Source organism: Eublepharis macularius, chromosome 6 (genome assembly GCF_028583425.1).
Source record: "Eublepharis macularius isolate TG4126 chromosome 6, MPM_Emac_v1.0, whole genome shotgun sequence".
NCBI classification, from domain to species: Eukaryota; Metazoa; Chordata; class Lepidosauria; order Squamata; family Eublepharidae; genus Eublepharis; species Eublepharis macularius.
In genome coordinates, this window is record NC_072795.1 from 8,918,910 (window position 1) to 8,972,611 (window position 53,702).

Sequence of the window (53,702 nt, forward strand, 5' to 3'; positions counted from 1 at the left end):
TTCATTGATTTTTCCCTGAAAAAGAAGTAAAACAAACTGATGATGAATTCAAAATGGATAGCCACATTAGTCTGTGTGTAGCAGTAGAAAAGAGCAAAGAGTCCAGTAGCACCTATAAGACTAACAAAATCTGTAATTGGGTATGTGCTTTCGTCGTGAGCCACAGTTCACTTCATTGACCTGAAGAAGTGAGTTGTGGATCACGAAAGCTCAAGCCCTACCACAAATTTTGTTAGGCATATAGGTCCTACTGGAACCTTGCTCTTTTCTACAAATGATGAATTATTCAGGAGTGCTTTTTACTCAGGTAACTGGCCTGTCCTTTAAGAAATGGCTCAGATAAATGTTTCAGTAAAGGAACAGGGAGTGTAGACTAGAGATGGGCACGAACCGAAATACAAACCAAAATTTAACACGAACCAAGCCAGTTCATGGTTCGCAAACCACAGTTCATCAGATCCCATTTTTGACGAACTGCCATGAACTTTAGGCTGGTTCATTTGATTCATTTTTTGGTTCATCATTGCAGACAGCCTGGTGCCAATCAATCAGTTTCCTAGGCAACAGGGGATGGACTTCCTGCAGACCTTCTGCTGACCTGGAAGTGAACTTCTGCTGTCCCAGAAGTGACTTTCTGCTGACCCGAAAGTGATGATTTTCTGACCAAACAAACCTGATGATTTTCTGAACCAAACAAACCAGTTCACAAACCAGGGGCAGCTTCGTGAAAGTTCGTGCTTTCTGGTTCGTGAAATTTGACGAACCATGAACCACATGGTTTGGTTTTTTTCTGGTTCGTGCCCATCTCTAGTGTAGACTATAGTAGTGGCAAGATACTGTCTGTTGGCACAGATATGATCCTACTGGGAGTTTTCAGGTAATTAAATATGTCATCGCAAATTATTCATATTTTGTTTCTGAATGTTTCATATCTGTATTCAGATCTATGCTTGCTATAAAATTTCTGCAATCCAGACCCCATTGTATTGTTAATCAAATGTCCCAGCCCTTGATCATATTGACTCACACTGTGCGATCCATCTTGAGTCTCAGTAAGAAAGGTGGACTGTAAATAACATAAATAAAATAAAAACATAGCCATGGTCCAGCACACGTAAGTTAAAATTTTCAGTGAGGAAATGCACGCATAATATTTCTGGTTACTCCACAATATCCATCCAACTTGTTGCATCTGCTCGATGGTTGAGCAAACATAAAACTTGTATGCATTTAAACTCTGGTTTTAATTGTTTTGATGCTGTGTTATTGTTTGTTTAAATGGTTTTCAAGATACTGTTTTATTACTGTATGTTTTAATTTGTTAGCCACCTCAGTGGCCCTTACAAGGGCAGAAAGGCAGGGTATAAATTTTATAAAATAAATTGATAAATTAAATCTGTGGATAGCAACTCTACCATAACAACCTTGTTATTACTTGGAAAATAATGGCCTGTACGAAGTTTACATTTCCAGGAAAGGTGGAGACAGATTTGGATGTGTATGTCTGGCTCTGTGAACATGTTGTCAGCTGCCATGTAAAACCTGAATCTCTAGAACAAGTTGTTTATCTTTGCAATATGTGCTCTTAATTCATACCCTTACTGACAAAGGCTAGAGGATAATAAATCATCCTCACCACAACTGATGTTATACTGTGGGAAGAGATTTAAGCTGTTCTTTGAAAGTTGTAATTAAACAGCTCCTAAAGAGGTCGATATGAGTGTTCCTCGAAGAACCATGCCACAAACCAGGGCCCTTTAATGACCCGTCCACTGCCCAATTTAGTGGTCAGACTTGCCCTCTTGATATTAAGAAGGCTTATGAATATGGCAATGTCATAAGCCCCTCTCCTCGTGTGTTTGAAACACAGACAAGCTGCCTAGCTAAGCAGGAAATGGGAAGATACTGGAATGTGAGCGGTGAGGTAAGAGTAACTCAGCCCCATGTCCCGGAGATATGTAAAGCTATAGAACAATGGAGGTCTCCAGAAGTATTTGAATTCATCCATCTACACACCTTTCCAATGCTGTCCTTATCCACTCTCCTATTATAGCCTCACCCATCCAGCCATTGTTGATCATCAATCATCTTTTTACACCGGTAGTTCCTCTCAGGAAGGCACAATCAAATCTTCCCAGTTTTCTTGTCTCACATTGGAGATGGCTTCACAGTTCTTTGTCCCACCCTGGGGACAACCATGGGCAGCCCAACCCAAAGAGTTGGCCCTGTGCCTGCACCCACATGCCCACATAGCAGTAGCACCACTCATTGGCTCCCTAACAACTTTGGAGGGAGAGATACACTGGTGGTTGTGATCTGCAAGGTTCTGTGCAACCACCACTGAAAGTACCCACACCATTGTTCCCCTGACAACCCCACCAGGACCAGTAAATGGCTGCACCACCTCCCTGACATGTGCACAAGAAGCAAGGAATGGCACAGTCAATGGACACACCCCAAGCACTGCAGATTGGCAACCCCCCCCCCCAAATGGGTGGAGAGGGTGATCCCCACAATTGGGTTTACCGCACCCCAAAAACTTTCACTTGCCTTAAAAGGAGCCTTGCCTTGTTGGAGGAGAGGGCACTGACAGTGCATAGAGAACCCTCCCACCTGCATGCCCAACCTCTGCTTCTGACAAAAGCCAGACTGGCAGCTGAAGCACCAGTCACTTGCAAACCATTTCTCTGCTGCTGCTGCCGCCCTGAAAAATACGCACCCTCTCCTTGCACAGTATGACCAGAGAAGCTGTAGGACCCAGCAAGGGTCATGCCTGCAGTCCCTGGAGCAGTCTCCAAGTTCCAGAGGGGCAGCTTCGTAGAGGTAGGCGAGGGGCTGGGTCTGAAATAAATTACAGGAGTGCTTACTGGAAAACATGGGAGAGGCTGGAAGGCCCATTGGATGTGATGGGGCACCGATTTCCCATTAACTAGTGCTTCCACCTTTGAAATGCATGACAACACCAAACAGATGTTGCAAGGAGGAGGAGAACACATGGTGGACCTCGAGAGCCATGCCACAGAGCTGGGATGACGGCCCCTAGAGTGGCATGACAGCCTATGAGCCCAGGGAAACTGGCATCCCATCTCTGGCACCAGATTCCCAAAGTCCATCCCTTCCTCTACAAACACCAAAAGGGAAAGTGGTCTGGCCTCGCAGGGTGAGAGTCCCAGAGATCCTAGGACATCATTTTATACACACACCTTCCCAGGTGCACCCCCCGCTCCCCCCCGTGTGCAGTAGTCCTCTGGCCTGCTCATCAAACGCCAGCAGCAGATGTATAGAAAGAGAGTCCTCCATGGCACTTCCCACTAGACACACTCAGACAACACTCCAAATCCCTCCCCCCACTGTCTGAAGTGATAACAAGGGGAGGGGAGAGGAGAGGGAAGCTGGACAGGGCTTGAGACCTATTCCCTGCTCCTTTTAGCTACAGAGCCACAAAAAGGCAGCCTCTTCGGGCCATCCCATCCATACCAGCCCAGAGCCCGAGACTGTTTGCAGGACTGTATGAAAAGGCAGCCCAACAGGGAAGTGAAGGGAGAGTTACTGTCAGACACAGGCAAGCAAACAGACAGGGATGTAGTTGCTCAACACAAACTGTATTAAACAGGCAAAGGGGAAAAGCACATCTGGAACTGTGCCTTCTGGACAGCTGGAAGCATGTCCAACTACCCTTGTCCAGGTATAGACTTGTGCCTGGTGGCACAGCCTACTTGGCAGCTTGCCACCTTCCTAGAAGGGAAACACGCTCACGTGTAGCAAGGGGCAGGGCCAAGTCTGCCACATCCTGGAAGTCTGCCAATCACCATGGGTGACAGCAGCTCCATCATCACAGGCCTTGCTAGCAAGCAGGTGCTGGATGCCAAACCCCAGAGGAAAGTGCTCCTTTTCTGTATCAGGCTGTTCCACTGCTGTGTGGCTGTTTGGAGCCTCGTCCCTGTGAGGGAGACAATCAGAGAATAATGTGCCCCCATACCAGGGAATAGATCCAGAGGAGTTAGCCGTGTTAGTCTGTAGTAGCAAAATAGTAAAGAATCCAGTAGCACCTTTAAGACTAACCAACTTTATAGTAGCATAAGCTTTCGAGAGCCACAGCTCTCTTCATCAGATATCAGGGAAGTTACAACAGCAAGCACCCAGCCACCAAGACCTGCAGCTGCACTTCCTCCTTGGACGGGAGGGGGGCAGCTGAAGGAGTCTGAACGAAGCCCCCAAATGGGTAGCTGGAGCCTGCTCCTCAGGCAACTGCCTCTGTGGAAGACATGGGCCTTGCCGGCTTACAGGCAGGAAAGAAAACAACGGGCAGCCCTGGTATATATAGACCAAAGGAGAACAACAAGACCAGGGAACCACAACTATGAATTAATTGTTTGATGGTTGTTGTGGGTTTTCCAGGCTGTATTGCCGTGGTCTTGGCATTGTAGTTCCTGACGTTTCGCCAGCAGCTGTGGCTGGCATCTTCAGAGGTGTAGCACCAAAGATGCCAGCCACAGCTGCTGGCGAAACGTCAGGAACTACAATGCCAAGACCACGGCAATACAGCCCGGAAAACCCACAACAACCATCGTTCTCCGGCCGTGAAAGCCTTTGACAATACATCAATTAATTGTTTGTTTCTCCGTTTATCAAATTTAGAAGTGCAAAAGTGCAAAAGTGCCCATGTGAATAAATACAAAATTGATTTTACAATATAAATACAGAATACAAAAATACAGAGTCCATTCATATATAACACATGAAATCCTTAGAAAATATTCAAAGTCCGTAGAACTCGTTCAAATCATTTAAAGTGCAGGATGCCAACATTAGTGGGAAAGCCAGTAGATAGGGAGTTGTGCGAAGATGTTATTTCATTCACAGTCCAACAACTTGAATTAATACTTCAAAAAAACGCTGACTGGAATATGCAGGCAATTATCATTAACCCGTTTCGTGAGTGAAAAACTCACTTCATCCTGGGCATAGAGCAGTTCGGACCGGACACAAATACGTTACATACTCAAAACACACTCTCCTACGGCTTATAAAAGGATGGTATTAACGGACTACTGACTAGTAGTCCGAACTGCTCTATGCCCAGGATGAAGTGAGTTTTGTCATTGAAAACTATTGCCGAATCTAGCCAAAATGCGAATACCTAATCGGCTTGCTGTTTCGGTAGTCCCTGAATACCGAAACGGTTTCCTGATTCAGTTAAAACCGAATCAGGTTTAATGAAACAGGCAGGCCTTGCACACCCCTATTTGTAACTCCAGGAGATCTCCAGCTACCACCTTGAGGTTGGGAAATAGGGTTTCCAGCTCCAGGTGTGTAGATTCTGGGGGATCGAGGGGATGGAGCCTGGAGAGGGTGGCCACCCTCCAAAGCAACTCTCTACTCCAGGGGAAGGGATCTCTGTCAGTTGGAGTTCAGTTGTAACTCCAGGAGATCTCCAGCTATCACCTAGAGACTGGGAAATAGGATTGTCAGCTTCAGGTTGGAAAACTCCTGGAGAGGGTGGAGTTCAGGGAAGGATGGAAGCTTAGCTGAATATAATGCCATAGATTCCTCTCTTTTAAGCAGCCATTCAGGGGAACTGATTTTGGTGGCCTGGAGATTAGTTGTCATTCCAGACCTCTATCACCACCCGGAGGTTGACAGCCTGCCTTCGATGACAGAGCAAGTCAGGGGGAGAAGAGACTTTGAGGTTGCAAGCCTCTCCTGCTTGCTCAGGGGAAGAAGGAATTGCTGGTTCATGCAAGGAAGTCCACTGAAGTCAGTAAGCAGAAACTGTTTACATTTGCAAATCAGGCGCCCTTCTTGCCAGTGTGCACCCTTCTTTTTCTGAGATAAATGTATTCACAAAGTGCGTGGAGAAAAGTGGCGCAGTCACTGCTATTGGTCTTTAGGTCTCAGCTAGATTCCCAAGTTCACTGGGGTCTTGAGTGTGCATGTGGGAATGTGCTTCGACATAAGCCCCACTGTGCACCACAGCATTTAGTTCTGCGTGAAGGCCCAGTGCTCCAAAGGGTCTTGCAGTTGCAGGGTGGTACCTGCAGAAGGTTTGGTCAGATGAGTGAAACAGTTGCAGCAGAGTGTATTGGGAGAAGTAAGAATGAGTCCTAGACTATGAAGGACGACTTCTTACCTCTAAAGAACTTGAATTGAACCTGAATATGAAGGGAGCAGCTGATCAACTGGTGCAGTGGGCCTACTCAGCCTAGCCAAACTATACTACCATCCTAAAGAGAGTCACCCCTTTCTAAGCCCATAGACTTCAGTGGACTTAGAAGGGTGTGTTTACGAGTGCACTGCTAATCTCCTTAGCCTTGACTGTTAGAAAAGTGCTCCAATCTCTTGATAATTTTGGAGGGTTTTTGGCACCCTTTCCAGAACTACAACCACTTTTTTGAGATAGAGCAACTAGAATTGTACGCAGTATTCCAAATGCAGCTGCACCCTAATGCCATAGAAAAGCATTACAATATTGCCGTGGAAGCGGTAGGGAGGCCCAGCACAGCGCATCCCTCCCAACCGTTTGCTAGAGCCCGTTGCATTTTTTCACGCAACGGGCTTTGTTGCTAGTATGTTATATTACATTTTAAAGGTAATATTCCGACAACAATATTTTCTACAGAGATCTTTGAATACATTCACACAAAACTGGATTTGTTTTCACTTCCTAAGCAAATATTTCAGGTATTATAAGGACCTATAATTAAAATGCTTTAGTTATCTCTTGCCATCTATAGATATCTCAGGGTGGTTGTCTATCAAATAAACTTCAATAACTAAACTGGCACCAATCCTCCAATGTCCATTATGGGGCTAACTTGTAAGGGTATGCTGTTTGAAAATTTCCTGTAAATATTTTGAATTTGTTACTGCTGAGTGAAAAGTTTGCCATTATTTGTTTCCAGTGGGCATTCTAGTGGGTCAGATTCGAAATCCATTACTTTTCTTTTGTCTTCATGATTTTTCTGCATGTTTTTTCAATGCAGAAGGGGAGGGGGCCCCAACTGGAGGTTCCAGAGCAGCAGTTTTTGCACTCTGTGGCACCAAAATTTCACAGAATACTACAATCTTCCATCTGAACCACTGACTTACCAGGTTTCCAGTATAAACAAACAATGAGGTTAGTGTTAACAGACACCAAAGTAGCCAAGCTACTGCATAGGGCAATGAACATGAAAATCCCCCCCCCCAATTATTTGCAGCAGACATAAAAATGTTTGAGAGAGAGCCTGAGATAGCTTTGGGGGACGTTGTTGGATTCTTCTCCACCTTTTTTTCTATTTTTGATCAATAAAGTTTTGAGACAGGCTAGCTTGGCCTCCCTTTCTAAGTAAAAAAAAAAAGTTAACTATTTACTCAAAGGTTTAAAGAAAAAGAGAGTTTAATTAAGCTTGGAGACAGTCTCCACTGCTTTCAACTCCGGGTTAACGTTGTCAAGAAGAGAAAGCCCAAAACTACAGCAGTCTTTTGTGTGGATATACAGCTCCTCTAGATGCTCCCCCACTTTACTTTTGCAGGACTTCTGAAGAAATAGTTGGCAACTGGAAAAATCGCAAGTGAGCATATCAGCAGAAGGCAAAATAATAACCCACTTCGTCCAATGCCTCAGTCATCACTGTGACTCACCCCATTTTAAAAACCAGTCTTATTTCCAAATTTCACCCTCATTTGCATAACATAATCGTTTACTGTTTTGCAAGGGAGATTCCTCCCTCCCACCCCCTGCTGAATGCCAGTGTCTCATGGCACACAGAAATACTGCCCAAGCCTCTTCCCTTTCTGTGTGTAAAAATACACAGAAAGGATCTTTTTTCTTTGCATCAGTGATTCTATGAGTACGTACACACAGAAAGGCTCCACTGGCCACAGTAGTCAATGGGAGAGTCTGTGGAGTGGTTGCCTGGGGAAAATAATTTTGGGGAAAAAATGTGTTAACCAAGAAGCACCTGCATACTGCTGTAATGAAGCAAGCTGCACTAATCTAGATTCGAAAGTACTCAAAACAGAAAAATATCACATAATATTTGGAGGAGGAGTTTCTGATATTACCAAGCAGCCCACTAGCATCTCTGTTCTGAAGAGTCACAGCTAGAGATGGACATGAGCCTAAATACAAACCAGAAAGACTCAGAAACCAGCCTGGCTCTGGATTCGTGAACCAGGGTTCATGGAAGTTCGTTTCCATGAACATCCATGAACTGGACTACTGGCTCATTTGGTTTGTATTAAAGGGCCAGTTTAAATGGCCATTTCCCCAGGGGATCCCCCATCGCTGACTGCTGGCTGATAGTTTAAAGGGACCTGCCACTTGCAAGCAGCAGGGTCCTTTAAACGGCCCAACACCCAGCCCCCACCCCCATACCCCAGCCCCCTAACCCCAGCCCCAGCCCCTCACCCCCTTCCCAAGTCCCAGCCCCCCACTTACCTTCCATCCGATGCAAGGGTGGTGGAGGCCTCCTCCGTTGCCCTGGAAGCCCATGCAGCAGCAGAAAAGGCCGAAAACGGCCCACCCGCCCCTCAAATTGCAGCCCTAGCTGTCATTCGACCAGCGGGAGGGCCCATTTTGGCCTTCTCCACTTCCCTGCAGGTATACAGAGCAGCGGTGGAGGCCGAAAACAACCTTTCCACCCCCTATATGGCAGCTGCAGCTGCCATTTGAGGGGTGGAAAGGGCATTTTTTCCTCTGCTGTGTGGGCCTGCAGGGCAGCGAAGGAGGTCTTCACCACCCCAGCATCCGAGGCAAGGTAAGTGGGGGGCTGGGGCTTAGGGTGGTGAGGGGCTGGGACTGGGAGGTAGGCGCTGGGGGTGGGCGCTGGGGTTTGGGGAGTTTAAAGGGCCCTGCTGCTTGCAAGCAGCAGGTCCCTTTAAACTATCAGCTGGCAGGCAACACGGTGGATTCCTCCACCTGCCAGCTGATAGTTTAAAGGGTCCTGCCCCTTGCAAGTGGCAGGAAAGGGCCCTTTAAATGATTAAACGCCCCTTTCCCTACCGGAAACGGGCATTTAAACCCCATGAATAGGGGTGTGCAAAGGCACAGTGGTTCGGCTTTCCCGATTCGGGTATACCCGAATCGAGAAGCTGATTCGGGAATCGCTGTCCCCAAATCACCAAGCCGATTCGGGAATGGCGATTCGGGGCGATTCGGGAAAGCTTTTTCAATGGGAAAAAGCCTCCCCAGGGTTCTCTGAAGCCTGGGGGAGGCATGTTCCCACCGAATCAACCCAAAATTGGTGGAGGCCTTCCTCTAACTCCCCTCTAACAATCCCCCAAGTTTCAGACCGATTGGACTTTGGGGGGCCATGTTATCACCCCCCAAACCAGGTCCCCCTATCCTCGCCTATAAAAGCGCATAGCTTTAGGTTGCTGCTGCTGGTCTTCATTCATTTTTTCCCCGTAGGCAGGCTTCCTTTGCCAGGGGTGGCATTTTGCATGCAAAATGCCCCCCAACCCTCTGGGGCCCTTCTCCCACCTTTTCTCCCATCCCCACCAAGGCTCAGACTGCTCCCACTTGGGGGGGGCATTTCATGGCCTCCCCAAGTAGGTGACCTTTTCTCTACAACCTACAGCTGGGGGAGGCTTGTCTTGCCAGGGGTCGCATTTTGCATGCAAAATGCCCCCCAACCCTCGGGGGCCCTTCTCCCACCCTTCCTCCCACCCCCCACCAAGGCGCACCAAAGTAGGTGCTCTCAGACCCCAAAGTCCACCCCCTACAGCCCCACACATACCCAATACCCCCCAGCTGCCACACATACCCAAATTCCCACATTAGCCCCTCACAGACCCAAATCCACCCCCAGTAGCCCCACACCCATAACCCCAGGAACAGGCTTGCCAGCCCTCTTCCTTTGTTCCCTATGCTGGGAACTTCTAAACTCTCTTTCCCTGGGCAATTCTGCACAGCCCAGTGGTGCGACAATGGTGGGCACACTTCTGAGTGCCAACTTGTCCCTGGGAAAGAGCACCTGAACCACAGACACCCTCCCTCAAATTCCCCCCCCCACCTACAGAGATGGCTGGCCAGCCAGCCCCATTGTTCCCTATGATGGGAACCAACTGCACAACAAAGAATATTGAAAAGGTTCTCTAGTGGAAGGGATCCTCATATATATTGGCACAAAAGATCCCAGTTACCACCATCTCACCAGCTTCTCCTTGTTGCTAATTTCCCCTACTCACAAGGAGACCTGCTCTTTGGGTAACAAGAGGACACAGTAGGTTAGTAATGTATAATCTGTGGAATCATGTACCTGGTTGCCTCCCTCCTCTCTCCAAACTCTAAACCTCCTTAGGCTCTGCCCCAAATCTCCAGAAATCCCCCAACCTAGAGATGGCATCCCTAATGGTGGGAGGAGAGAGCGAGCAAATCTGATGGGAAACATTAGTGCAATAGTAGAGTTTTGTGTAGAGATAGTAATTTGTGAAGATGCCATTAACTGGCCCTTTTTGCAGACACTTAATCACAGGAATGTCTGTAATTGTCTCTTATCTATTGTATTAATAGATGAGAAGAGACCTAAAAACTATATTGTATGAACAAATCCAAAATTTCTGAGTAGTCAAACCTGGGCCTTTTTCATCATGTGAATGTTTGAAAGCATATAGTAAGAGCTTGTCTCTGAAATATACCTCTAGGAGACAGAGAACAATTCTAGATCAACACTGCAGTTCGTAAAGGATTAATAATTTTTGAATAGCTAGGAGTACATAGGCATTGGATTTGGTAATTCTAAGCTAACAACTTGAAACATTTTTACATAAATCGTTATTATGATTTTTCATTGATATCTTCAGGTATTGTACTTTCAAACGGTCACACCTGGAAGCAGCGGAGGAATTTTGGACTAGTTACCCTGCGGAAACTGGGATTGGGGAAGAAAGGCCTTGAATCCCAAATACAAGAGGAGGCCCACCAGCTTGTCAAGACCTTTTCATATGCAAAGGGTATGTGTAACTAGGAGACACTTTGCTGTTGCTGTTGGATATGATTTCCCCTAACCTGGCCTAGAGAGGTGCACTGGTTCTTAGACAGACCATCATTCCTATCATTATGCCTAAGGCACACACATTCATTTTCAAAATAAAAAAGAATCCAGTCGCACCTTTATGACTAACCAATTTTATTGTAGCATTAGCTTTCGAGAATCACGTTCTCTTCATCAGATGCATGGAGGGCAGAAGGAAACTGGTCAAATATAGAGGTGGAGAGGGGAGGCGAGGGGGGAGGGGGGAAGAGGAGAGGGGGGATGTAAACAACTCCCTTGATATGGAGATGCAGACAGCTCCTTTTGGTGTGGGGATCAGTTTGCTTGTGTAAAGGTTCAAAGGAGTTTGCCGTGATAGTCTGTAGTAGCAAAATCAAAAAGAGTTCAGCAGCACCACCAAGACTATCCAATTCCACTGCAGCACAAGCCGGAAACGATACCGGAAACAATACCGGAAACCAACAGACCGATACTCATATCTACATGCCTCCAGCTACCACCCTAAACATACCACTCGGTCTATTGTCTACAGCCAAGCCTTACGATACAACCGTATCTGCTCCAATGCTCTTGATTGAGACTCCCACTTAAGAGATTTACAACAAGCATTTTTGGGGCTACAGTACCCACCAAATGAAGTGAAGAAACAAATCAACAGGGCCATACTAGAACCCAGAAACAGCCTGCTCCAGGACAAACCTAAAGGAACTAACAACAGAACACCACTGGTTGTCACCTATAGCTCCCAGCTCAAACCCATCCAACGTATCATCACTGAGCTACAACCCATCCTGGAAAATGATACCTCTTTCTCAGAAGCCCTGGGTGGAAGACCTTTCCTTGCCTACAGACAGCCCCCAACCTTAAACAACTTCTCACTTACAATCATGAATCAGCTAGCAGAGTCACCAGCACAGGTACCAGGCCCTGCAACAGACCCAGATGCCAGCTCTGCCCCTTTATCTACCCAGGGAATACAATTACAGGACCCAATGGCATCAACTGCACTGTCTCTGGCTCTTACAGCTGCTCATCCTCCAATCTGATATATGCCCTCATGTGCCAACAATGTCTTTCTGCTCTGTATATTGGACAAACCAGCCAACCTCTACGCAAAAGAATAAATGGACACAAATCTGACATCAGAAATGGAAACGTCCAGAAACCAGTGGGAGAACACTTCAACCTACCAGGACATTCCATCAAAGACTTAAAGGTTGCTGTAGTTCAACAGAAACCTTTCAAAAACAAAATCCAACGGGAAGCTGCTGAATTGGAATTCATATGCAAATTTGACTCTGTCAAGCTGGGACTGAATAGGGACTATGAATGGTTATCTCATGATCACAGGTAACTGATTTCCTTTACAGAGGCGGGGTCAGGGGGAGTCCAGTGGCACCTGGCGTGGGCTTTCGAGGACCACAGTTCTCTTTGTCAGATGCATCTGGCGGGGAGGACTGTGGTTATCGAAGGCTTGTGCTGCAGTGGAATTGGATAGTCTAGGTGCTGCTGCTGAACTCTTTTTGATTTTGCTACTACAGACTAACACGGCAAACTCCTTTGAACCTTTACACAAGCAAACTGATCCCCACACCAAAAAGAGCTGTCTGCATCTCCATATCAAAGGAGTTGTTTACATCCCCCTCTCCTCCTCCCCCCTCCCCCCCTCCCCTCTCCTCCTCTATATTTGACCAGTTTCCTCCTGCCCTCCATGCATCTGACGAAGAGAAGGTGATTCTTGAAAGCTAATGCTACAATAAAATTGGTTAGTCTTAAAGGTGCTACTGGACTCTTTTTTATTTTGCTACTACAGACTAACACGGCTAACTCCTCTGGATCTACATTCATTTTCAATAGAAGTTGGGATTTACATCCATTCTTTCCATGAACATTCATTTGATAGCATCTCTCTGTTTCATTCTGTGCTTGGTTAGGCCAATTAATCTTTGTGGCATGTAGCAATTAATTCACGACCTCTGAGGAAGGCCTCTTGGCTGAAAAGTGTTTGGTCTGGTGATTTTACTACATAAAAGCGTAAGCGTGTTCCACATGGCTCACCTGTTTATCTCTGCACAGGTGCACTCATGGGGATAAAAGGTGAGTCGGCCAACACAACCCTCCAGAGGCTCCACAGCACTGCTGCAGAAAGAGGCAGTGGGAGAACAGCTAGAAGGAGCCTTTTATGGAGGTTGATGAAGCTGAGCTTCCTTGGGAGCTGGAGCCAGCCCCACCCCGCACAGCTCACTGCTCCCCTGCTGGAGGCTATACCAAGCCCGCTCGGCTCTAGCCAGCCACTGCCACTCAGCACCCTGCATGGGGTGCAAGCTCGACTCACCCCCTATGAGGAAGCCAGTGGCAACCCCAGGGCATCCCCATTAGGGGAAAACTGGACTCTGGTGCTGCAAGAGCAACGGGAACAAAGAGGGCAGAGCTGGGACTGTGCCGGGGATATTTATTTATTACATTTCTAGACCACCCTCCCCATCAGATGGGCTCAGGGCGGTGTAAAAACATACAATTTATATCATACAGTTTAAAACAATAAAAACATTATAAATAAACATTTAAAACATTATTCCATGTGCAAGCTGTATTGGTGACAACTCAGTTCTTATCTTGGTGCACCTGCACAGGTGCACCAGGGTAAAAACTGAGTCATCGGCAACATGGCCTCCAGAGACCGCGGCGGTGGGAAGGCCAGGCAAAGTGGCACATCCTTCCGGAGGCTATGGACGCAGGAAGGCAAGGCGAGGCAGCACGTCCCTCCAGAGGTGGCGGTGGCGGCAGAGAGGCCTGCCACAATGCCCCTATCCACCTACCACCTTCAATCTCCATTATTCCCTATGAGGAAAACTAAGGTGGCTTTCTAGGTGGATGGGGATGGCATTTTGCAAGCAAAATGCACCAACTTTACAGGGAACTTATTCCTACATGTCCTCTCAACATCCCCTAAGTTTCTGGGAGATTGAACTTCAGGGGGACATGTTACGGCCCTCCAAAGAAGGTGCCCCCTCCACCTCCAATCTCCATTATTCCCTGTGGGGAAAACTAGGGGAGCTAACCAAGGGGCTCTCTAGGGGAGCCAAACGTGGGGATGGGGTGTCATTTTGCAAGCAAAATCCACCCAATTTGCTGGGGACCTACTCCTCACTGTCCTCTACAGACCCACCAAGTTTCAGGGAGATTGGCCCTTGGGGGTGCCCTCAACCACTCCATTTGTTTATTTTTTTAGAAAAAATATTTTTCAAAATTTTTGATTTAACAAATTTATTAACAGTAAACAGTAAACAATAGTCAACAAGTTTTAACAGTACAGGTGAGTCGGTAAAACAAAAACAAAACACACACACAGATTCGAAGTGCATAAATGTAGCCTACAATAAAACGTACATACTTGGAGAACCAAAAGTCTCACACTTTTAAGGTTACAATAAGAAAGGGTCTATTGGGTAGTTTTTGCTGGGACCAATGTCTTCTGTTGTCAGATGATGTAGTACTTGAAGCCAGTCTTCCCAAAAGTCTGATTATATTGTTGGCAATTCAGAACAATAGAATTTGATATGTTACCTTCTCCATGTAATACTGGTCCCAAACTTTGTTGTACCACAGGGGGATTGTACGGGTGGACCATGTGGGGGCCACGTACAAGCTACACCCCAGCCAGCCCAACAGAACCAAACTGAAGCCCCACCCCACAAAAGCCCAGCACCCCCAGTTTTAAAATTTCTCTCCCAGAGGCACTTATGCACAGGACAAGGATGCCACATCCGAGGCACGCTCCTGAATACAAGCTCATTGATTCGGTCAATTTGAAGGTGACAACGACGAAAGGGAAGCTCCCGGAACAACTCAAGAAAAACACAAACCGGAGAGCGAAGGAAATGTATATGTATAGAATTGTTTAATTAAAGTGCAAAAGTGCAAAATTGTGCAAGATGCTATACAAGATACATTCAGTTATGCTAGGTAATTCACAGAATTTACTCCAAAACAAGAACGTCTGTCGCAAAAAACAGTCACTGGTTCATATAAATATACAATCAAGAATGGAGAGTGCACAATCAGGGGAAAGGCAGTCCATGTGTCCAGAGATGGAATTAATAAGACAAAACTAGCCGACGGGCATCAGCTGTTGTTCTCAATTCCCGTTTCGGTTCTTCTTCTTCCAGGGCTAGTATTCATGGGCTAATAAATAAAGTTACAGTAATAAATATATATCTCATGTGATAGACAAGAACCACATTCAAAGGATTTGTACTCACTCCACAGATGCCATCTCTCCTCACTCCCCACAAGTAATTCTAAGCGCAATTTAGTCGACAGATAGTCAGATAAACGACCCACCCCGTTATTAAAGTAGCCACCCTTGGTCACATGATATATATACAAGCAAGCTCCTTCTGCAAATACTTATACATTACAGGAATACATAGAAGAGTTCAAGAAACTTACACCCGCCTTACAGCAATTCTAAAGCGCACTCATAGAGACCAACAAAGCTGGAGGAGGACTGAAAGGGTATACTAACCCAAAAAACAAGAGTAATCTATTGATTGATTTAATCCAGAAGGACTTAAGCTATGTAGCTCAAAAATCCATTTACTCTCAGACTGGAAAAGTTTAGTGTTGCATTCAGTATCCAACACCTCCAAAACTGAAACCATCAAGTCCCTCGGGTCATCATGATTGGACAGGAAATGTTCCACCAAAGGGGCCTCCCTAACTTGATTCTTAATTCTAGACAAATGTTCCTGGATCCGAATGCGTAACTGGCGTGCGGTACTGCCCACATAGTTAAGACCGCAACCGCACTGAATGATGTAAACCACATGGGAGGACTTGCAAGTCGAAAAATTCAACGGGGGTCCACTTCGGAGGGTTATAATACTCCCTAAATCCACCATCAAGTTACACACCGAGCAACCCCCGCATGGAAAATGCCCCCTCGGGAAGGAGCCACCAGTAGTGGGTCTGGGGTATTCAGACCTAACAAGAATATCCTTAAGATTTCTGGTTCTTCTGATGCCCGCTAACGGATACTGTTCACACCCAGCAATCCCACTAACTAGATGCCAATGTTTTTTAATGATTTTATCTATGGCCCCAGTCATGGAAGTATATTCCAAGGACCATTTAATTCTTGTGTCCTCCTGCCGGCTCTTAGGTTGCAGTAATGTTTCTCGTGAGGTAGACTCAGCCCGTCTAAGAGCTGATCTCCTCACTTGTCCTGGGTAGCCTCTAGCAGCAAAACAAAGGTCCATATCCCGACTATGCTGTATAAAATCTAACTGGTTAGTCGAGTTCCTTTTGATCCTAAAAAATTGGCCTATGGGGATGTTATTCCTCAAACGTCTGGGGTGAAAGGAGTTGTAATGCAAGTATGAATTCCTATCCGTTATTTTCTTATATGGCCGTACTCCCAAGGAGCTCTGTGTGTTTTTATAAATGACAACATCCAGGTAATGAATACAATGTTCATTTCCTTCCCATGAAAATTGAATATTGGGATCAAGATTGTTTAACCAATTGCCAAAGTCCTCCGCGACACAGGATGAGTCAAGAATGGCTATGACGTCATCTATGTATCGTTTATAAAAGACAATCGAACTCTTAAAGGGACACTGCTCAGAATAAATAGAATGTTGTTCTAGTTGTGACATAAAGAGGTTGGCAATGCTGGGGGCCGCAGCACACCCCATTGCCACCCCTTTCGTTTGGTAGTAATATACATTGTTGAATTTAAAGTAGTTCCTTTCCAAAATGATGTCCAAGAGACTAAGTAAAAATGGAGTAGACGGAGTTTGTATAGCACGTAGCCATAATGCGCTTTCTACTGCTGTTCTGGCGCCCTCGTGCGGAATAGAAGTATATAAAGACTTCACGTCGAGAGTCATAAGATAAGCTGTCTCAGGTATAGTTAAAGACTCCAATAAAGATATAAGCGACGTGGTGTCCTTAAGGTAAGCTGCAGTGCGCATGACCAATGGCTGAAGAAAAAAATCAATATAAGTGGATATTGGTTCCAGTACTGAATTGGAGCCTGAGATTATTGGCCTTCCGGGAGGGGGAAAACCGGGTTTGTGAACTTTGGGCAAAATGTAAAAAACGGGGGTGCGGGGATTTTTATTAATTAGGGCATCATGGGTCTTCTGATCAATATCATTTGAAAGGAGTCCCTCCTCTATTACAATCTGGATAATGCGTTGAATCTGTTTTAAGGGGTTGCAAGGGATCCGCTTATAGTCAGTTCGGACATTTAGTTGACGCTCAGCCTCCTGCTCGTAGTGGGCTGCGTCCTGAATGACGATGCCCCCACCCTTGTCTGCGGTCTTGATTACAATGTTGCAATCATCCCTCAAAGATTTAAGCGCAAACCATTCTTCTTTGGTTAAGTTATAATTGCAGTGGATTTTATTCTGCTCTAACCTAGTAATGTCCCTGAGAACTACCTGTTCAAAAGAATCAATCAAGGGGTCAGAAACGGATGGACAAAACGTAGAACGTGTTTTAAATCCCTTATAGGGCACCAAGTCCCTATCTCTACCAAAAAAAATTTTTAATTTGATAAGTCTAATCAATTTGAAAATATCCACCCGTGTCCTGAAGGCATTGTACCGTGGTGCCGGTACAAAACCAAGCCCTCTGTTTAGAACCGCCCGTTCCACATTTGTTAAAGTTCTAGACGACAGATTAAATATCAGGTCCGGGGTCTGTTGTTCTTTCGGAATTGTGACCCTAAAAAATTCCCTCTAGGTGGACGAGGTACGTCCCGATTTCTTAAAGTCCTAACACTCGTACCCTCATCCCCTGAAGTATCTGTCTCAGATGGTTCAGTCGTCTCATATTCTGACCCCGTTTGAAGATTACTAGCCCATGTCACCTTTTTCAGCACCCCCAGTTTTAAAATTTCTCTCCCAGAGGCACTTATGCACAGGACAAGGATGCCACATCCGAGGCACGCTCCTGAATACAAGCTCATTGATTCGGTCAATTTGAAGGCAAGAGTTACTTAATTGTTCAATGAATTACTGTATCTTCTCAGCTTGTGTTGTACAGTTCTGAGCCCGGGATTAATGAACCGTAAAGCATTTTACCTTCTCGGAGTGAATCAAAATAAAACAGTTTCTTCAGAAATAAGCTGTGTCTCAAACTACATTTAACCTACTAAGCTACTTTTAAGAGTGGCAAGATTTGAATTTTCTATGATCTACATTTTGAAATACAAATTGGTATTTTAAACTTGTTTTCCAGTGCAAAGAAGAGATACCAGAGGCCTTGCTTTCTTGGGTATAGCTCCACAATGAAATCCTGCTCTTAGTATTAAATGGAAAGACAAAATGCATAGTAACATGAGCATTCATTGTTTTATTTTTCAGGGCAACCACTTGACCGTTCATTAACCATCATTAATTCCATCACCAAACGTGGTCTGTGCTCTGACTTTTGGTCAGCAGTTTTCTATTGAAGATAAAGACTTCCTCAAGTTGAGAGATGCCTTATTCTCTGTCATTCAATTTACAGCGACTTTCTTTCATTTTGTGAGCTGATTTTTTGTTCCTACGATGTCAGACATGTCTTTTCTCCCAAAGACCCCCAAACCATTGACAAGTACAATTAGGGCTGCCAGGTACCCCTGGGAAATGGTGTGGGGGGAAGGACCTAGCAGCTCACGGGAGGCTCATTGGTGATATAATTACTTTGCCAACAACATGTTGAAGTCACTCTCCATGTCACTGGAATTGAAATCAGCATGTCACTGTGGGGATGAACTCACATATCCCTGAGTCTCCCCAGGCATCCCGTGGCATTGGTAACATTTTCTCCCCACAGAACCTCTGCTGCTGCTGACCAATTGAATATATGTCAGCTTCCGGCTTCCGGTTTGGGATCCATGAAGGTCTAACACAGCTCTAAGTGCTGAGCTGTCCGGGCTGCTGTTTTGACTGCTGGCGGGGCAAAAAGAGCCCGCGGCCAACTGTTCTCAGGTGGAGAACAGGCATAGAACGCTCAAGAACCTCAGGGCACATTGATCTTGGGCGAGGGGGGAGACTTCTGGTTTGGGATTTATGGAGGTCTGACGCAGCTCCATTCGCGGAGCTGACCGGACTGCCGTTTTAAGCGGCCGGCGGGGGCAATTTAGCCCGTGGCTGACTGCTCTCAGGCGGAGAGCAGGCATAGAATGCTCAAGACCTCAGGGCGCATCGATCTCGGGCGAGGGGGGTCCTGCGCAATGGATCTCCCCCCGACCCTTGAGGTCCCACCCTGTGACAGGTCGGCTAAGATCTCTGCGGCAGTTTCGGGGCCAATGCGGTTGGCATAAGATCTACATACCCAAGCTTCAACAGGGGAAAGAAGAGTGGAGGGGAAACTAAGATTGAAACAGTGATTACAACCCAAGGAAAGTGAATGAGAAGGTAAAGATCACTATCTTCTGATACGGGACAGATTGTTAAAAGTAAAGAAGAATAAAAGTAGATTTTCAAACTGCAACAGACTAACTATAAGGAGGGGAAGACTCGGCAAGAGTTGCATTAGAAAAAGGACTAAGTTTAAAGAAGTTATTAGAGAAATAGGACTATTGTTTTGAATACTTGCGGTTACGGAGCTGTGAGAAAATTTTACCATCGCGACAGCTACTGTGGGAAGTCGGGAAACAGGAAGTACGTAATAACAATAGAGTTGCTGGAGAGAAGTGGCCCCTGCTGGAGGGCAGGAAGAAGGGAATCGCCATCTTTGAAAGGGGAAGAACCGCGGCTTCAGCGGAAGAGGAAGTAAGCCATTTTGGATTACAAAATCATAGAGGAACCATAGAGAAAAGACGCCCAACATTTTGGATTTCTAAAAAAGTTTCTGTTCGAGAAGACCGGGACATTTAAATTAAAAGGACACTAAATTTAACGCCACGGAGTTAAGGAAGAGAGCGGACTCGTGGGAGCGAGCTAAAGCAAGCCCCACGATGTCGAAAAAAGAGTGGCAATCGGCAATAGAAAATTTGGATAAAAAACTTTTAGAAGTGATTAAAGAACTTAAGGACATGAAACCGGAGCTGATTAAAGAGGTTAAACAGACTGTGAAAAGCGAGCTTTCAGAAGAGAAGAAAGGTATGGAAATAATGCAAAATGAATTGCAAGGAACACAGCAGAGAGTTAAAGCAGTGGAAGGCGCGGTGGAGAATCTAGCTGACACGCAACAAACAGAGATGAGGCTGATGAGGGGAAGAATGGCGGTTGCGGAAAGCAAACATATGGAGAAGCAGCTGAGATTTCGCGGATTGCCGGAAGTGGAAGGAAAGACAGCACAAGAACAGATTACTGAGGTGTTAGCTGAATACCTGGGAAAGGAGGAGGAGGAAGTTGTGGCTATCCTAGACGTGGTATACCGTGTAAACTCAAGAATTGCGACCCAGAGGAAATTACCAAGAGACGTGATTGTGCAGTTTACGACCCGAAACATGAAAGAGAAGATTGTGACTAAACAGTTTCAAGATCCATTGGAAATTGATGGCAAGACAATTATCATCATGAAGGAAATACCCAGATCGGTGTTACTAGATCGTAAAAAATATAAAGCTCTAATTCAGATCTTGAAGGACATGAAAATAAGTTACAGATGGGAATTACCAGAAGGAGTGTCCTTTGAATTTGGAGGAGTAAAAAAGCATATCAGATCTGAACGAGAGATGGAGCGGTTTATAAGGGACAATGAGAAGGACTTACCAGCAACAAGATTATGATTATGGAGTGTAAAGTTTTATCTTGGAATGTAAATGGACTTAATTCACCGAATAAGAGAAAAAGCATTTTTCACTGGCTATTAAAACAAAAATGTGATATTGTATGTTTGCAAGAGACTCATATTCGAAAACAGGATGTAAAGTATTTAAAATCAAGAAAATTGGGTGATGATTTTGTAGCGGCCTCTAACAAGAAAAAAAGAGGAGTGGTGTTGTATATAAAAGAGGAGCTGCAGCCAAAGCTTGTAATGAAGGATGTGGAAGCCAGATTTATAGCAGTGGAATGTATATGGAACTTAAAGAGAGTGCTGGTAATTGGAATCTATGCCCCTAATGGAGCAAAAGAAAGCTTCTTTGAGGATTTGAGGAAGCAACTAGATGAACTTTCATATGATCAGATAATTCTTGCTGGAGATTTCAATGGAGTGACAGATTTGGAATTAGATAAAAAATCAACAACTGCACAAAAGAAAAGAGGACTATTACCAAAGTTGTTTTTTGAGCTGACACAACAAGAAACCTTAGAAGATGTATGGAGAAGACAAAACCCCAAAAGTAGACAATTCACGTTTTTCTCCGCAAGACATTCCACATTATCGAGAATAGATATGATCTGGGCCTCAAAAGACTTAGCAATATGGACTAAGGAGGTGGAAATAATGCCGATGGTTGGCTCAGATCACAACCCAATTATGTGGAAGTTGTGGAAAAGGAGTAAAAGGAAAGGATGGAGAATAAATGAGGATTTGCTACAAGAGGGAGAGAATATGGAAATGTTGAGAAGAGAGACAAACTTCTTCATACAATACAACATGAATAGAGGTACCAACCAATAAGGTTTGGGACACCTACAAGGCAGTAATTAGGGGCATACTAATGGACTTAAACGGAAGAGTTAGAAAAAAGAAAGAGGAGAAGAGACAGGAGATTATGGAGAAAATAAAAGCCAAAGAAATACAGTTAAAGAAAAGACCAGGGAAAAAGAAAATTTATCAGGACATCAAAATACTTCAAGAGCAGTTGACAGCAATGAATAACAAAGAATTGGAGTGGAATCTTAAAAGACTGAACCAGAAAGCGTTTGAAGGTACTAACAAACCTGGGAAATATTTGGCATGGCAATTAAAAAAGAGAAAAGAGAAGAAAACAATAAATAAAATTTGTGAAGATAACAAAACGCATTTGAAACAGACAGCCATTAGTAGAGCCTTTTACAAATTTTATGCTAAATTGTATAATAAGAAAGAGGTGAACAAAGACGCAATAGTGACATATTTGGAGAAAATGAAGCTACCAGTAATTTCAGAAGCTTGGAGAGACAAACTGAATAATGAAGTAACGGACGAGGAAATAAGAAAGGCAATACAGTCAACAAATCTGGGAAAGGCACCAGGGCCAGATGGACTTACAGCTAAATTCTATAAGGTAATGGCCAATGAGCTGGTACCATTCCTAAAAGAGGTGATCAATGGTGTTCTAAAGGATCAACGGATCCCAGATACTTGGAATGAAGCTAATATATCATTGATCCCCAAAGAGGGGCAAGACCTGACTAACGTGAAAAATTATAGACCTATATCGTTACTCAACAATGACTATAAAATCTTTGCGAAGATACTGGCGGAAAGAGTGAAGGGATGGCTTTCGGAAGTTATTGAGGAGGAACAAGCCGGTTTTTTGCCAAATAGACAGATCAGAGACAATTTAAGGACAGTGATAAACACTATTGAATACTATGATAAGCGTTGTGATAAAGAGGTTGGTTTCTTCTTCGTTGATGCTGAAAAAGCATTTGACAATTTGAACTGGGACTTTATGTTTGCCACTATGGAAAAGCTACAAATGGGAGAAAGATTCATAAGAACAGTGAAAGAAATATATAGAGACCAGAATGCAGCAATTGTGGTGAACAATGAGGTTACTAAGAAATTGACTATAGGCAAAGGAACAAGACAAGGTTGCCCGTTGTCTCCGCTGTTGTTTATTCTGGTGTTGGAGATTCTGATGATACAAATACGACAAGATGAAGAAATTCGTGGAATAAAAATAAAGGACTTTTCTTATAAGGTTAGAGCATTTGCGGATGATATAATGTTAATTGTGGAAGATCCAACGGAGAACATGCCAAAAGTAATAGAGAATATCAAGGAGTTTGGAGATTTGGCAGGGTTCTATATCAACAAAAAGAAGTCAAAGATATTATGTAAAAATATGACTAAGCAAAAACAACAATGGTTAACGGAGATAACAGACTGTGAAGTAACAAGTAAGGTGAAATATTTGGGAATTGAACTTACTGCAAAGAATATAGATCTATTCAAGAATAATTATGAAAAATTATGGACTCAGATAGAGCGAGATTTGATTAAATGGAATAGATTGAATTTGTCATGGCTGGGAAGGATTGCAGTAGTTAAGATGAATGTGTTACCAAGAGTAATGTTTTTGCTACAGACAATACCAATTATCCGAGATTCCAAGCAGTTTGAAAAATGGCAAAGGAAAATATCAGACTTTGTTTGGGCAGGCAAGAAACCTCGAGTGAAAATGAAAGTTTTACAGGATGCAAAAGAAAGAGGCGGAATGCAACTGCCCAATTTAAGACTCTATCACGATGCAATTTGTTTAGTGTGGCTGAAAGATTGGATGACGTTGAAGAATCAGAAACTACTGGCCCTAGAAGGATATAAAAAAACATTTGGATGGCACGCATATTTATGGTATGATAAAGTAAAAGCGAACTCTATGTTTTTACATCATTACATACGGAGAAGCCTATATACAACCTGGAAGAAATATAGAGACTACTTACAAGAAGGAACCCCCCTATGGGTGGTTCCATATGAGGTAATAGATCCGAGAACTGTCGATAATGAGCAACAGTGTTTAACATACAAGGAGATAACACGAATAGAATTCTCTAAACTTAAAATAAAGATGCAGGACGAGTTATCTCTAAACTATGATTGGTTTCAGTACAGACAGATCAGAGATCTTTATAATTCGGACTGTGCAAAGGGAGGAATAAGAATGGAGAATTCGGAATTAGAGCAGACACTTTTACAAGAAGATAAGAAGGAAATTTCCAAGGTATACAAAGTACTGTTGAAATGGTATACTGAAGAGGAAACCGTTAAAGTGCAAATGGTAAAGTGGGCCATAAATTTCAACAAAGAAATAACAATGGAGACGTGGGAATACCTGTGGAAGAACACAATGAAGATTACGACATGTATTAATATTAAAGAGAACATTTACAAAATGATTTATCGTTGGTACATGACACCAAAGAAGATAGCATTAGGGAATTTGAATACATCTAATAAATGCTGGAAATGTAAAAAGCATGAGGGATCTCTGTATCACATGTGGTGGACTTGTGAGGTAGCTAGGCAGTACTGGGGGGAAATAATAAGAGTAATGAGTGAGATTTTACAATTTCAAGTTAATAAGAACCCAGAACTCCTGCTACTGAACTTGGGAATGGAAGATATTCCAGCACAACACAGGACATTGTTATTTTATATGACAGCAGCAGCTAGACTCTTATATGCGCAGAAATGGAAAGTACAAGAAGTGCCAACAATTGAGGATTGGATATACAAATTGCTGTATATGGCGGAAATGGACAAAATGACAAGAAAATTGAGAAACCTTGACCCAGGACAGTTTAACACAGACTGGGAGAAGCTGAAGCAATATTTAGTGAAGAAATGGGAGGTTGGAGGAGAACTGTGGCAGTTTGAGAACTATTGAAATATAATAAAATGCAGAGGGGGGTGATTTTACCGGTGGGTGGAGAGGCAAATGTGAATTTCTAAGCAGTTATTTCATTAGATTATTATATGTATATACATATATAGAATAATGACAGAAAGTAATTAAGTATAAGGATGGACTGATTAATATAATTTTTGGTAATTGTACAATGTACTAAATTGAGTGACTTGGTTTGAAGATATATAGGGGTCAAACTGATTGACGATTCTTGATGATAGTTGTATAATTGCATAATCAAAGTAAAATAATAATATAACCAAAGTAGAATGAAGTTGAGATATGTAGAAAAAACAATATATAGAGTATAAGTTAAATTGGTTGACTTATAAGAATTGTTCATAGAAATATTTGAAATTATGCAAAAGGGGACAAATTGTTTGTTTGATATGGCAGAAGGGACCAAAAGATAGAGTACAGAGTATCAAAATAGTTAAAGAATTATGATTAGAAGAAAGATATTATTTAGTTATTATTCCTATTATTATGTAATTGTTAATGTAAGTAAATAAGAGAATAGAAAGAATATAGTGTTATAGAGATAAGCTTAGAAGAAACTGAATGTATACATTAGTTAGTTAGTTAGACAGAATGAATTTAAAATGAGTAAGGGAAAAGGGACAAAGGGTTGGAAAACTGTTGGAAGTCAACAAAAAGGGGGGAAAGGGAGGGGGTTAGAATTAGGAAATAGGGGAACTGAATGTAATGTGAAATAATATGACATCTAATCCAATAAAAATTTTATTAAAAAAAAAAAGATCTTGGGCGAGGGGGGGGGGTCCTGCGCAACGGACTCCTTCCCGTCCCTTGAGTTCCCACCCGAAGACAGGTCGGCTATAATCTCTGCGGCAGTCCTGGAGCCAATGCGGTTGGCATAAGACCTACATGCCGAAGCTTCAACAGGGGCAAAAAGAACTGAGGGGAATCCGAGATTGAAACAGCGATTACAACCCGCGAAAAGTGTTTGAGAAGGTAAAGATCACTATCTCTTGAAACGGGACAGATTACTTAAAGTAACGAAGTATTAAAGCAGACTTTTAAACTGCAATAGATTGATTACAAGGAGGGGAGGATCCAGCAAGAACTATATTAGAAAAAGGACTAAGTTAAACAGAGTTATTAAAGAAATTGGATTATTGTTTTACATACCTGTGGTTATAAGGAGATATCAGGCTGTGAGAAAGTTTTACCATCGCGAGAACTGCTGTGGGAAGTCGGGAAACAGGAAGTACATAATAGTGATAGAGTTGCTGGAGAGAAGCGGCTCTTTTTGGACGACAGGAAGAAGGGAATCGCCATTTTTGAAAGGGGAAGAGCTGCGGCTTCAGCGGAAGAGGAAGTAAGCCATATTGGATTACAAAAACCATAGAGGAACCATAGAGAAAAGACACCCGACATTTTGGACTCTTTAAATGACTTTTTTGGAAAAAGACCGGGACATTTAAATTAAAAGGACACTAAGCCAAGCGACATGGAGCTAAGGAAGCGTGCGGACTCATGGGAGCGAGGTAAAGCAAGCCCCACAATGTCGAAAAAAGAGTGGCAAGCGGCGATAGAGAACTTGGATAAAAAACTTTCAGAAGGGATTAAGGAGCTTAAGGATATGATACCTGAGCTGGCAAAAGAGTTTAAAGAGACACTTAAGAATGAACTGGCAGAAGTGAAGAAAGGTATGGAAATGATACAAAATGACCTGCAAGCGACACAGCAAAGAGTCAATGTAGTGGAAAATGCGGTGGAGACCCTAGCAGACACGCAACGAACGGAGATGAGGGTGATGAGGGGAAGAATGGCAGTTGCGGAGAGCAAACATATGGAGAAGCAGCTGAGGTTTCGTGGCTTGCCGGAGGTGGAAGGAAAAACGGCCCAAGAACAGATCACTGAGGTGTTAGCTGAATACCTGGGGAAGGAGGAGGAGGAAACTGTGGCTATCCTAGATGTGGTGTACAGAATAAATTCAAGATTCGCGACCCAGAGGAAACTACCAAGAGACGTGATTGTGCAGTTCATGACCAGAAATATAAGAGAAATGATTGTGAGTAAGCAATTTCAAGATCCATTGGAGGTCCATGGCAAGATGGTTATCATTATGAAGGAGTTACCTAGATCGGTGTTGCTAGACCGGAAAAAATATAAAGCTCTAGCCCAGATTCTGAAGGACATGAAAATAAGGTACAGATGGGAATTGCTTGAAGGAATGTCCTTTGAATTTGGGGGAGTGAAAAAGAGCATCAGATCTGAATTAGAAATGGAAAAGTTCATTAGAGACAATGAAAAGGACTTACCAACAACAAGGCTATGAATATGGAGTGTAAAGTTTTATCTTGGAATGTAAATGGACTTAATTCACCTAATAAGAGAAAAAGCATTTTCCACTGGCTATTAAAACAAAAATGTGATATTGTGTGTTTACAAGAGACCCATATTAGAAAGCAGGATGTAAAATATCTTAAATTGAATAAATTGGGTAATGACTTCGTAGCGGCCTCAAAAAAGAAAAAAAGGGGAGTGGCATTGTATATAAAAGAGGAGCTACAGCCAAAATTAGTGGCGAGAGATGTGGAAGCTAGATTTTTAGCAGTGGAATGTACATGGAATTTAAAGAGAGTCTTGGTGATTGGAATTTATGCACCTAATGGAGCAAAAGAAAGCTTTTTCGAGGATTTGAGGAAGCAATTGGATGAACTTTCTTATGATCAGATAATTCTTGCTGGAGATTTCAATGGAGTTACTAATTTGGAGCAGGATAAGAAATCAGTAACTGCACAAAAGAAAAGAGGACTATTACCAAAGACTTTTTTTCCATTAATGCAACAGGAAACCTTATAAGATGTATGGAGAAGACAGAATCCTAAAAGCAGACAATATACGTTTTTCTTGGCGAGACATTCAACGCTGTCACGAATTGATATGATCTTGGCCTCAAAGGACTTAGCGCTTTGGACTAAGGAGGTGGAAATAATGCCTATGGTTGGCTCAGATCATAATCCAATTATGTGGAAGTTTGGGAAAAGAACCAAAAGGAGAGGATGGAGAATAAATGAGGACTTGTTACAAGAGGGAGAAAACATGGAGACGCTGAGAAGGGAGACTAAATTCTTCATACAGTACAATATGAACAGAGAGGTACCAACCAACAAGGTATGGGACACTTACAAGGCAGTAATTAGAGGCATTCTAATGGACTTGAATGGAAGAGCCAGGAAGAAAAGAGAAGAGAAGAGACAGGAGATTATGGATTGGTACATCAAGTACCAATCCATATGCAAAAGAACCTCCTCAGGATACAGTGAAGCCTCCCGCCATTAGCATTCCACACCCTGGGAAACTCTTACAGGATGACTCAGCTCAACCCCACCCCTCCTGAGTAGATACAAATGACCTACATCCTTTCCACACTGTGACACTGAGAGATCTCTGTCTTTTGGTGCTACACCTCTGAAGATGCCAGCCACAGCTGCTGGCGAAACGTCAGGAACTACAATGCCAAGACCACGGCAATTTATAGCAGTGGTTTTTTTTGAGTTTCTGGTTAAAAAAAGCTGAACTACTAGGCAACTCCATCCAGAAGTACAGAGAATGAAGCAAAAGCTGATGTGGAGTACTGTTCTGAGCCAGAAACATGGCTCACTAGAGGAACAAATCCATGCCCACTGTTTAGTCTTTTACCATACAAATCAATGACAAACGCAAATTAGGTACCTGCTGCTAAGATACTGCACAGCTCTTTGGCCTATTTTGTTTGGCCTGTTTGGCCTGTTTGGCCTATGTGCCCTGCCCTTTCTAGAGCCCGTTGTATTTTTCCCCCACAACAGGCTTTGTTGCTAGTATATCAATAAGTCCATGTGACCATGATTCATGGCTTGACAATTACATTTCAACATAATCTTATTGCATAAGAAGGGTGTTAGTAGAAGAAAACAAGAGAAGCAGCAACATCTTCAAGTACAGCAAACAGCTTCTGTAGAAAAAGCATATGAGTTATACTGGAAAGTTACAGAACAAAGAGAAAAAGACAAACAAAAATGCCGTGGATATGGGCCATTTTGATAGCAGTGCTGGTGTGCCTTCTGATTGTGCACTTTCTGAAACAACTCTGGTCACACAGGAACTATCCTCCAGGGCCTCTTCGGCTTCCTCTCATTGGAGGCATGTGGCGGGTATTGCCAAACTTTTCTGAGGATATTTTGATTAAGGTATGTCTTTTAAAAGTATTAATTTGCTAAGTAAGAGGATAGACAAAGAACATTTTGAATTCTGTTATTCCTATGTTGGAAATGTATTTGAAATGCATGTTTTTCAAGCAGCCCTCTGGGCAGCCACAGATTTGAATTCTGCCCCAGCATGAAGCTGACCTTGGATTTCAGAAAGATAGTCACTTCAGCCCTTCCTTTCAAGAGGAGGTCTGTGCACATGAACACATGAAGTCTGATAGTCTGAATCAGTCCATCAACATCAGTGTTGTTTACTCAGACTGGAAGCAGCTCTCCTGGGTCTCAGGTTGAGGTCTTTCACATCACCTGTTAACAGGGCTTTTTTTCAGTGGGAATGCAGTGTAACAGAGTTCCGGTACCTCTTAACTCCACTCTGTCTGGAGATCAGGGGGTGGGCCCACAGGCCATGTGATCATTTTCTCTGAGGGCCATTTAAACTTTTAAAAACTCCCCCCTTGTTCCAGCTGATCTAAAATGACATCATTGTGCGGTCTTGAGTTCCACCACCTCTTTTCCGAGAAAAAGCCCTGCCTGTTAGCAGATTCTTTTTACAAAGAGCTGCTGAGGATTAGACCATCTGCATTCTGATCTGATGCTCTTCCACTAAGCCACAGACCTGTCCCCAAAGGACTAAGAGTACCTTCCTACCCTTTCTTCACTACCAAATAAAATGCCCAAACCAAAGAAATAGAACCTGTAGAAGATGGAGGTGGGTGAGTTGTACACATATACCTTCTCAAAACAAAAATTGGGGCAGGTAGGCAAGCTGGACTGCTCCTATCTGATCCCTGCTTTCCATCATACTGATGCCTGTGACTAACATAGGCCTTTTCTGCTTGATGAACTTTATATTGTGTTTTCTACATATTCAATCCATGAGGATCAGATATGCTTTATTCATTGTTTCAGGCCCTGTGCTGCTTTGATTTGTTAATTCTACACTTTGAGGGCTCCAAACTGAAGTGGAGCCTGTTCTATATTTCTGCATCAGAAAAATGCCCCGTTTCTGAGGCAGGCTTCCTGGGAGACACATTCGTTTCATTAGCTGGAGATTCCTCAGTTGATTGGCTGAGGACTGGTCAGTTTCCTCAGCGGATCACTAAGGAAATTTACAAGGATTTTGTGTGTGCGCGCGTGGGTGTTTAAATGGCACCAATGTTGCATCTCTGTTTAAATTTTTAAAAAACCTCAAAAAAGAATGGACTAAAAAATACAGGAAGCCCAGTTGAAAACTTTAAAATATCAAATTGGATTCAGGGTTCTCTGCAGGGTTTTTGTGTTAGCCGTATGCAGAGGTTTTCCTTTAGTTTAAGACACCAATGTTGCAATGTTGCTATTTCAAATTTTTAAAAAATGGGGAAAAATGGATTAATTGCTGATCAACTAATCAGGATGCAGGGGAATAAAGGAGCAGGTGAAAGACAGGGCTAGGCCTCACACCAAAAAAAGATTCTGCAATTCAACTAAGCCCCGGGTTGACTTTGCTGGAAAAAAGGGGGGGGGGGGTTCTGCGCAGGAAAAAATGGAAAAAATGATTTTCTGGCAGATGCAGCCTTTCTCTGTACAGTATGCAAAAAAAGTCTGGGAAGTGGTTTGGAAACTGAATTGGGATACGTTGACTGAGCATGCAGAACTCTGGGGAGAAATTGGTGACGGTTGGAGCCAGAACCAATGAAAAAGTGCTGTGCAGAAAACACCATACTTCATGGTCTAGTGGAAAACCAGTAGCTGAAGAACTGATGTTCCAAATGTAGCATCACTTAACATACATCAATTGCCCAATAGTGCCTAAAATATATCAAGTAGCAGCTTTGTATAAATATATCAAGTAGCAGCTTTGTATAATTCAGCTCTGTTTAAATTCATACACACGTAAAAGACACATCCCTAGAGAAAGCAGAGGAAGTGGGCATTTAGGGATGCACACATGAATGTTCTTGTCTGGATTTATTATCAATTTGTTTTTTGTTAGTAATTTTAAACTTACTCTTGAAAATTGTTACGGCATATTTGGATCCGGTGTTATATATAAATGATATCTCCATTGGGTAAAAATGGTAAACCCATTTCTACTTTTACCTGTTTTTGATATCGCCAATTTGGTATGACATTTCCAAAGATTGGCAAGAGCCCCGTGGTGCAGAGTGGTAAGCTGCAGTACTGCAGCCGAGCTCTCATCATGACCTGAGTTCGGTCCCAACAGAAGCCGGGTTTAGGAAGCCGGCTCAAGCTTGATTCAGTCTTTCATCCTTCCAAGGTTGGTAAAATTAGTACCCAGTTTCCTGGGGGTAAAGTGTAGATGACTGGGGAAGGCAATGACAACCCCCCTATTAAAAGACTGCCAAGAAAATGTCATGATACGACGTCCCCCCTGGGTCAGTAATGACTCGATGTCTGCACCTTTACCTCCCCCCACCTCAAGATCATACAATATATGCAAAGGGAGCCTTCCAAATTCTAGGAAGATAGGTAAAAGCTTCCTTGGTTTTTTTTCCAGGCAATTTAAAGCACAGCATATTGCTGAATCTAACCCTCTCCCCCAACTAACTGGGAAGGAATTGCAAAGTATGCAACATTCAGGTCCCCTCAGCTTCTTCTTAACAGATCTTAGGCAGATAAGAGAAAAAGCTTCTCTGCTCCAGAAACAAATGTTTTACTTTTATTAAAGCATGAATTGTTGTGTAGGTGAATTTGGCCCTTGTGTGTCAAATCAAACTTGGAAGGTTTTGTTATCACCGAACGAGAAAAGACGCATGTGGCCTCTGTATCCTTAAGGAATGCAACATCTGACCTTTGGTTACTAATGCACTTGTCATTACTCATTACCCAAAGTAAGTCTACTTGAAAAGAATGCTCCCCCATCTCCCAAATGCAGAATTTTAGAGGAAATTTTGGGATGCAGGAGAAAGTGGGAGGCAGGTTTATTGAGCTCCATGGATGTAAATTCGTTCCTCCCTGAAAATTTTTGGCAGGATTCCACCTGTTGATTAGAATGATCTTGTTCATTGGATTTGCACTAAGAATAAACTCCAAGCAGGAATGAATAAATTGACAGAAAGCTGTAAAATCTGTCAAACTAGCATTTTTCTAAGGGCTAAATGATCTATATAGGATGATTTTTGGTAAGCTGCGTTGGGTTTCCCTGGATCCAACATGCTTTCCTGAAGTCACACAACAGCTGCAAAGAAAGGCATTTTTAAACTCACAGGAGCTCAATTTTGGTTGGAACTGCTGCATCAGTGGAAGAGCCGTTCCTGCCTTTCCATCCATTGACTGCTGTTGTCAAATGGTTGACAACCATTTGGTTAATTCAATGGTTAATGCAGCTGCAAAAAAATGCTTCCCTCCAACTTAGTCTAGCCTGGGAGATGGTACCTTGACATTGCTGATCTCGCCTTTTGGAGTGAAAAGGAAAGAAAGCCAGAAATTGCAAATATATTCATTTGTAATGAAGAAATAGCTGGACTAGACTACTACAAACATTGGGTGAAGTCTAAAATAAGTCCCAAATTTTAGGTACTGTTTTTTATGAGAGTTGGTTTATGAGTGCTAGTTTACAAATATGGTTTTATGCCACTAAATAGCTGTTCGTTCGGGTTTTTTTTAAAAAAAGTTGTTTCATGTCACACCTGCTTAGTGCTTATTTTAATTTCTGGTTTTAATATAGATATTTTTATGCTTGTGGTTTTGTGCTTGCATTATTGTGCTGTTTTTAACCTTGTCATGGGCTCATTGCCAATTGCCTGCCCTGTGGACACGTTCTGGGGAAAGCTCCATTGCCCATAAAAGTTCTTCTGCTTATCATTTGAATGCAAGAATATTCTGGTTATGTGCTCTGCTTTTTCTCTGTGCTTTTTCTCAGTCCACAGACTAGGCACTCAGATCAACAGCTGCTGTGTTGCAATGGATTCACACTCTATGTCTCTAATTTACACACCTCTGTTTCCTGTCCAAGAATTTTAAGGTTGGGAAATTTCTCCCATGCTTGAAAGTCAAGCAGTGTAAGTAGGTCATTCATTGCAAAGAACTAATTAAGCAGCCAGGGAGAAGAAGAAGAAAAGCATTCCACGTGAGACAGCCAGGCAATTTGAAATTTTAATCTGCAATTGTTATAAAATTTAAGAAATGAACATGCCATCTAGGCCCACAAGAAATCCTTTGAGAATAATTGCAAAAAAGTACACGTAGACTTCATTGGAGAAGTGGCTTCATTAGCAGCCATTTTTGCACAACTCTGGAGAATCACCCATGTGTCCTTTCTTGTATTTTAAGTTGTCAAAGAGCTGTGGGATGATAAGATAAGCTCCCCTCCCAGTGATGTTCCTGTATCTTCAAAGCAGCCATCTAGGACTATTAATTAGATTTTCAGGGTATGAGTTTTCAAGAGTCAAAGCTCTGTATTTGACAAAGGGAGCCTCAACTCCCAGTATGAAACTACTGAACTGGGATTTATCAGCATATTTATTTCTACTGAGACTTTCTTGGGATTCACACAGGCATTGGGTAAAGGCCCACAGCCTAGTTGCAAAGACAGTTCTATCACATTAACTCTTTTCCTGAATGCGTTAGTCTGTTCTGATGTTATGTACATTGGGATTCTTCACAGAAGTGCCACAAACATACGGTTACTCTTCATCTTCCCAGTGACCCCTGCTCTATGCCTAGAGGAAGGCAAAAAACCTCCAAGATCCTGGCCAATCTTGAAAGCATTCAAAAGAATTAAAATCACCATGTCAAGCCATAACTAGCTTAAATTTCTGTGCCTCCGTTAGGCTTTTCCTTTGAATGCTGGAAGATGTGGGCTGCTGATCTGTTCTTTAAACACCACCTGTATGTAAGTAACTCTTTGTTATATTTGTAGACCTGCTTCAGTAATCTCTGAGTTCTCCTTTCTTACCTTTTGTACCTCATGGCATCAAAATCAAAGCCGTTACATTTGCTAACATTAGAATACCTAGCAACGGGAGGGAAGGTTTACATTTCAAAACAAACCTGGTTCCCCACAGTTATAGGAAGCTGTGTCAGAAAGAAAAGGCCTGTCACAAGGGGTCATACAGTTTCAATGGTGTGTCCATGCTAACAGCAGTGATGAATTATCTGGGATCACTTAAAGTTGCCAAGAGTTCTTCAAAGTAATTCCTACCCAGAGAACAATCAAATAACCAAGACTTGATCTGACCAGAGCAGGTACAACTGAAGTTATTGCTTTTGAAGAAATGATACCTCTGGTGCACCAACCAAAGTTGGAAAAGGGAACGTTGTATCATAGAATCCATTTGAGCCTCAAAACAAATCCACATGGAAAAGTAACCCCAAGCTATATTGCTCTTTAATATCAATACCAGCAACAGCAACAACAGCAATAATAGAAACCATCCAACCATGGAAGAAGAATGCAACAGTAGTCCCCATTGTCATCAGAGCACTTGGAACAATCTCGAAAATGTATTGTCGAAGGCTTTCACGGCCGGAGAACGATGGTTGTTGGGGGTTTTCCGGGCTGTCTTGCCGTGGTCTTGGCATTGTAGTTCCTGACGTTTCGCCAGCAGCTGTGGCTGGCATCTTCAGAGGTGTAGCACCAAAAGACAGAGATCTCTCAGTGTCACAGTGTGGAAAAGATGTAGGTCATTTGTATCTACTCAGGAGGGGTGGGGTTGAGCTGAGTCATTCTGTAAGAGTTTCCCAGGGTGTGGAATGCTAATGGCGGGAGGCTTCACTGTATCCTGAGGCGGTTCTTTTGCATATGGATTGGTGCTTGATGTGCTAATCTTCTCTGCAGGGCTATTGTCGGGTGTGGAGTGTTTACATCGGAGTGTTTACATCGGGACCACAAAGCGTAGCATCCAGACAAGAATAAAAGAACATGAAAGACACTGCAGACTTGGACAGCCTGAAAAATCAGCAGTGGCTGAACATAGCCTAACTCAAACAGGGCACAGTATCTTATTCCAGGACACCAAAATACTGGACAACACTTCCAACTACTTTGTCAGACTGCACAGGGAAGCCATTGAAATTCACAAGCATAAGCAAAACTTCAACAGGAAAGAAGAAACCTTAAGAATGAACAGAGCATGGGCTCCAGTTCTGAAAAACACCAGGCCAACAAAACACTCCACACCCGACAATAGCCCTGAAATGCCAGCAACTCACAAGATGTGGGGTAACAGGGCATTGCATCCTGGCTTCAGCCTCTCACCAAGAAAAAATCATACATGTTGGCAAACATGTGTGATCTAGGCATCAAGGGCACTTTTGCTGAGCTGGCTGAGAACTTCACCAGCTGGAGAGATGCCCTCTCTTTGTGGGTGAGATGTAAGAAGGCCAATAGGGGCCTCTTGCCAGCAAAGGGGGAGGGGCCCATGTAGACGTCCAAATTAGTGCTTGCTATTCGTTTAAAAATATTTGCCACATTTAGTGTTGAGCTTTGGAGAAGTGTTTATTGGATAAGACCTTTCATAAAATATGAAGCCTCCCTCTCAATATTGTACATTTTATGTTTGGATGAAAGGACAAGGGACTACAAGTTGAAGATAAGGAGAATCTCTTCTCTTCTCTTCTCTTCTCTTCTCTTCTCTTCTCTTCTCTTCTCTTCTCTTCTCTTCTCTTCTCTTCTCTTCTCTTCTCTTCTCTTCTCTTCTCTTCTTCTCTTCTTCTCTTCTCTTCTCTTCTCTTCTCTTCTCTTCTCTTCTCTTCTCTTCTCTTCTCTTCTCTTCTCGTCTTCTCTTTGAAAGCCAACAAGTTGTAGAGGTTAGAGTGCCAGACTAAGTTCTGGGGACCTAGCTGCAAATCCCCATCTATTATGGGTGCTTGCTTGGTTTAGGTCTGTCAATTACACACATTTAGCCTAACCTACTTCAAAAATTAGACTAAAGCTGAAGAAAAACACTAAAAGAATCATAGTGCCAAAATATAATCTAAATTACATTCCTAAAGAATTTAAAGACTATGTAAAGAACAGATTTGCATTACTGAGTTTCATTAACTGTGAACCAGAAGAGCCGTGGGCTGAAACCAGAGATATTATCAAGGAAGAATGTACAGAGACTGTTCCTGTAGCCAAAAGACAGAAGAAGCCCAGATGAATGACAGATGAAACTTTTAAAATGGATAGATAAGAAGCAAAAGTAAAAGGAGGCATACATTCAATGATTTGCACAGAGAGAAAGAGATCCATTATTATAACGTGTGCAAAGGAATAGAAGAGAACAACAAAAAAGAAGAAAAAGAAATCTGTTCTACAATATCCAGGAAATCAACAGGAAATTCAAACCACAGATAGGGATGATGAAATATAAACATGGAAATACAGTATCCAATCAGGAAAAAATAAAGGAAAGATGGAAACAATACACTGAAGAAATATACAGAAAAAATGGAAGGATGGCAGATTCTTTCAGGACAGAATATGGGGAAACAGAATGTTTTCTAATTGGCAAAACTGTCTGACAAAAATGTATATTATCTTCCTATCTGTTCAACCTATGTGCAGAACATATCATAAGGAAAGCTAGATTAGATTTAGAAGAAGGGGGAGAGAAAATTGGTGGAAGGAACATTAACCATTTGAAATGTGTAGATTACTGGCAGAAAGTAGTGAAGACTTGGGCCATTTTCTCACGCCCAGAAGATCGAGCAAAACTCATGGCATAAAAGCATCTTGCAAGCATACTTTCGCAGCATGATCCCATTTAATGGCCCTTTTCCAGACACCATAGGGCCATTAAAGGGGATTGTGCTGGGAGAAAATTGATTCATTTGAAATGTAGTGCTGAAGGAGAGTTTTGCAGACACCATGGACCACTAAAAAGACAAATAAGTGGGTACTCGATCAAATCAAGCCTGAATTCTCCCTAGAAGCGAAAATGACAAGAATGAGGCTATTGTACTTTGGTCATGAGAAAGCAAGACTCACTGGAAAAAACAATAATACTAGGGAATGAGAAAGGCCCAAAATGAGATTGCTGGACCTAATAAAGGAAGCCACATCCATCAGTTTGCAAGATCTGACCAAGGCTGTTAATGATTGGACATTTTGGAGGTCTTTCATACATAGGATCATCATAAGGGGTCCAGTCCATGGAGGAAGAGAGTAGCTTCGAACGCCAGCATCCTCAGCCAAGAAAGCAAGAAGCTTAGGGAAGTGACCCTAAAGGAGAAGCCAGAAAACTTGCACAATTTGAATGCCAAGGCCTACCTTTATAGGTAAAATGTGCCCTGAGATGGAGGAGAGTCCTCCTAGCAGTTAGGACAAAGACTCTGATGGTTAGTTCCTGGGTTGGAAAAAATGTTTGATGGCTCTGGTCAATGGCTGCCAGGGTGTGTGAAAGCAAATGCAAAGCATGTTCCAGCGCTTGCACAAAGGAATAGTTTTCTGATGAAGTACAGAATACATAGTGCCAGGAACAACTATCTATACTTATGAATGTCATTTGATTAGCTCCTCAATCATAGACAGGAGATCACATCATGGAAGGAGGGAGAGGAATGTACTAAGTGGGGGTGACTCTGTGAGACCTTTATCGCTCTAGACCTTCCAGAGCTTGGGAGGATAGCAAGACCAGTTGCATCACAATACCTCTGTATTCCAGTGCGGCGTTCCTTACATGCCTGGTTCTCCAGGGCAGGATCTGACAATGGCAAGGGCTCTCTGGTGGCTGTGCTGCAGCCATTTTAAACTCCAGAGGCTTGTACACTTTTAATATCATGAGCAGTCATATAAAAACTGCAATTAAAATGGCGGAGGCCAGGCTCACTGCTTACAGTGAGGTTCCGATCTAGCAATTAAATGTGGTTATGGAAAGAGTGGTGGTTGTAGTAAAGGGAATAGTTGTAGGGCTACTTTGAGAAAACAGGCTTTAGTTTATAAGCCCACATTCCCTTCTCTATTTGTAAAGTAGCTAGACAATGGAGAGTAGGTAGAGTACATTTAACTCACTGACTGATTTCTATATCCCCTTTGCAGGGCCCCGTGCATGTATTGGGGAACAGTTGGCAAGGATCGAACTCTTCATCTTCTTCAGCAATCTGTTGAGGTCATTCACCTTTCAGCCACCAGAAGGAGTGAAAAAAATAAATGAAAAGCCTGTAGTACGAATGGTTACCCCTCCACGACCTTATAAGATCTGTGTTATTCCCCGCAGTAGTGGCTCATAAGCCACAACAATCTAAAGAGAAGCTTTTTTGTTGGAATCCATTCCATCCATTGTCACATCATCTAACATTCTGCTGATCCATGCTGTCCTTTAGTTTCCTCATTTGATTAGAGCTGTTTAGAGAAGGAATTCAGACAGATCTCTACTGTTCACTCTTTTCTTATTATCACCTAATATATGAGATATAATGGTTGTTGTGGGTTTTCCGGGCTGTATTGCCGTGGTCTGGGCATTGTAGTTCCTGACGTTTCGCCAGCAGCTGTGGCTGGCATCTTCAGAGGTGTAGCACCAAAAGACAGAGATCTCTCAGTGTCACCAATGCCAAGACCACGACAATACAGCCCGGAAAACCCACAACAACCATCGTTCTCCGGCCGTGAAAGCCTTCGACAATACATATGAGATATAGTTTGCTGACTCTGCAGAAAAGTTCAATACAGAATGTTTGCCATATATAAAATGGAAATTTGTTTATTTATCTATGCGCTGTTGAAAGACAAAATTTGTGCCTCTTCACTGAGTAAACTCTTTGATAACTTCTATCAGCCATTTGTATATTCTGTATTATTTTAGAAGAGACAAATCTCATTTTGAGAATGGTTGTGCTAAAAAAGCAAATGTACACACTGAGAAGGAACTTCATGAAAACCAGTTTATAATTACAATAAGTCAATTAAGATAGAAATTATCAAAGTGCTGATATAATTTACAAAGGCTAGTGATACTAATGTGGGCAAAAGCTATCATTTTGTGACACCTTCGAGTTGATTTTTATTTAAAGTGGTACAGAAATGTCCATACTTAAGACCTCTGATGGATTAAATGACTTAACAATGGTGTCACCTTAAAAGTAACCAAATGCCTTATTAACTGTATGTTTACCTTGCAAGGCTCACTCCAGAAATAATCCTGGGCCCAGCCTACTTACCAGAGAGCCAGTTTATGGGATATGGGATGTTGGCACAGGGCAAGGGCTCCTGCCACTATGTCTGAGCCCATGTAGCTCCCAGAGGCCCTGCATGACTATGTGTGAGCAAAAGAGCCTGAACTGCCAAGCTGGCCAAACAAGGCCAGCCATCCGGATACAAGTGGGCAGTCCTGATCAGCAGACCTGAGAGTTTTAGTTTCCATTCAGGCCCACCAGAAAGCTTTTGGGAAGGTTCTGCCCGGCCACGCTCAGGTTCTTCCAAAACTGGCTTTGAAGCAGGAGCAGCATAGCAGCAGAGGAGGAACAGCAGTCTGCACCCATGTGGCAGCAAGTGGCAGGCAGTGGCAGTGAGCAGAGGCTGCAGCAGCAGCGTGTGCACTTGGGCCTGTCCAGGGCGCTCATTGAGTGGAGCTAGTGAGCAACATCAGGGGCCTGGGGCTGCCCAGCGGCTGCAGGTCAAGCACAAGCAGTGCATTTCTGGGCAGCCTCCCAGTGGCCCACAGAGAGCCTCGGCAGCATCGCTGGGCTTTGGGACACCCCCAGGGCAGTCTCCAAGGATAGAGGGCTTTAAAAGATGCACATGGGGGTAGTGATAGCGCCTACCCAGAAAGGCACCTCTACAGGCTACCTGAGGTTCCTCTTTCAACGGGCCGGTGTGGTGTCTAGGCAGACACTATTTGGCACCAAGAAGCCTGCTAGGTCAGACTCCCAATGGGGGCCAAAGGAAAGCCTGCAACAGCCCCCATGACTGCTGCAGGGGGGCTCCTGAGGTAGACCCAGGGGATGGATGGGAGAGGCATGCAGCCTGACAGGTCTGTCTGCTGGGGCCCTTCTGAGGCTAAGAGACACTGCACTTTGCAAGGGTTATGTAGGGGGCTTGAATTACTCAATGAAAAGGTGAAAGAGGTGTCTCCATGTCTGGGGAATGCAGCCCCAAAAGCTATCAAAGCCCCCTCCCGGGCTGCAGGTAGGTTTCTTTGGGGAGGGGGTGCAAATCTTTGTGAGGGAGTTTGAGTGAGGGAATGTGTATTTTGCTGGCCTCCTGCATGCAACACCTCTGTCTAAATATTCAAAATTGGCTTCTTTTGTTATTCGCACATACACACTTCTTCCCCGTGCTGCTGCAGGGACAATGAGGCCAGCCAGTTTCCTAAGAATCCTTGTGGTGATTCAAATTTTCCAAATGTCTTAAACGGTCTTTGTAATTTTTTGCTATATCAATAATTTTGTGTGCTTTACTTCTTTGTGTTAGCATGGGGTTAAGTGGAGACCTCTGAGGTGAGAAGGAATCGGGCTGGAGGGGTAAGAGGAGCGTGCTGTGAATACATTGAAGATGTACCTTGAGGGGCAGGGAACTGCAGTTTTTAGTCTGAGTGCTGAGGGGAAACTGTTCATACTGTCTAGATTAGGCAATCTGTGTGGAAGTTTTGAGTGTTCTACTTTGTGGATGAACACAGCCTAAGTGGAAAAATAAGGAAAGTCTTGTTCAGATAGGCGATTCGTATGGAAGCCTGAGAGAGTCTAGGTCTGTGTGGTTGAAATGAGAAAATTATTCTGAGTGAAGAACTGTGTGGAAAAGTAGTCTTTGTGGCTGGGTCAGTGAATATACCTTTCAGAATATACAACTGTTTTGAAACCACCAAGTTTATGAACCTATTCTGAAACCAATATGCATATGTGCTTCTAAATAAAGTCTACTTCCGGTTAAGCAAAACGCCTGTTTCATAGGATTCTTTTTTACCTCACAACACCTCATGTGCTGACCATTCTGTCATAATACTACCTCTAAATAAGCCTTCCTATAATAGTTAAATGGAAGAGATCTAAGGCAAGAGCCTTTGCTAGCAGCAAAAATCTTTTGAGAACACTGAGGAAGTTAGGGAGGCAGCAATATATAGGTCACACAAAGCAGGTAAAACGTCACAGGTAATGTTAGCGGTGGGATTCAAACCCCAAAGGAAAAATGTTCTTAAGGTTAAAAAAAAAAGCTTGGGTGAAGTAAAGCTCAGTGTATGGGAAGGGGAAAAGGGTTGTGACTATAGGCGGCCCGAGGTAAAAGTTATGATCACTTAAAGAGGAGTTGTAATAGATATCCAAGGCAGATTGAAATAAAAAATATTATAGCTTTATTTTACCAACGGGGGAAAAATCCATTTCTAAAGGTTTTGTTGTTCTGTAAAACTAGTAACAATGAACTACCAACTATCACTACCAACACTATGTTATGTAAGTATGGTTGTTTCAAAGTGGTAATTAGTATTTTTGAGGGAATACTCCTTCAGAATTTTATTATTTATTTTAATTCATTTATATTCCGCTTTTCTCTCTGATGGAGTCCTAAAGTGGATGACATCATTCTCTTCTCCATTTTCTTCACAACAGCTCTGTGAGGTAGGTTAGGCTGAGCGTGTATGACTTGCTCAAGATCACCCAGTGAACTTTCATAGCGGGAGGGGGGGGATTGAACCTGATTGTCCCAAATTCTATTCAGAAATGCTAGCCACTACACCACATCGCAATTATGTGAGAAAATACATGGATGCTTAAGTAATTGATATATGTTGGGGGTAGCAGGATGGAGTACACCACAAATAATCCAAATGAATCCAATTAATCAAAATGAATATTCAAGTTATGAATTCATCCAGTTGCTGTGCAGGCCAAAGCAAAATCAAAACAAAAATTCTTATTTATTCCTTCTCTCACGTGGTAGAAGGAATATTGTAATTATACATCTGCAAAGGAAGTAACAAGCAAAACAAGTGATGAGGTGCCCTACATGCCTCAATAGAGAAGTTGTGATGAAATAGATGCGTGGGCAGCTACATTCATGGGATGTGATGGGTAAGTATTTGGGTGTGCTAAAATCAGTGAACTGTATTCTACCAGTCAGCAAAGCCTTCCTCCAACCTAAAGCCAGCTGGGTGACCTTGGGTCAATCACAGTTCCTCCAGGGCTCTCTCTGCCCCACCCACCTCACAGAGTGATTGTTGTGGGGATAACAATAACATACTTTGCAAACTGCTCTGAGTGGGTGTTAAATTGTCCTGAAGGGCAGGATATAAATCAAATGTTGTTATTGTGGTTGCTGTTAAAGAGTCCCTCAATTGTATCGACACTTCCTCTGGTGTTAGCAGTCAGACCTCTCCTCCTACTGAAGGACAGTTTATAAATATGAAATCATACACACCCTTCCCCATATAGCATAAGTGCAAAGCACTGCCGGGCCTGAAACAAAACAACATGGATGCCAGCAAGGCAAGAGCTTGGAAAAATATTTTTAAAGTAAAGTCAGAGCCGCTGGCTGACTAAACACCCACTCCTTGCCCCAGAGAAGTGTAACTTAACAAGTCTCCCAGAAAACTCCTGTCCCAACTAATCACATCCATGCTCTTCCTCACCCCCCCTCACCCACTTATCTTGATTAAGCACCACCTAACGCTATTCAGGAAAGCTGATAGTTTTCCCTACCCTCAAGGTACTCACCGGGTCATCAAGCACCATTTACACCTATAGTTCACTTCAGGTAGACCCATTAAACCTCTCCCAACTCATTATCCGCCCCTGGAAAACCCATCAAGTTTTGAGTTTTGAGGCTAAGATAGCAGTTTGCCCCAGGGAGCATTTTGCCCTATATCTGGGCTCTGGGCTCTGTAGCCACTAGTGAATGTGTGTGTATTGGATCCAAACACACACCCACAGAGCCATTTGGGCCTGTTCTCTTCTCCATGAAATGCAGGTCATTTTGCTGCTGGCTCCGCAGAGTTCTATCTGCAAGACTGGTAACGATTGTCTTTGTCAGGATGTCAGTTTAGCTAGCCAGGGTAACGCCATCTTGGAGTTGTTATTTCCCAGTGTTTAACCTTTCTGAAGATTTCCAGTGTTTCTCTCCTGTAGGTTCGGCTGCTTTCCCAGACGGTTGTTATCTACCCAGACCAGACAACAACCTTGGGACTCTCGCTCCTTCCCAGGCCTCCACAGACGAGCCGCAAAGGGGGAGTCAGGGAAGGGATGTTTGGTGTATTGCTACTTCTAACTAACACGTGGTTCTCAACAAAGCTTTTGTTCAGCCAGAAGCTACCCTGCTTCTGGAATACTTATGGACACCTGTACTCTGAATATATTCTTTCAATAAAACCTTTGAGCCAAGAAACCTTGACGTTCTTGTAATCAAGGGGTGGGAGATGAAATCAAAGTAACTGGATTTCCATAATCTGACAGTCTTTCCCAAAACTAATTTCTCCCCTTTTCCTCCCTTATTTTCTCAGTCTTGTATGTGTACTGTGTGTGATTTTTGTACATTTGCTCTTTTATTTCTCTTTTAATTAAAAGAAACCCCTTTCTGATTGAATATCTGCCCGGTTCATTTCACGAGTTCTCTTAAGGGAATAATTCCTGTAAACATAGTTGAAAAATCCTAGTTACCCTCTCTCACTTTATCTCCTTTAAGCCATTTCCTCTAACTAATTAGGAGACTGCCTATTTGAGTAACACTAGCAGAAAGGGAACTTAAGTTGGAAAAAGTCTCCTTATCTATCTGACCATTTCCTGGTCAAAAACGCTGGCCGTTTGAAGCATTACTGGATCAGATCTGAAATTCATTAGTTTTCTTTTGCCCTCATTATTTTTGTGAGTGTTTTTTTAATGGGGAACGGGAGCGGGGACCAACTGGAGTCTCCAGGGCAGCTGTTTTTGCATTCTATGGCAACTAAATTGCACAGAATAGTACAGTCCTCCCTCTGAACCATTGACTCACCAAGTTTCCAGTACACACAAACAAGGGGGGTAAATGTTAACAGACCCTACATTAGTTGAGTGTTGGCAGTACATGATCGTCACTTCACTAACGCCTACGTTTTGATCCTGCATAGGTCAGACATATGCAAAATCCCACCCCTCACCCCTATTCACAGCAGACAGAGGAATGTTTGAGCCTGAGATAGCTTTGGGGAACATTGATGGATTTGTCTCCATATTTTTTTCCATTCTTGACCAATAAAGTTTTGAGACAGGCTAGCTTGACCTCTCTTTCTGATTAAAAAGACTACCTACTTATCCCAAAGTTTAAACAAATAGAGAAGAAGTCTTAACTAAGTTTGGAGACAGTCTCCACAGCATTTGAGTCAAGGTTAACATAGTAAGAGAAAGGCCAAAACTACAGCACTCTAGATGTTCCTCCACTTTACTTTTGCAGGACTTCTACAGTCATAGTTGGCAACTGGAAAAATCCCAACTGAGCATACTTGGAGAAGGCCAATGAATGACCCACTTTGTTCAATACCTTGGACAGCACTGTGACTCTTTCCATTTTAAAAACCAGTCAACTTTCACCCTTATTGGCATAACATGATCCTTGGCTGTTTTTCAGGGAGGAGACAGCCCTTCCTCCTCACCCCCTGCTGAGTGCCAATATCTCATAGCACACAGAGATATCACCTATGCCTCTTTCCTTTCTGTGCATAAAAATACACGGATAGGGTCCTTTTCCGTGCATAAAAGTCTTTCGGTGCATAAAGGAACATAGAAAAGATCCAGTGGCCACAATGGATAATGGGATTGTATGCTGGTTGGTTTCCTGGGAAAAATAATTTTGGAAAAAAATGTATGATAATCAAAAAAAACACCTGTGCACTGCTGTAATGAAGCAAGCTGCACTAGTCTAAACTCAAAAGCACTCACAATCAAAACAATCATGTAATGTTTGGAGGAGGAATTTCTGAGATTACCAAACAGCCCAGTAAACACAGTTTTTTCCTTGATTTTTATGGCTCTGAATCTTGTTTATGTACACCCTGCTAATTAGCTTCAGGCCTGGCTTATTTAATCACATCTACTACAATTGCAGTAAAAGGCTGCCAAAACTGTGCCTTTTGGACAATCTGAGAAAAATGTCTGCTCAGAAACAAAGTGAACAATTAATTCCACACTACAGTGTGAAAGGTGAGGCTAGACTTCACACAAAGAAAACATGAGGGCTCAGCTAATTTTATTGGAGACCAAATAAAGTTGCCAACTACAAGGTGCGGTGGGGGCGGGGGTGGGACTTGCCATCTCTTGGAATTACAACAGATCTCTGGATGGCGGAGATCAGTAATCTTGGCGAAACTGGCTGCTTCAGAGGGTAGACTCTATGGCATTATACGCTATTGAGATCTCATCCTCCCTAAACCCTTTCACATGTTTTGTCCTCCCTCCCACAGATCTCTAGGTATTTCCCTACCCAGAATTGGCAACACTAGGATTACAAGTAGAACTAGAAAATAACAGCTACCATTAGAGAACCAGGTGTAGAGCAGTCTGCCACTAACTGCAGTCATCAAGCTAGAACTGCTAGGACAGAGAAGAGAAACAGAAAGAATGCCTTAAAGGTACATTAACTCTAGTTATGGAATAATAATAATAATAATAATAATAATATTTGGTTTATATACTGCTTTTCAGGACAACTTAACACCTACTCAGAGTGGTTTATAAAGTATGCTATTATTATCCACACAACAAATTGTTCCGTACACCACAGGCAGAAGGGCAGAAAGGATTTGCTCACAAAAAGGTGACCTAAAGTGGTGGCTGGGTTGTAAATTGCTCTCCTTTCTCCCCCACCGAATTGACCAAGATACTGGCTTGCATGTTATGTTAGCCAATAGCTAGTGCCCCCCTTGTAAAAGAGGCATATGAACAAAATAACAATTATTAGTACTATCTGAACAGCAGGAATTACACTTTTTAAACTAAAGCAGAGGCACCCAATCTTTTTGATCCTGCGGGCACCTTTGGAATATTGAGTGAAGTGCCATCCTAAAATTGCAGCCACAGGAGGCAGAGCCAAATATGATACTTTCCTGGAGAATAAAGGGGAGGAATGGAGAATGAACAAAAACCTAAAGGGGGAATGGGTCCACAGACGGATTAAAGAAAGCCTGAATGCATATCAGTCCCTCTGTTTCTCTAGTGGCTGCTGCTGCATCTATAGAAAACCCTTCCATTTGAATAACAGCAGCTAATAACTTGCCCTGCCTTAAAATGGACCTGGCGGCTCTCTAAAAAGGTCACCCATGCCAGGGGTAATACTGATGGATGCAATGGCACCCACAGGCATCATGCTGGGGAATCCCGCCCTGAAGTTGGAGTCTCATTAAAGAAGCTTGACTGTTCTGGATTGGGATGTCTCTCTTTCTAGGTGTTTGCTTTACCACTCATCCTTTTATCATTCATCCTTTTCTGTGTTGTTCAGTTTGTGCTCTTGATTAATTAAGAATTCTTGAGCAGAATGTAAGTCTTGCCAGTTCATGAACCAAAGGATTTAAACTCTTACGATCCCATTTCCAAGATGGGAATCTCTTGCAACACCATTAAGCAGTGGCTGGAATTCTTTTATTTATGCCCCTTCTACCCCCATAGGGTCTTTGTTCAAGGCAGAGATATCCAAACATTAAAGCAAGCATGTAAAATAAAGTACACATAAAATAATTTTTAAAATTCAATAACCAGGTAGGACGGCCATTAGCATTTAAGCCTATTCCGCATGGACAATTCTCTCTGGTTCTTGCCCCCAACCACTTTGATTTCCTTCCAATCTGCACATACTTAACTCCTCATTCAGATTTGGATGTGGTGTTTTCAGGGGTTGTCTTCTTCAAGTGCTTATTCCCTGATGTTTTTCTTGAACGTGGTTTTGTTGTTGTTTTTCCAATCATATAGAATTTCCCTCTCATTTCCCTCCCTTCACCCTCTGTTCTGCCCTTCTCTCTTCTGCAGGTCACTTCTTGCTGATTGGTCTCTCCAACCTCTTCCCAGCTCCTCTCTCCCCCTTTCTCCTTCCTACTTCCCCTCATCCCACTCTTTTCTGAAGAGGCACCTTTTTTAGAAGAAAATTTAATGATGTTATTACATTGTAATATTGGCATTATTGCATTATGTCAGTTTGTCCCACTGGTGCCAGCCTCTGCCTCCAAGCTTGGGTCATCCCAGGCAGGGCTCTCCACCAGTTTGGATTGCAGAGATGTTACTGGAATTGGTATCCTAGCAAGAAGGGGGAATTAGCAGCAAGGAGAAGGCTATGCAAGAGGGGTGACATCCTCCACCAATTTTTACGGAGTCCCCACCCCAAGGAAACGGTGTTCTTTGAAAGAAAGTAATTTTATTAAAATGAGAAAACTCAAACACAAAAGAGACAAAATAAACATTTCTCACAAGTACACAAGAGTCCTAGGACGCAGTAAGGAAAAATGGGAATAGATTGCAGGATTTTTGGGTGATAGTTATCAATTAGATGAGTAGAGTAGTCCACAGAAGAAGAGAGCTTCAAACGGCCAGCGTTCTTGACCAGGAAATGGTCAGATAGATTCTGAGGGCACAGTACTTGGGTCCCAGTAAGCATGAACAATTTGACTGGAGGAAAGTCAATATTCTTATAGTGCCAGACCCTGGGGCTGAAGAGTGAATTCACTTCAGCTGGTAAGACAAAAACCTTAATGAGTGTCTCCTGGGACAGACAAAAAGCTTGAGTATTTTGATTGGTGCTGCCAGGGTGTAACAAAAGAATTCAATTGGTTGCTCCTGGTGTCTTACAAAGAAACTGTAGGTAATTAAATTGTCCTGGATCTGGCTGATGAATTTAGAGTTTTAATTAAATGTTCCCAGGAAGAAGTTTAAACTTATCAGAGCTGATGGATGGTCCTAGATTGCCAGGCAGGATCTAATCAATGGAAAGAGGAGAGATTGAAATATTCATGGGGAGATGACTCACAACCACTTTTCTTGTCAAAGATAGCATGTCCGCAGCTTGGGAGGGCAAGAACTAATCATGCCCAGTCAGTCGGCATGTACTCACACTCCATTCATGTTTCACTCTCCCAGGTGGGAGCTGGCAATGCTTTGCTCAGCCAGATGGCTTGCTAATGCAGTTTGAAGTGCATTAGATTCAGTGGTTTATGATTTTATATCATAAGCAGTTATTAAAATGGCAGAGGCCGAACGGACTGTTCACAGAGGGAGGGGGTTATAAATAATAAATGAAGTCTACTCAAAGCTTGGCTAGTGTGTATCAGGTAATTTTTTAAAACAAACTGAGCATGATGACATTGTGATGTTAATGTCATAACACTATAATGATTGGGTTACTTAGTGTTGTACTTACATGGAGCTCTCTTAGGTTTTATACTTTGGAGGTAAAAAAGTTCTTTGTCTGGGGTCACTCTGCACCAATACTGCATGGATACCATGTTGAGTTTCCTTTTAATTTTGTTTCTCTTTTGTTTTTCCCCCAATGCTAGCACCGTAGTGCTGAACACCTCTAGACATCATGACATCATCATGACATGACAAGCAGGAGCTAAGATGACTTGAGCGCATGTCTGCTGAGTTACCGCCCAGTCTTGAACCTTCCGTTTCTGGGTAAGGTTATTGAGTGGGTGGCAGAGAAACAGCTGCAGAGTTTTCTGAAGGAGACCTTGGCCCTGGATTCCTTCCAGTCCGGCTTCTGCCCAGGCCCTGGGACCAAGACACTGCTGGTTGCCCTTACGGATGATCTTCGCAGAAACCTGGATCGAGGTGGAATGGTGCTGCTGATTTTACTAGATCTTTCGCCAGTGTTTGATATGGTCGATTATGATCTTCTGACCACCGCCTCACCAATGTGGGAATTCAAGGGACGGCATTACAGTGGCTTGTCTCCTTTTTGTACGGTCAGGGACAGAGGGTGGCACTAGGGAGAAGCTGTCATCCCACTATCCACTTGTGTGTGGTGTGGTGCAGGGGGTAATACTCTCCCCATTATTGTTCAACATCTATATGTGCCCCCTCGCCCAGATGGTGCGAAGTTTCGGGCTTGGATGTCATCAGTATGCTGATGTCACCCAGCTATATTTGTTTTTTTTTTAAGTTTTTTTATTTTTTTATTACCTACATCAACTAACAATACAGAGGGAAAGAAGGGGGGCAGGGGAAGGAAAGAAAAAAAAACAGCAACATATAACAACACTACACTACAAATAATGCTTTCCCTTCATACTGCCATTATTAAAAAATTAAAACTTTGTAAGATATTGATGGAGTGGTTGACCTTGCAAAATACAGATTACAATCCAAATTAATTCTCCCCCCCCCCCAGGCCTCGGGCGCAGTTCTCTCTGAGCAACTGCAACCGCAGTGCTCATTCCCTCCCCCCCCTTCAGACTTCAAATCCTTTTCTTCTTGCTTGGTGTCTTGCTGAAATCCTCAAAATCCCTTAGTTGATCTTCTGATGTTATCTTGTAAGCTTGATCTTTGTAACTAAACCAGATACCTTCCGGAAATAGCCATTTATACTTTATTCCACGTTCCCTCAGAAGGGCTGCAAACTTTTTATACTTAAATCTTCTTTTCTGAACTAAAAATGGAACGTCCTTCAGTATCTTAACTTTATTACTCAGAAAGTCCAGATCTGTATTGTATGAGTTGTATAGGATAGTGTCTCGGATCCTCTTAGATGAAAAATCGATGATGATCTCGCGAGGCAGCTGATGCTTCGTTGCATATTTTGAAGAAGCCCGACGGACTTCCAAAATGGCGCTTTTTACCTCTTCTTTAGTTGCCCTCGCGGGTGTCGCCAATAGTTCCGAGGTCAGACCCCATAAATCCTCATTTTCCTCCTCTTTCACATTCTGGAGGTGCAAAATTGTCTGTTCGTTCCACTTGTAGTCCGATCAGCTGGTTCTCCACCAGCTTTAACTCTTTATTCGTTGCCCTCACAAGTGACGCATTTTCCCGAGCAGACTTCTCTGCCCCCCCGCTACTTCCTTAATGGTTTTCACTTCGCTCTCAATTAAGCCCACCCTTTGATCTGTTTCATTCAGCTTGTCAACAAAGGGCTTTATGGCTTCGATAACCGACCTCTTCACCAAGTCCTTGAGCGACTCTCCTTTCCCCTGCAGGGCAGCCGAGATTGACTTGCCCAAAGCGGGACTCTGCTTTTTCGCTGCCATTTTAGGTGGGGGGGGGACTGCCGACCAAATTCTGAAACACAGTGAGGGGGAAGAACCAGCCTTCTTAGCTTCAGATCCCACCACTCCTTCGCGTGCGCTTGTAATAACAGAAGGGATTTGCTTACTTACAGGCTTCCGCCTAGTTCTGCTCTTTGCCGTTTTCCATGGCCCGGCAGCACTCGAGGTGCCGCACACGTCTGCTGGCCTCCATAGGAACAAATGGGCAATTTACCCCCTGCATCAATTTCAGGGGGCTCTTCCCGGCCCGTTCCGGACCCTACCTCCCTCACTGGGAGTTTTGGGGGCTAATCTTTGCAGATCAGCCACCCGGTCAGGCTGCTCGGGTGCTTCCTCTCGGACCTGCGGAGAGGAGAGTCCGACATGGCCGAGAAAACGAAACCGAATCCACCCAGCTATATTTGTTGATGGACGGCTGGCCTGGATCAGCCCCAGATGTCCTGAAGCATGCTTTTGAAGCCGTGGCTGGATGGTTGAGGCAGAGTCGGCTGAAGTTAAACCCCTCAAAGATGGAGATCCTGTACTTGAGTCACGGGAGTGTGGATTTGGGGCCCAGGCTTCCTACATTCGATGGAGAGGTTCTTACACCAACTCTGAGAGTTAGGAGCCTGGGGGTGATCCTGGATACCTCCTTGAAAATGGAGGCCCAGGTCAAGGCAGTTGTCAGGTCATCGTTCTTCCATCTCTGACAGACCAGACAGCTCACCCCCTATTTTTCAACCCACGACTTAACTACAGTGGTCCAAGCAATGGTCACCTCTAGGTTAGACTACTGTAATGTACTCTACGCAGGGCTTCCCTTGAACTTAATCCATTGGTTACAACTGGTCCAAAATGCAGCGGTGTGTGTCATCACCGGAGTGCCTTCTAATGCACACATAACACAAGTATTGCACCAGCTGCATTGGTTACCGGTGGAGTACCAGATCAAATTCAAGATTTTGGTATTAATCTATAAAGCCCTATGCGGACTGGGACCGGCATATCTGTGGGACCACCTCTCCCTATATGAGCCCCAGAGGATGCTTTGATCCAGCAACAAACAGTTGTTAATGATCCCTGGCCTCAGGAAGGCCTGCCTAGCATCAACCAGAGCCAGGGCCTTTTCGGTCCTGTCTCCAACCTGGTGGAATGCTCTGTCTAAAGAGACCAAGGCCCAGCCAGATTTGTTATCCTTCTGCTGGGCCTGCAAGATGGACCAAAATGATTCTGATCCTTGAGAAGCAAATATTTAAAAAGAGAGGAGTAAATTGGCAGTGTAGAAAATGCCTGAGTGAAAGAACACCAAATCAAGGGAAAAAGTCTTCACATACTGGCAGAAGGCAACAACAGAAGCAGACCATTGACACCATGTCCAAGAAGTCCATTTCTTGGCTTACCTAGCCTCAGATGGTGGCGTACCAGAAGCAGGGGTTCCAAAGATGGACACAGGGGATGGGTAGGATCATATGGGAACAGGAGGTCCTTCAGGCATGCTGGCTTTAAGCTGCATGGGGCTTTAAAAGTCACCCCCAGATTGGCTAGCATCAAGATAGTCTTGCATTACCATAAATGTCTGCAGCTAATACACACTCAAAGACCTTAGTTTAAAAGGTTACTTACATCTTCAAATGTAATTTGCTAGGTGAAATGGATTTCATATTGACCTCTTTAGTAATGGCTTACTCACACCTATTTTCAAAGGGCGCAATAACCCAACTTACATTGGAATGGTTAAGCAACAGTGTGATAAAAATAATAAATGATTCTCAGCAGGTCTTAATCAGAATGCACATGAGTCAAGCCTTCATGGGCTGAAGACCAGGTTGACTCCCAGAGATCGGAGTTTTGATCAGCTAGATAAGCATATGAATTAGACACATTAGCCTTTAGGGGCAAACCACTTTTTAAAAATTTATTGGGACAAACCATCTAAACTGTTTCTCCACTCATGCGAATGATGCCAACTGTCTACTGTCCAAATTTTTCTGAGTAATAACAAGATCATTATGATAGGTACCCTGTCCACAGAAGCAATAGAACATCCTATACAAAATCGGAATCTATCTTCCAATTCAACTTATGATGTTCTTATGCTACTATGCTATGCGCAGCACATTATAAGAAGTGATTTATATTCAGCCCTAAGTCCTTTTGGATCTTTCTATTATGTCTACTATAAAATAAACCATTTCCTATTCATTGTGCCATGGTGGCACAATGTTCGTGTTCATTAAATACTTCGTGTTGCTAAGAGTGAGATCAAATTGAGACCTCATACCCTTCTTTGTCCCATATACCTTGCATTTCTGACAACTGTGTTGTGTGGTGGCTTTTAGGAAAGGAGAGCATATGGCAGGATTTGATCAGCTCTCCAGATGCCTAGCTCCAAAAGGTATTTTCCATATTGGAAAGTAGCACAGAGCAAGGACGTCTTTGATTGCATGTAGAAGACAAAGCCGTTCTGTCACCACTGGCCAATTAACTACATAAAACCATACCTAAACCAGATAAAGGATTGCAAGTTTCAGAAGACAGACTTTCTGAAGAGCTAACACCCTCCCTTTCAGAAAGCAACATTTCAAAATATTCTGATAATGAAATGATAGAGAGTGCGTTTAATCAAAAATATGTCCTTCTATATTCAATAGGATTCACCGTGAAACATATTGTATAAGATTTCCATCTGAAAGAGATTCGGTTTTCTTTTAACAAGGAGGTTTACATAGGCTGTGGGGAAGTTCTACCCTGTCCCCTTCACTATATATGATACTGAGTTACTGTAGAAGTTATCTTCCATAACCCTTCTTCAACAGGAAAGATATTGAAGAAAAAAAATGTTTGCCATCTTACACCAAAAAAGAAGTTTCTGTCTTCATTCTGGTGCAGCAAGTTTTCATCATGAGACATACTTGTGTCAATCATACACTCCAGACTTTCCTCACAAAAAATGGCTCTTATATAAAGGGATAGGAATAAAATTTCCATGTGAAGATTAACAAATGTTTTCAAAAAGCACGCTGTATTCATTGTATGTATAGGGGTGATTCTGAACAGGAGAGAGAATGGAAGCTTTTAAAGAGACAATATTCTAGTTCACTGGGACTTTGGTAGCCATCACATTTCTCTCTCTGAGGGAATCCTTGACTGGTCAATTTTTCTTTCTCCCTTTTTTCATAGGAAAAAAATAAATTGACCAGCTTGGTGAATCGATGCTTATGGGCATATACATCAATCAGGAACTCAGAAGGAACACTATGTTCCCTGGAGGACGCTCTGTTAAGTGGATAAACATATTCTGGCAGGCCCTGGCCCCAAAAAGGGTCACCTTTCCTCAATCAGGACCAGGGCATTCTCAGTCCTGGCCCCCACCTGGTGGTACTCTCTGTCTATAGAAACCTGGGTCCAGTAGGAATTCTCATCCTTCTGCTGGGCCTGTAAGATGGATATATTCCACTAAACATATGGTGGTTATAGTGGGCAGGCCACGGAATTGGCCGCCTGGTGTGGGATGGGTTACTGTCCCCCCTGTTATGCTAATATTTAACGGTTAGCTACCCAGCCCCATGGTTTGTTGTTATTGCTTGGTTGTGCAGTACGTGTGCTGTTGCCTCTATTTTTTATAAATCACTATTTTTATTGATGTTTTAGTTGGCTTTAAACTAAATTCTTATGCCGTTTTATATTTGTTGTACTATGCTCTGAGCCTGCTTGCGAGGAGAGCGAACTAGAAAAATAATCAATCGATCGATCGATCGATCATTCAATCAATCAGGGTGAGTCCCTGCCCAATGAACTAATAAATGAGCTGGGTTTAAAGGAGAAGAATCCTCCGTGCCTCAGTAGAGAGGGATTTATGTGCCTCAGGGCACGACATGGCATGGCATGGCAGAGTTGAAAACTTGCCTTTCCCTTGATTATATGGCAAGGACAGTCAGGAGGCAGGCAGGAGGGA

General features: G+C 43.1%; 1 long non-coding RNA gene across 1 annotated transcript; it reads left to right on the plus strand.

The window, feature by feature from the left end:
- The first annotated feature begins 28,410 nt into the window (after nt 1–28,410).
- Nucleotides 28,411–40,494, plus strand: LOC129332140 (uncharacterized). The gene is made up of 3 exons (XR_008597313.1): nt 28,411–28,685; nt 33,476–33,537; nt 37,669–40,494. It is a non-coding gene; the product is annotated as an uncharacterized LOC129332140 (long non-coding RNA).
- The last annotated feature ends 13,208 nt before the right edge of the window (nt 40,495–53,702 follow it).